The following is a 72,089-nucleotide window of genomic DNA, read 5'->3' as shown; positions in this document are numbered from 1 at the left end:
TGAAAAGGCTATGTTTCTATGTCAGTCGTTCTCCGATTTTTCAAAAATAGCAGACCTACAAGCTACGAGCTCGTAGGTCTGCTATTTTTCAATAGCTAAAGCATAACGTAATGGGGGGGGGGGGGGGGGGGGGGGGACAGGCCAACAGCATCCTGATTGCCGGAGGGCCCCTTTCTATCCTGATTGGCTGAAGGCTGGGCCACCCCAGGGGTTAACTGGGGACAGGGAGGAACTCTATATAGTAGGGAGGATTATCACAACAAAACTAAAAAAGAATTGATATTTGAATTAAGTTAAATCACTGGATATACCTTTAAAGTGTGTTAAACTCATAAACTGTGCTGTTTTTTGGACAGAGAACAACTTCCCTCCCCTGCCGCGGTTCATCCCACTGAGGCCGTGTTTCTACCAGGACTTCAACGAGATCCCAGATCAACACCGTGGTCTGTGCAAGAAGCTCTACTATCTCTGGATCTGTGAGTCTTTGTAGATCTACTATCTATTAGGTTCTATCTACAATCAGACCAACACTGTGGTCTGTGAGTATGTTGCAGTTTAGAGAACCAGGATTACTGCATGCTTTATGTGAGGGTTCCTACCCTATAGGGGACACGGGGAGGACATGTGAGGGTACCTACCCTAGGGGACACGGGGAGAACATGTGAGGGTACCTACCCTAGGGGACACGGGGAGGACATGTGAGGGTACCTACCCTATAGGGGACACGGGGAGAACATGTGAGGGTACCTACCCTAGGGGACACGGGGAGAACATGTGAGGGTACCTACCCTAGGGGACACGGGGAGAACATGTGAGGGTACCTACCCTAGGGGACACGGGGAGAACATGTGAGGGTACCTACCCTAGGGGACACGAGGAGAACATGACCCTCACATGGGTTCTATTCCCACCGGGGAATAACCCATATAGGTGGACTTGGCGAGAGGGCCTTGCAGTTGGGGCTCAGTTCGGGGCTCTCCCCAGGTTTGCAGAGGGAGAGCAACGCCCAGGATTACAGCTTATAGGCAATTGGCACCAGGTGACAACAATTGGGTTACAATATTGTGGGATAAAAAACATTTAAAAAAGATATGTGAGTATTTATATGTGTTTTGACAAACGTTCCAGGAATGTGTGATTGTGTGAAAACAGCTTTAAGCTTCGATGTTAACCCCTCCACTGCCACCTGGACATTAATATGCTGCGTCAACATCACGTTGTTTTACCCAAAATATTATTCATGTAAACAATCTGGTGTGGCAGGTTTACCTTTTTACCACTCTCACACAGAAACCCTGCTGAATCTAACAACCTAGTAATATACTGCTAACCCTGAATCTATCAACCTACTGCTAACCCTGAATCTATCAACCTACTGCTAACCCTGAATCTACCAACCTACTGCTAACCCTGAATCTATCAACCTACTGCTAACCCTGAATCTACCAACCTACTGCTAACCCTGAATCTATCAACCTACTGCTAACCCTGAATCTATCAACCTACTGCTAACCCTGAATCTACCAACCTACTGCTAACCCTGAATCTATCAACCTACTGCTAACCCTGAATCTATCAACCTACTGCTAACCCTGAATCTATCAACCTACTGCTAACCCTGAATCTATCAACCTACTGCTAACCCTGAATCTATCAACCTACTGCTAACCCTGAATCTATCAACCTACTGCTAACCCTGAATCTATCAACCTACTGCTAACGCTGAATCTATCAACCTACTGCTAAGTGCTAACCCTACTGAATCTATCAACCTACTGCTAACCCTGAATCTATCAACCTACTGCTAACGCTGAATCTATCAACCTACTGCTAACCCTGAATCTAACAACCTACTGCTAACGCTGAATCTATCAACCTACTGCTAACGCTGAATCTATCAACCTACTGCTAAGTGCTAACCCTACTGAATCTATCAACCTACTGCTAACCCTGAATCTATCAACCTACTGCTAACGCTGAATCTATCAACCTACTGCTAAGTGCTAACCCTACTGAATCTATCAACCTACTGCTAACCCTGAATCTATCAACCTACTGCTAACGCTGAATCTATCAACCTACTGCTAAGTGCTAACCCTACTGAATCTACCAACCTACTGCTAACCCTGAATCTATCAACCTACTGCTAACCCTGAATCTATCAACCTACTGCTAACCCTGAATCTATCAACCTACTGCTAACCCTACTGAATCTAACAAATATAATATAACATCATCACACAAATCATAACTACAAACTATGTGTTACATTTAGTTGAATCATAACTACATGTGTTACATTTTCACCTCTAGGTTCTACAACTTGAACTTAAATGTAAGTTCTGAAATAATACATGATTAGATCCCTAGACTCCTAGAACAGCAGTAGTAATACTTTATTAGATCCCTAGACTCCTAGAACAGCAGTAGTAATACTTTATTAGATCCATAGACTCCTAGAACAGCAGTAGTAATACTTTATTAGATCCATAGACTTTAGCAGTAGTAATACAGCGTCACACAAAAGCATCAAAAGTAGCAGATCTGCAAGCTCGAAACACAAAGCAAAGCAATGCCGTTTGAGCTTGTAGATCTGCTATTTTAGCAGTTTTTTAATTAAAATCACAGTTTTGGACCCAAAACTGTGATTTTAATAATAAAAAATAATAATATATATATATATATATATATATAGATATGTATATATATATATATATTGTATATATATATATATATATATATAGATATGTATATATGACGGAGACGATATCCATGCTGGGTTTGTCTCTGATGACGTGTTGCTGTTCAACAGTGAATAGCGCTACGTTGGCGGTGAATCTCATTGGCTGCCTGGCGTGGATGTGTGGCGGGGGCGGAGCCACCAACTTTGGCATGGCCATCCTGTGGCTGATCCTGTTTACGCCGTGTTCCTACGTGTGTTGGTTCAGACCCATCTACAAGGCCTTTAAGTAAGTCTACTATTAATATGTGTTGGTTCAGACCCATCTACAAGGCCTTTAAGTAAGTCTACTATTAATATGTGTTGGTTCAGACCCATCTACAAGGCCTTTAAGTAAGTCTACTATTAATATGTGTTGGTTCAGACCCATCTACAAGGCCTTTAAGTAAGTCTACTATTAATATGTGTTGGTTCAGACCCATCTACGTACAAGGCCTTTAAGTAAGTCTACTATTAATATGTGTTGGTTCAGACCATCTACAAGGCCTTTAAGTAAGTCTACTATTAATATGTGTTGGTTCAGACCCATCTACAAGGCCTTTAAGTAAGTCTACTATTAATATGCGTTGGTTCAGACCCATCTACAAGGCCTTTAAGTAAGTCTACTATTAATATGTGTTGGTTCAGACCATCTACAAGGCCTTTAAGTAAGTCTACTATTAATATGTGTTGGTTCAGACCCATCTACGTACAAGGCCTTTAAGTAAGTCTACTATTAATATGTGTTGGTTCAGACCATCTACAAGGCCTTTAAGTAAGTCTACTATTAATATGTGTTGGTTCAGACCCATCTACAAGGCCTTTAAGTAAGTCTACTATTAATATGCGTTGGTTCAGACCCATCTACAAGGCCTTTAAGTAAGTCTACTATTAATATGTGTTGGTTCAGACCATCTACAAGGCCTTTAAGTAAGTCTACTATTAATATGTGTTGGTTCAGACCCATCTACGTACAAGGCCTTTAAGTAAGTCTACTATTAATATGTGTTGGTTCAGACCATCTACAAGGCCTTTAAGTAAGTCTACTATTAATATGTGTTGGTTCAGACCATCTACAAGGCCTTTAAGTAAGTCTACTATTAATATATGTTGGTTCAGACCCATCTACAAGGCCTTTAAGTAAGTCTACTATTAATATGTGTTGGTTCAGACCCATCTACGTACAAGGCCTTTAAGTAAGTCTACTATTAATATGTGTTGGTTCAGACCCATCTACAAGGCCTTTAAGTAAGTCTACTATTAATATGTGTTGGTTCAGACCCATCTACAAGGCCTTTAAGTAAGTCTACTATTAATATGTGTTGGTTCAGACCCATCTACGTACAAGGCCTTTAAGTAAGTCTACTATTAATATGTGTTGGTTCAGACCATCTACAAGGCCTTTAAGTAAGTCTACTATTAATATGTGTTGGTTCAGACCATCTACAAGGCCTTTAAGTAAGTCTACTATTAATATATGTTGGTTCAGACCCATCTACAAGGCCTTTAAGTAAGTCTACTATTAATTATACTAACCAATGCCAAAACGATCAGATTTGAGAAATAAATCTCAAATCAGCTGAATCCAGTCTGAATCAGATATGTGTTCAGACTGGCAGCTGAATCAGATCTGTGTTCAGACTGGCAGCTGAATCCAGTCTGAATCAGATCTGTGCCAGATCCAGATTGGAATCTGATGTGGATTTTTGTGTCTTTCAGGACAGACCTTCAACTACATTATTATTATTATTATTATTATTATTATTATTATTATTACATATTAATTATTATTATTACATATTATTGTCTTTCAGGACAGACAGCTCCTTCAACTACATTATTATTATTATTATTATATATTAATTATTATTATTACATATTATTGTCTTTCAGGACAGACAGCTCCTTCAACTACATTATTATTATTATTATTATTATTATATATTAATTATTATTATTACATATTATTGTCTTTCAGGACAGACAGCTCCTTCAACTACATTATTATTATTATTATTATTATATATTAATTATTATTATTACATATTATTGTCTTTCAGGACAGACAGCTCCTTCAACTACATTATTATTATTATTATATATTAATTATTATTATTACATATTATTGTCTTTCAGGACAGACAGCTCCTTCAACTACATTATTATTATTATTATTATATATTAATTATTATTATTACATATTATTGTCTTTCAGGACAGACAGCTCCTTCAACTACATTATTATTATTATTATTATTATATATTAATTATTATTATTACATATTATTGTCTTTCAGGACAGACAGCTCCTTCAACTACATTATTATTATTATTATATATTAATTATTATTATTACATATTATTGTCTTTCAGGACAGACAGCTCCTTCAACTACATTATTATTATTATTATTATATATTAATTATTATTATTACATATTATTGTCTTTCAGGACAGACAGCTCCTTCAACTACATTATTATTATTATTATTATATATTAATTATTATTATTACATATTATTGTCTTTCAGGACAGACAGCTCCTTCAACTACATGGCGTTCTTCTTCGTCTTCATGGCTCAGGTTGTGATCAGTATTATCCAGTGTGTTGGAATCCCTGGCTGGGGAGTGTGGTAAGATTATTATTATTATTATTATTATTATTATTATTATTATTATTATTATACCTGGCTGGGGAGTGTGGTGAGACTATTATGATTATTATTAACTTGGAAGTTAGTAGCAAAACAAAAGCCTGCCAACCTAACTACTCTAACAATTTATATTAGTTAAAACTACAGGCAGCAAACAACCCTTAGCCTACCTAGTTATGAGGTTAGGGTTAGTATGTTATGAGGTTATGGTTAGTATGTTATGAGGTTAGGGTTAGTATGTTATGACGTTAGGGTTAGTATGTTATGAGGTTAGGGTTAGTGTGTTATGACGTTAGGGTTAGTATGTTATGAGGTTAGGTTTAGTATGTTATGAGGTTAGGGTTAGTATGTTATGAGGTTAGGGTTAGTATGTTATGAGGTTAGGGTTAGTATGTTATGAGGTTAGGGTTAGTATGTTATGAGGTTAGGGTTAGTATGTTATGAGGTTAGGGTTAGTATGTTATGAGGTTAGGGTTAGTATGTTATGAGGTTATGGTTAGTGTGTTATGAGGTTAGGGTTAGTGTGTTATGACGTTAGGGTTAGTATGTTATGAGGTTAGGGTTAGTATGTTATGAGGTTAGGGTTAGTATGTTATGAGGTTAGGGTTAGTATGTTATGAGGTTAGGGTTAGTATGTTATGAGGTTAGGGTTAGTATGTTATGAGGTTAGGGTTAGTATGTTATGAGCTACTTCCTTGCAGGTGATTTTTTTGTATTGGAGTTTGGAAGCACTCGTTATCAGTAAAGCAACGTCCTGCTGCCTCCTGCATTATGTACAAAACGGGGACGAGCACTTCCAAACTCTGTCTATCCAGGCCTTAAACGACGATAGGAGGAGGAGGTAACTTTGTCGCTGTTATGAATTTCCATTACTTCCATTGATTCATGTTCTTTTGTATGTAAGTACAAATAAAATGATTCTGATTCTGATTCTGCTACACTGAAACCTTGAACTGCCATCCTGTTTTTATTTTCTATGTGTACCATGTTCTTTTCTTTTTACTGTGTTTTACGTGAGTCATGGGTCTGCCTGTTATGCTTTGCTGTAAACCAAATCGCCCTTCGGGGACAAACAAATAAATGACCCTGAACCTGCACAGAATGTCTTGACAGGAAGTAGCTCAGAACAAGTCTTTGGTGGATTGTTATGAAACAGAAAGAGGATAATACAAGCTTTCCACACAGCTGCAATGTCAGTGAGTTTGGCTTGTTTAATACAAGTAGACAGGACTGTTCTGTGTGGATGAATGGGCTGTCTATGGGAAGTTGCACCTAGTTAGCGCCTTGCTGACAAGATGGCCGCGGTCTGAATATCGTCTGTCTCCCTGTCCCAGGCAGAGCATAATTATACAACATCATTTACATTATAAACTAAAGGATAAAGTTTGCTCTGGCAACAATAAAAAAGGGAGACAACACATGAGGCTGTAGGGACAGGACTACAAACATGGATGCTGCAGGGACAGGACTACAAACATGGATGCTTCAGGGACAGGACTACAAACATGGAGGCTTCAGGGACAGGACTACAAACTTGGAGGCTGCAGGGACAGGACTACAAACATGGAGGCTGCAGGGACAGGACTACAAACATGGCCTTTTATAGACAGCAGACTGCTTTGTATCTTCATGTCTCTGTGCTTCCATTGACAGTGAATGGCAGACTGTATATTTGCGTCTGCCCGTGTGAACGCACCATTATACCAGTCCCGTTCTTAACATAGACTAATTAACCCTGTTGTGCTCTGTCTCCCTCTAGTGGCTGGCTGGCCACCATCACCTTCTTCAGCACCAACATCGGTTCTGCTGTCGTGATGCTGATTCCTACCATCATGTTTACTGCTGTGGCGACACTGTCCTTTATCGCATTAACTAAGGTAAGATTACCTTTGACCTTCTGTTAACCAAATCGACCCCAACATACCGGTGTTCACTGTGGCCCCTTTAACTAAGGTGAGATTACCTTTGACCTTCTGTTAACCAAATCGACCCCAACATACCGGTGTTCACTGTGGCCCCTTTAACTAAGGTAAGATTACCTTTGACCTTCTGTTAACCAAATCGACCCCAACATACCGGTGTTCACTGTGGCCCCATAACTTCTACCCTGTGTTCTTCAGGTCCATAACTTCATGTGTTCTTCAGGTCCATAACTTCTACCCTGTGTTCTTCAGGTCCATAACTTCATGTGTTCTTCAGGTCCATAACTTCATGTGTCCTTCAGGTCCATAACTTCATGTGTTCTTCAGGTCCATAACTTCATGTGTTCTTCAGGTCCATAACTTCTACCCTGTGTTCTTCAGGTCCATAACTTCATGTGTTCTTCAGGTCCATAACTTCTACCCTGTGTTCTTCAGGTCCATAACTTCATGTGTTCTTCAGGTCCATAACTTCTACCCTGTGTTCTTCAGGTCCATAACTTCATGTGTTCTTCAGGTCCATAACTTCTACCCTGTGTTCTTCAGGTCCATAACTTCATGTGTTCTTCAGGTCCATAACTTCTACCCTGTGTTCTTCAGGTCCATAACTTCTACCGGGGCGGCGGGGGCAGCATGTCCAAGGCTCAGGAGGAGTGGACCACCGGAGCCTGGAAGAACCCTCACGTGCAGCAGGCAGCGCAGCAGGCCGCCATGGGAGCCGCGCAGGGCGCCATGACGCAGAACCAGAACCAGCAGAACCAGCAGAACCAGCAGCAGTACTCCGCAGCTCCCACCTACAACTACGATGAAGGCATGTGAGAGAGAGAGAGAGAGAGAGACGAACCAACAACACCATATTACACTATAAAACAGAACTCCATATTAACACCGTCATACCAATCAGTTTAAGAGGATCAAGAATTTACCAGAACTCCATCATAATGTAACCAACAGCAGTCGTTTAACAGGGACGATGCTTCGAGACCATGGACCTCACAATGCCACGCCAGACCTCCAGGTCCTTCAGTTCCTGCTCACTGATGCATGTGTTCCCTAGCGATGTGTTCCCTAGCGATGTGTCCCTAGCGATGTGTTCCCTAGCGATGTGTCCCTAGTGATGTGTCCCTAGCGATGTGTTCCCTAGCTAAGATGTGTCCCTAGCGATGTGTTCCCTAGCGATGTGTTCCCTAGCGATGTGTCCCTAGCGATGTGTTCCCTAGCGATGTGTCCCTAGCGATGTGTTCCCTAGCGATGTGTCCCTAGCGATGACGGTACTTACATTTATTCATTGTTAATAGAGTGCCGAAAGAAGTCCTGACGTCACTCGCTCTTCATCGCCTGGGTTGCAGTAGTCATATTTCTATGGAGAAGAAGAACATCTTAGGCTCATCTTAGAATCGTCTCATATAAGCATTGTGGTCCAAAGACAAACACACTGTCTCTGCGGGATATTGTCGGGGACGGGGAGGGGGAGGGGGACGGGGAGGGGGAGGGGGACGGGGAGGGGGACGGGGAGGTGTCTCTGTATCGTTCACGACAGTCACTCATATTTGGTTCGGTCCGTTTCTGGCCGAAAATGTAACTTTGCAGTAACATTAGCATGTTCTCGCCAGCGGTTTTGAGTGTTCCATATCCATATGAGTGAAACCGTCGGGACAGTGTGTTCACTTTTGGAACACGGTTATACTTATTTGACGAGATAAAAGAAAAGTCTGAATTCAGAATAGGGCGGAGAGGTACACGCAGCCCACAGGGAACCCAGAGGGGTACACCCAACCCACAGGGAACCCAGAGGGGTACACCCAACCGGGTGTACCCCTACCTGTTGGGTACACCCAACCCAGGTAGGAAGTGTAAATGACGTCAGACATCTGCACTCTACATATATAATAGTCCATGTCAGTGTACAGTACATGAAGACAGAGAGAGAGACAACTAGAATGTAGCTAAACTATCAGCTCGTCCATCTAGGATTATCCTCTATACGGACTTTAAAGACTTACTACGAAACATTCTAAATGCTGTTGAAAAGTACACAGGGTTGCTTAATTATGAACGCCGTCTTTGATTGCTACCGTTTACACGTTAAATGTTTAGTACAACCACAATAGAACGTCTAAGGGAATTAAACGTTAGCCCCTATAAGAGATGCTACCAATGAGGTCATTCTCCCCCAACACTGGTCGGCTTGAACAGAATGAGGTCATTCTCCCTCAACACTGATTGGTCAATAACTGGCCTGAACAGAACATGTGAGAAAACATTTAAATCTTTTATCTTTATCACACAGAATGAATGTTTAATAATAATAATAATATTAATGATGTCCGTTTGTCCTCAGTGAGTTTACCATTGTCCACCTGGGAGAAAGTTTAGGACCATATAAGGTATGACCAATTCTACATATAATATATACATATATGTATATGTTATGACCATATAAGTCTACATATATATAATATACATATTATGTTATGTAATACATTCATCATTGTACTGTCCTACAGAAGCAGAGTGCAGTGCAGTAACTACAAAAGACACGTTTAAAAGTGTTTTAACTGGTCAGCCAAACGAGATACTGTCAAATACGTGACATTACACTAATTCTATATCTGTTCTCCAGGTCATTGTTAATCCAAAAATCCCAAAGACTAATTTGACCTTTCGGGATCCACAAACGTAGTTACTGCACGTTTTGTAGGACAGTGTCGCTTTAGTGTCGTACCATAATGATTCATTTAGTATCGTACCGTAACGGTTGTTCTTCCCATTGACTATTTCTCCTACCATTACCATTCCTTACAAGTACAACTACAGCACATACTTGTACTGCACCAGGAGAGTACAAGTACAGCACGTACTTGTACTGCACCAGGAGAGGGAATACTTTGTGTGGCTGTCGGTGTATAATTTCATGACTAGATGTGATACATTTCTATAATGAACTGAAACCTCTGCTACAGCTGTACGCGCGACACGTGAAAGTGAAAACGTTGAATTCTAGGAGGTTCGTACAGTAAATACAGTGTTAAGATAACTATAGATATGGATTATTAATAATAATTATTGTATTGCTGTATGAACAGATCTAGGGTTCATACAGCAATACAGTGTTTTATTATAGATCTGAATGCTTGTGGTCTGTGAGTCGTCTCGTCCGATTGTGATGATGTGATATTTATTGACTTTTCAGTTGTTTTTTGTACAGATACATTTGTGTGTGTGAGAGAGAGTCTGAAGTACTAGTGGTATAATATACTACTAGTATATATAGTAGTATATTATACTAGTAGTATAGTCTATACTGTATGTGTTAGTATATACTGTATATATATACTGTATGTATGTGTGTTCCTCTGTGTCGTCCCATGGCCTTTATTGTGTATTATTTTATATTTATTATTTTATTAGTTTATAGAGCACTGTACGTGGGGGGGGGGGGGGTAGTGGGAGGAGTCAGAACTTCAGTACTCTATACCTATATTTAGTTATTGTATGGCTGTTGTTTAAGATCACGGTGAAAACCTTTATTTTGACAAACTTAACCCATGTTCACTGAAGGAACCTTAACGAGCAATAAATAACAAGAAGGATCAAAAGGGTTAATGTTGCACGAGCTGAACGTCTGGGAGCCTTTGTTCTGAAGGAACAACATATGTTTCAGAACGTCTGGGAGGCAGTGGGAGTCTTTATTCTGAAGGAACATAATAACCTAACATAATAACCCAGAACGGGAAAATACCTTTATTCTGAAAGATCAAGAACGTCTGGGAAGTTGAGCTCAGATCAATGTCTTGCTTTAGAATATCAGGGAACATACCTTTATTCTGAAGGAACATGTTGTACAGGCGTTAGAATGTTGTTCTGCTAAAGGAACAAACAAACTACAGAAAATAAAAAGCATCATTTTAGAAACTGTCCAGATGTTAGAGACCAGCCAGTGAGTTTTCTACTACATTAAACATTACTGTGTGTTGACCCAACACACAGTAATGTTTAATGTAGTAGAAAACTCACTCACTGGATCCTAAGGTGAACACAACAGAACAACACCACAACAGAACAACACAACAGAACAACACCACAACAGAACAACACAACAGAACAACACGACGCAGCGCGACACAACGCAACACGATGCGACACGACATTACACGACACGGCGACAACATCATAACTAAAGTAAGGTCGTTTTCTGTGAAGTACATTACGTGTTTTCTCTGGTGAACGTTGGATGAGTCCAAACACTTTCATATGATGTACATAATTATTGTGACTATAAACATTCTGTACATATAATAAATATGACATATTAAGATTGTGTACATATGAAACGGTATACCCGTTTGTTGCTCAGTAACGTTAGAGTTGTGTTAACTTCCTGTTTGTTGCTCAGTAACGTTAAAGTTGTATTAACTTCCTGTTAAACGTATACATTTCTCTGTATGTTGAGCCCAGCATCCCTGCTGATTCCTCTTCCTGTTCTCATATACTTCCTACTTCCTGTCTCTCCTGGTTCCTGTTCCCTTATTAGGCTACTTCCTGTATGTGGGTTCACGTTATATCATAGTGTTAAAGGTGAAGTGCATTGTTGTATTTCCATGGAGAACTCATTCAGGCCGCTGTGAGTATGATAATGTAAAAGAGGAATACATGTTTTTGTGTGTATTACGTTTTGTATGATTTGGTCCGACCCTGATATTAAAGAGTTATTGTTGCATCTGTGTTTATTTGATGAGCGTTGATTTGACTTACCCTGCAGTAAACTAGGATTCTGTGGCCGGCCCTCCCATCAGGCAGAACAGGCAGTTGTCTAGGGCATCATGAGGGGAGGGGGGGCATCCACCAAGCAAAAATAAACCCCACAGTGCTTTAGAACACAAGGGGGCCATGGTCATTTTTCAAGGGGGCATCACGAAACATCCTGCCTAGGGCACCAAATTGCTCAGGGCCGGTACTTCGCTGTGTTGGAGAAATGATTAAGAAGTATGCTGTGTGTATACTTAAGGTTTTACTTTTGTGGCTACACTTTTGTGTAGCCTAGGTTCCGTTAGCTGTTCAGAGCTACAAACAACAAAAAGCTCTTTTTGAACGAGTCTTTAACTACAAACAACAAACAGCTCTTTTTGAACAAGTCTTTAACTACAAACAACAAACAGCTCTTTTTGAACAAGTCTTTAACTACAAACAACAAAAAGCTCTTTTCGAACGAGTCTTTAATTAATGCATTTCAAGTACTCCAAAAAATTACATCTCTTTGCACAATACAATTTTTAATTTCTTTTTTTCTCCTTTTTTTCTTTAGTAAAAATGTTCAAAGTGAACAACAATGTGCGATACTGTATAGAACACAGTGGAGGGTTAGGCTTAGGCTAGCCTAAGGCTAGGCTAGCCTAAACCTAACCCTAAAGACAGGGTTAGGCTGAGCCTAGCTGGGCCTAACTGGGTTAGGCTAGGCTAAGCCTAACCAGTGAACAGTAGTTTGTGGGGCCTACCACGTCACCTAATATTTAGGGTTAGGCTGGATTAAGCTAAGCCTAACCCTGATATTTAGGGTTGGCTAGACTAACCTAACCTAACATTTAGGGTTAGGCTAGACTAACCTAACCTAACATTTAGGGTTAGGCTAGACTAACCAAACCCTAACCCAGACCACAACGTCACCCAACAACATTTTCAACTCAATTTGGACATTTCAGTTAAACACGTTTACCTAAAAACCTCCCCCCCCCACACTTTTTTTTTTACCAAGACTAGGAAATTAAAACAAAGTAAAATGTACAGGTTATTGTTCATTTCTTCTGCCAAACCAAACCATGCCACAAGATAACAAACACAGGAAATTAAAACATTACACGAACTCCACCTAATTATACTCAAGTGTTTTTTTAAACTATCGATGATGAAGATAACTCCATTTCAACGAGCAGAGAAATTAAATAACTTAAGCCTAAATACCTTCAACCATTTTCATACCATCTTCATGTAACTGGTCCTAATTAATAGCCCGACAGACTAGCCATGAAGTTAGCTCGACATTAAGGTTTAGCCATGAAGTTGGCTCGACACTCCATTAACGTTTAGCCATGAAGTTAGCTTGACACTTCAACACTACATTAAGGTTTAGCCATGAAATTAGCTCGACACTCCATTAAGGTTTAGCATGAAGTTGGCTCGACAGTTCATTAAAGTTTAGCCATGAAATTAGCTCGACATTAAGATTTAGCCATGAAGTTAGCTCGACATTAAGGTTTAGCAATGAAGTTGGCGCAACACTACAGTAAGGTTTAGCAAGAAGTTAGCGCAACACTACAGTAAGGTTTAGCAAGAAGTTAGCTCGACACTACAGTAAGGTTTAGCATGAAGTTAGCTCAACACTACATTAAGGTTTAGCATGAAGTTAGCTCGACACTACAGTAAGGTTTAGCATGAAGTTAGCTCGCCACTACAGTAAGGTTTAGCATGAAGTTAGCTCGACACTACATTAAGGTTTCACTTCATTCTTCACACTGAAAGCAGCCTAACTGGGATGGGCGTTGCCAAAGCAGCAGTCTTCGGTGATTGGTTCACACCAACCAATATAAACCAAAATAGTAGCAAATCAAGTGACGTCGTTGTCAATCATGTGGCTAACACGGTTGCTAAACGAGCATGTAAACAAACACGGTACATGTCCATGTAAACATACACGGTACAATATGTCCGATGTCTTTATCAACGGGCTAGGGTTAGGGTTAACCCTAACCCTGTCCATCATATTCCACTAATTATATGAAGATAGCTTGGAAATGGGTGAAGTGGTCCTTTAAGAGGAAAAGCAGTTATTTTTTTTTGTCACATATTATGAACATCTTTGAACAATTTACTCTGACTGAATTAGATACAAAAACATAAAACAAGACGTATCAAAAATGTAATTTCATTTTCAAATGAAATGCTAATTTCTCCAGAAAGTACTGTACAACTTTTACAACGTGGATAACCTCCGGACTAGACTCGCCTAGCCTCGAAGCCCCGCCCCCCATCTGTACACCAAATATGGAAACAATATGAAGCTCCACCCCCTTCACCAGGTAATACCATTTACCTGCACCTTCACCAGGTAAAACCATTTAGCTGTACCTTCACCAGGTAAAACCATTTAGTTGCACCTTCACCAGGTAATACCATTTACCTGCACCTTCACCAGGTAAAACCATTTAGCTGTACCTTCACCAGGTAAAACCATTTAGCTGCACCTTCACCAGGTAAAACCATTTAGTTGCACCTTCACCAGGTAAAACCATTTAGTTGCACCTTCACCAGGTAAAACCATTTAGTTGCACCTTCATCAGGTAAAACCATTTAGTTGCACCTTCACCAGGTAAAACCATTTAGCTGTACCTTCACCAGGTAAAACCATTTAGTTGCACCTTCACCAGGTGAAACCATTTAGCTGTACCTTCACCAGGTAAAACCATTTACCTGCACCTTCACCAGGTAAAACCATGGGCTTCAATTAGTGGTTATTTATTTATATTCAACAAAATAAATCTAAACGAATCAAATAAGACAATAAAGGGTCCCTTCTAGTCACAATATCTAGTATTTTAAATACTAGATACGAAACTATCTAGTATTTTAAATACTAGCTACTAAAGTATCTAGTATTCTAAATACTAGCTACTTTAGTAGCTAGTATTTTAAATAAACTAGTATTTTTACAGATTTATTTTTTAACCCAACAATAAAAAGACAACGAGTGGCAACCTGGTTCAACCAATCACATGATTCTGATTCTCAATGTAGGGTCCGGGGACCGCCTCCAAACGGACCCTTACGGGTCTGTAACTCTGAGAGTGTAACACATGGAACCAAATGGACCCTTACGGGTCTGTGACTCTGAGTGTAACACATGGAACCAAATGGACCCTTACAGGTCTGTAACTCAGAGTGTACAAAGGATACATATAGGAGTTCTGATTGGACCAAGTCGACATCAATCACAAACTGGAGACCCTTTTCCTTTTGAAGTCCTGAGAGTAAAAAAACAACTCTTCATTTTACAGTAGAAGAAAATACTGTTTTTTCTTCATTTATGATACATTTAAATCTGTACAGTCACATGACCAAGACTGTGTGTGTGTGTGTGTGCGCGCGCATGCGTGTGTTTGTGCGTGTGTTTGCGTGTGTTTGTGCGTGCGTGTGTGTGTGTGTGCGCCCTGGGCTCTTTCAAACAGTTTCACTGCCGAACACGTTAAACCGTCCTCTATAGTTTTAAATGTTTAATTTGCCGTTTTTGGAAAACTTGACTCCTTCAGAAAGGGGGAGAAAAAAGATATTAAAAAAAACATGACCGCCACCCACGTGAGCCAATCAGAGTAGAGCTGGAATATGGATGAAGATGTCCGACTTGTTGTTGGGCTTTTTGTCTTTGGATGGAGTGCGTGTGTGCGTGCGTGTGTGTGTGTGTGTTTGTGTGTGTGTTTGTGTGTGTGTGTGTTTGTGTGTGTGTGTGTGTGTGTGTGTGTGTGTGTGTGTGTGTGTGTGTGTGTGTGTGTGTTTGTGTGTGTGTGTGTGTGTGCACACGTTTGCGCGCGCACGCATTTGTGTGTATGTGTGTGTGTGTGTGTGTGAGCATGCATGTGTGTGTTCCCACTGTAGGCACAAGGAGGGGCCAAGGCATTGCGGGGGGAGTGTGCATGTGTGTGTGTGTGTGTGTGTAGGTCAAGGGTCAGCGCCTCATCTGGCCCATCTGATAGTTCTCTCGGGGGTTGGGTTGGTTCCGGTGTCTCTGAGGCTGGCTGGCTCTGGCCGCTCCGCTAGGCCTCTGGTTCTGGTTCTGTCCGCGCCCCCCCGCCCCCCCGTGGTGAGGCCCCGCCTCCCGGGCCCCTCCCCCGTGGTGGGGGGGCTGGACCGCCTGGGCGTTAGCGTTAGCGTTAGCTCGCTGCTGCTGCGCGCGTCGACGCTTCAGGGTGCCTGAGTGGAGAGAGAGGTCATTATTACACCGTTCTATTTAGGAGGGGGTAGTTTGGGGTAGTTTACTCACCTGGCAGAGGTTTAGGAGGGGGTAGTTTGGGGTAGTTTACTCACCTGGCAGAGGTTTAGGAGGGGGTAGTTTGGGGTAGTTGCCTGGCAGAGGTTTAGGAGGGGGTAGTTTGGGGTAGTTGCCTGGCAGAGGTTTAGGAGGGGGTAGTTTGGGGTGGTAACCTGGCAGAGGTTTAGGAGGGGGTAGTTTGGGGTAGTTACCTGGCAGAGGTTTAGGAGGGGGTAGTTTGGGGTAGTTACCTGGCAGAGGTTTAGGAGGGGGTAGTTTGGGGTAGTTACCTGGTAGAGGTTTAGGAGGGGGTAGTTTGGGGTAGTTACCTGGCAGAGGTTTAGGAGGGGGTAGTTTGGGGTAGTTACCTGGCAGAGGTTTAGGAGGGGGTAGTTTGGGGTAGTTACCTGGCAGAGGTTTAGGAGGGGGTAGTTTGGGGTAGTTACCTGGCAGAGGTTTAGGAGGGGGTAGTTTGGGGTAGTTACCTGGCAGAGGTTTAGGAGGGGGTAGTTTGGGGTTGCTGCTGGGCGTGTGGACGCTGCAGATCTTGATGAAACCGGCCATCAGCATGATGAGAGCGATGCCCATCAGCAGCACCGCCCACCAGTGAGCCTAGAGGGAAGAGAAACCCTGTTACTGTCCTTATAATACCAGGAGAAACCCTGTTACTGTCCTTATAATACAGGAGAAACCCCATTACTGTCCTTATAATACAGGAGAAACCCCATTACTGTCCTTATAATACAGGAGAAACCCTGTTACTGTCCTTATAATACCAGGAGAAACCCTGTTACTGTCCTTATAATACCAGGAGAAACCCTGTTACTGTCCTTATAATACCAGGAGAAACCCTATTACTGTCCTCATAATACCAGGAGAAACCCTATTACTGTCCCAATACCAGTAAGACGCCTGAGGGCGGGAAGTGTGCATGCATCCGCCTGGGTGACAGCAGACTGCTGGGAGACAGCAGACTGCTGGGCGAGCGCTGGCGCTTTGAAATGGGGGGAAAGATCTTAATTTTCAGGCCTGTTGAGAACTCTAGTTTTCGCCTGGCTGCCGGGCGCGGCTGCACTAATAACTCAACACCGCCCACCAGGAGAGACCCTGTTACTGTCCTAATATTCAACCCCAAATCTAAAGTTGTTAATGATCTTATAGTTCAAGTTGTTTTTATAACCCTATACAGCATGGCATAGTTTTATTGTCATCTTTAGAAGATGTAGTACAGTTTATTATACCGCTATACAGAACATATACATATAACATATGTGTAAGATGTCTATACATCTAAGATGTCCCCTTCATGAAATGTTTTACTTTTACTGCAAATGTCATGAAATTCATCCAAACTCGTAATTCCACAGGATTCATCTTTCTAGACTTAGACTTCTAGTTCTTGGGCCAGATTCACAACGCCGCCTATGCTCATATCGTGAGCGTACAGACCTTTACGAGCATTCCGCCGTTACGTGTGGAATTCATCATTTGAACTTTGGCAGACGGTCATAAAACCTGCTCATTTCCACGTCAGCTCGGAGGGTGGTGTACCAGTGATCAGTGATCAAGGCATGCGTATATTTATTCCGAAGGCTTTAGTCTTCAATTCTGAATCAATTATAGTCAAATAAAAAAGAATGTATAAGTGAGAGTAGCCTATACTTCATAGCGTTCAGTCAGTTGACATTGGGAGAGACTCGCCTGTTAAAACCAGCTGCATTATTATTACTACTACGTACCACGATCCACTCAGCGATGTTCTCGTAGAGTTATTATTATTATTATTACTACTACGTACCACGATCCACTCAGCGATGTTCTCGTAGAGTTATTATTATTATTATTACTACTACGTACCACGATCCACTCAGCGATGTTCTCGTAGAGTTATTATTATTATTATTACTACTACGTACCACGATCCACTCAGCAATGTTCTCGTAGAGTTATTATTATTATTATTACTACTACGTACCACCATCCACTCAGCGATGTTCTCGTAGAGTTATTATTATTATTATTATTACTACTACGTACCACGATCCACTAAGCGATGTTCTCGTAGAGTTATTATTATTACTACTACGTACCACGATCCACTCAGCAATGTTCTCGTAGAGTTATTATTATTATTATTACTACTACGTACCACGATCCACTCAGCAATGTTCTCGTAGAGTTATTATTATTATTATTACTACTACGTACCACGATCCACTCAGCAATGTTCTCGTAGAGTTATTATTATTATTATTACTACTACGTACCACGATCCACTCAGCGATGTTCTCGTAGAGTTATTATTATTATTATTACTACTACGTACCACGATCCACTCAGCGATGTTCTCGTAGAGTTATTATTATTATTATTACTACTACGTACCACGATCCACTCAGCGATGTTCTCGTAGAGTTATTATTATTATTATTACTACTACGTACCACGATCCACTCAGCGATGTTCTCGTAGAGTTATTATTATTATTATTATTACTACGTACCACGATCCACTCAGCGATGTTCTCGTAGAGTTATTATTATTACTACTACGTACCACGATCCACTCAGCGATGTTCTCGTAGAGTTCGGGGTTGAAGATCGCTTTCTTCAGCCTGGCCAGAGGTCCGTCTGCATCCACCAGACGACACTTCATGAACACATCGCAGTACCCTGGGAATTATAAATATTATTATTATTATTATTATAATACAGTACACATATAGATTCTACACTTCATGAACACATCACAGTACCCTGGGAATTATAAATATTATTATTATTATTATTATAATACAGTACACATATAGATTCTACACTTCATGAACACATCACAGTACCCTGGGAATTATAAATATTATTATTATTATTATTATTATTATTATTATTATTATTATAATACAGTACACACATAGATTCTACACTTCATGAACACATCACAGTACCCTGGGAATTATAAATATTATTATTATTATTATTATTATTATTATTATAATACAGTACACATATAGATTCTACACTTCATGAACACATCACAGTACCCTGGGAATTATAAATATTATTATTATTATTATTATTATTATTATTATAATAATACAGTACACATATAGATTCTACACTTCATGAACACATCGCAGTACCCTGGGAATTATAAATATTATTATAATTATTATTATTATAATACAGTACACATATAGATTCTACACTTCATGAACACATCGCAGTACCCTGGGAATTATAAATATTATTATTATTATTATTATAATACAGTACACATATAGATTCTACACTTCATGAACACATCACAGTACCCTGGGAATTATAAATATAATGATTATACAGTAAACATATAGATTATACCCTTGATGAACAGAAGTAGAACGGTAACATATTTATATAGAGTAACATATAGGTGTATAACTCACTGACCTTTAAAGTCGTTGCATGGCGAGCCGGCCGGCAGCGTGGTCACCTTCTTACCGAAGAACCTGACCAGCTTCTCTGAGCCCGTCGAGGAGCAGGTGTTAGGATTCACTGTAACGAGACCAAGACACTATGACTCTACTGTAAACCTACTGTACCCCTAAACATAACCCTAATGGAGCAGGTGTTAGGATTCACTGTAATAAATACACAATACATTATGATACTATGACCCCTCTACTGTACACCTGACCTACTGTACCCCACCAAGACAACACCATGACCCCTGACCTAATGTACCCCTAAACATAACCCTAATGGAGCAGGTGTTAGGATTCACTGTAATAAATACACGATACATTATGATACTATGACCCCTCTACTGTACACCTAACCTACTGTACCCCACCAAGACAATATCATGACCCCTGACCTAATGTACCCCTAAACATAACCCTAATGGAGCAGGTGTTAGGATTCACTGTAAGGAGACAATAAGATTATACCATGACCAGATGCTGAACACAACTTTTTTGGTCTAGTACTCAGAGGAGCACCTGGAGGAGTTACTTGGTCTAGTACTCAGAGGAGCACCTGGAGGAGTTACTTGGTCTAGTACTCAGAGGAGCACCTGGAGGAGTTACTTGGTCTAGTACTCAGAGGAGCACCTGGAGGCGTTACTTGGTCTAGTACTCAGAGGAGCACCTGGAGGAGTTACTTGGTCTAGTACTCAGAGGAACACCTGGAGGAGTTACTTGGTCTAGTACTCAGAGGAGCACCTGGAGGAGTTACTTGGTCTAGTACTCAGAGGAGCACCTGGAGGAGTTACTTGGTCTAGTACTCAGAGGAACACCTGGAGGCGTTACTTGGTCTAGTACTCAGAGGAGCACCTGGAGGAGTTACTTGGTCTAGTACTCAGAGGAACACCTGGAGGAGTTACTTGGTCTAGTACTCAGAGGAACACCTGGAGGAGTTACTTGGTCTAGTACTCAGAGGAGCACCTGGAGGAGTTACTTGGTCTAGTACTCAGAGGAGCACCTGGAGGAGTTACTTGGTCTAGTACTCAGAGGAGCACCTGGAGGAGTTACTTGGTCTAGTACTCAGAGGAGCACCTGGAGGAGTTACTTGGTCTAGTACTCAGAGGAGCACCTGGAGGAGTTACTTGGTCTAGTACTCAGAGGAGCACCTGGAGGAGTTACTTGGTCTAGTACTCAGAGGAGCACCTGGAGGAGTTACTTGGTCTAGTACTCAGAGGAGCACCTGGAGGAGTTACTTGGTCTAGTACTCAGAGGAGCACCTGGAGGAGTTACTTGGTCTAGTACTCAGAGGAGCACCTGGAGGCGTTACTTGGTCTAGTACTCAGAGGAGCACCTGGAGGCGTTACTTGGTCTAGTACTCAGAGGAGCACCTGGAGGAGTTACTTGGTCTAGTACTCAGAGGAACACCTGGAGGAGTTACTTGGTCTAGTACTCAGAGGAACACCTGGAGGAGTTACTTGGTCTAGTACTCAGAGGAGCACCTGGAGGAGTTACTTGGTCTAGTACTCAGAGGAGCACCTGGAGGCGTTACTTGGTCTAGTACTCAGAGGAGCACCTGGAGGAGTTACTTGGTCTAGTACTCAGAGGAGCACCTGGAGGAGTTACTTGGTCTAGTACTCAGAGGAGCACCTGGAGGAGTTACTTGGTCTAGTACATGATGCATGAATAACTTATAGCAAAAACGATATTTATTGGATAAGTGGGGACTGGGGAGTCAATGGAGAGTATTGCAACTCTAGATTCATCCCATTATAAAAAAGATCTATAGTTGCAAATTGCAGCTATAGGTCCATGTGTATTCCAGCCCTATATGCATATTCTAATACAAACTTCTTAATACTTCCTAAGGATAATATGAGCATCAAAGCCATATTTAGATACTTTATTTTATATTTTTTTATTTAAATAGCCGATCTACTAGCTCACAACGTGTTGCGGAGGCGACACGGTGTGAGCTTGCAGATCAGCTATTTGTTTAACATACGACACGTCGTACGGCGAAGCATACGTCAGGCTTCCCTCTTGTTTTTAGCCGAGGCGACGTACACAGTCAACACAGAGTCAGACAGTCAGACACACATGGCTCCTCGGTGCAAAACAAACAGTGTACACTAACCCGACTTTACGATAATAAGGGACAGTATGTCGGGACACGCTGTTGTCATGTTGATAAGCTTCATGTTGGTCCGCAATGCTTTGTACTCCTCCCACTCCACTATGTCGGAACTAAAAACCTGTACCCGTAAAAAGCTTAGAGTATGGTAAAAAGTCGGTGGCCGGTGCCTAGGCTGTGATAGCCTAGATACCCAGGCTTTCATTTCGTCTGCACGAAAAATGAAAGCCTGGATTTACGCATGGGTTCAGGTTGCACTGGTCTAAAAGTGGGAGTCAACCCTTCCGCGTAGGCGTCGCTCCAAATGACGTGACCTCAGGGCTCTGAGCGTTGTGCACCCCTCAGGGCTCTGAGCGGTGTGCACCCCTCAGGGCTCTGAGCGGTGTGCACCCCTCAGGGCTCTGAGCGGTGTGCACCCCTCAGGGCTCTGAGCGGTGTGCACCCCTCAAAATAACGCCGTGAGGAAATCATTACCAGTGGAACTTCAAACGAGGCTATGCGAGGAAAATGAGGAGAATGGCTGAAGAACCCACCACACCGTCTAAGAAAAAAACCAACGTGTGCCGACTCTGTGTAAATAACTTTGACAGTCTGTTAGAATGGTTTACTCCAGAAACCAGTGGTTTCTGCTTCTGGTCGACACAATACCAGTGCTGCACTGGGGGGGGGGGGGGGGGGGGGGACATCACACGAGCAACTTGCTCCAGCACCCGGAAAACAAACACAAGCACAGCGGCCAATGGGAAGAGAGTGCAAAGCATCCAAAACGTGCCCTTTTACAACTTTTAACTTTTTAGTTCGCTCCACATCTGAAACGAAGAAGCCGAACCATTTGTGTGAGGTTTTCTCAGTAGTAAACTCCTGTCCTCCTGTCAACCGCCCTCCTCCTCCCAGCAATGAGCAGCATGGACGCGCTGTGATTGGCCACAATGGCCAGTGCACTTGTGCAAGACGTGCTGTGATTGGCCAGTAGTAGCTACTTTGAGTGGCAGTCAGTGGGAAATGCTCTCGCCACAGAATGCACTAGTAATCTGGCCATAATAATCATTCTGTGCGGCCCCGGCTGTTAGTACGCAGAAGCGCTTCCCGGCGCTTGATTGACAGCGCAGAATTAATTTTGACGACGCATGCGCACTGGCGCACCGCTTGTGTGCAGGTCTGACCATGACCCCATGACCCATAACCTACTGTACCCCACCAAGACAACACCATGACCCATAATTTATAATTTACAATTTAGGCATTTATCAGACGCTCTTGATCCAGAGCGACTTACATTTAAGCAAAAACAAAAGCATGGCATACATCACATATATAAAAAGTAGTTATCATGAATCATGTATAAACTAAGAACGTAACAGTGGAGTATCTATGTCAACTATACATACCATACTATATTATATATTATACAATATACATGTGAACTATAAAGTGCTATGACTACATACAATGCAATTATAGTGCTGCTAAGCTACTGTAGGTATAACTTACTCTAACAGTAACCTATTTATATAGAGTAACATATAGGTGTATAACTCACTCTAACAGTAACATATTTATATAGAGTAACATATAGGTGTATAACTCACTCTTGTCCATACAACAGACGTGACAGAGTTCCGTCTCGTCTTTTCCGTCCTGGCTCTGACACGTGCACACGTCCAGACCGTACTTCTCACAGATGGAGCCCGAACAGCCCTGCAACACACACAATGATATATATTACTGTATATTACAGTTAGAGGTACACAGAAGCCTTTGACCCACTGTTTTCTGATCTTGGAGGTAAACATGGAAAGAGTCCATCAACAGGTTGAGGGCCCCACGGAGCGGGTAAATAGAGAAAATCAACAAATAGGTAAATGGGATCCACTTAAGGCAGACGAGTACATAAAACACATTCAGCTTGATTAATTGAATAAACTGTTAATTGACCAAGATAACCTATCAGTGGATGAAATAGCAAAAGAAACCTGTCATTTACTGATTAGTAGCGCAGCAGTCACATTCCCTAAAAGAATGGATAGACATAGAAATGCAAAGCAGCAAAATTAAAAAAGCAGTATGGTTTAACAAAGAGTGTTGTCAAAAAAGGAAATTATATCTTAAAGCAAAGAGAATGCACAAATTACATAAAAATGAAGTAACTACCAGAAATGTAAGGTTAAATAAATAGTAAAGAATACAAGAAAGAGCTGTTTAAAGCCCAGAAAGAATATAGAAACTCGTTTAATAAGGAGCTGCTGAGTGCAAAAACTAAAACCAAACATGGACAGACATTTAAAGAAGAGACATACTGGGGTCTCTTTTTTAAATGTCTGTCCATGTTTGGTTTTAGTTTTTAGCTTGTGTTTTTAAATAGGCTCTATGTTTTATGTTGCACTGCCAATAACTGTGGGGAAACGATATTTCATGTTCTTTTGTATGTAAGTACATAGGAAAAAGACAAATAAAATGATTCTAAAAAAATTCTAAAAAGATTCTAAGTCTAAAAATCCAAAGCTTTTCTGGAAGATGCTTAGTGGCCCCGGCAGAAATAAGGAGCAATGCCCAATCCCACCAGAAGAGCTCTATGAACACTTCAAGAGTCTTTCTGACTGGGATGTGCAAATGAACCAGATGCCAGAGGTTGATTTTGAAACACTCAACCATGACGACAGTGCCCTAAATGCTAGATTCACAGATCAGGAAATCAACGAGGTTATCTCAAAATTAAAATCGGGCAAGGCAGCAGGTATTGATCAAATCTTAAATGAGTATATCAAATGTACAGCAAGCATTTTTGTGCCACTATATACAGCCCTGTTTAACAAGATCCTTGACTCTGGTATCTTCCCTGAAGTTTGGACACTCGGCATGATCATACCAATTTTCAAGAAAGGCAATACTGCCGACTGTGATAATTATAGAGGGATCACGCTTCTGAGTTGCAAGGGTAAATTGTTCACAAACGTACTGAATACAAGGCTGCTAAACTTCTGTGAAGACAATTCTATCTTGAGGGAAACCCAGGCAGGCTTTAGAAAGAATTACTCCACCAGTGACCATATTTTCTTCCTGAAGCACATTGTTGAATTATTTTGCTTTAAAAAGAAGAGTTCAAACTAGAAAAATACCTTCTATGTGAAAACCGTAAGTATAGACAGGCTATTTGCAACCTTAGGCTAAACAACACAAGAATCCCAAAGGTCATCGGTAGATATAAAAGATTGGAAAGAAGTCAGAGGATTTGTAACCCATGTAATGAAGCCAGAATTGGAGATGAGTATCATGTTCTGTTGGAATGCAAGAATACTGGCATTATGAATTTCAGGCAAAAATACCTGCCACTTTATTTTTTTACCTACCCTTCTATGTTTAAACTAATTGCATTACTAAAATCTGAAAAACAAAAAGTAATCTATAAATTGGGTGCTTTTCTGAAAAATGTTCTTCCACTGTATACAAATAGGGAAAGCCTTCCGATATGTCCATGTATATCGTGTAATCTGTAATGTATTGTATACTTTTATGAATCTGTGCTCCAAACCATGTGATCATGGTCGTGAGTTAAATAAATGAAGATGATGATGAGAGGTTAACTCACCCCGTTGAGGCAGACTTGTGTCTCTCCGTGACAGGGTTAGGGTTTAGAGGGTTAGGGTTTAGGGTTTAGATGCTTTAGGGTTAGGGGTTAACTCACCCCGTTGAGGCAGACTTGCGTCTCTCCGTGGCAGGCGGTGAAGTTGGCCTTGGGTTCAGAGGTCGGGCACTGGGCCGTCCCAGCGTTGCACATTCCCTGGTGAGCGCATTCTGACTCCTCCCTGCACTTCTCGTTACGGCCTCTGAAGGTGCATTCTGGAGTGCAACAGGGACCCTGGCTGGGACTGAGGAGGAACACAGGGAGGATTTAAACATTCTTACCCGAGATCAGATTTTAAAAATGTCTGTTTGAAGATGTCAGTTGTTCTTTGATTTTTCAAAAATGGGTTAGATCTGCTATTTTTCAATAGCTAAAGCATAACATAATGCTAACACCAAAAGGGGTGCCCGCCCAGAATGGGTTAAACATTCTGGAGGTCAACAGGGACCCTGGCTGGGACTGAGGAGGAACACAGGAAGGATTTAAACATTCTGGAGGCCAACAGGGGACTGCTGGGACTGCATGGGGAAGAAAAACAGGAGGAATTTAAATCCCTTCAAATGTGAGTAATCTGAATGTCTGATATATTTGATATATTTAATAACGCAACCAATAAAGGCTAATATACAAATACTAAGTTTGCCTAATAAACTAAAAAGCAAGAGAAAGCAGGAGCAGTGTTTGGGAAGTGTGTTCCATGATGGCAATCCTTTTAGAACTCACTAGAAGAATCACAGAACCAGTTTGAGTCTGGTGGTCTGCAGGTGGATCACAGAACCAGTTTGAGTCTGGTGGTCTGCACGTGGATCACAGAACCAGTTTGAGTCTGGTGGTCTGCAGGTGGATCACAGAACCAGTTTGAGTCTGGTGGTCTGCACGTGGATCACAGAAACAGTTTGAGTCTGGTGGTCTGCAGGTGGATCACAGAACCAGTTTGAGTCTGGTGGTCTGCACGTGGATCACAGAACCAGTTTGAGTCTGGTGGTCTGCACGTGGATCACAGAACCAGTTTGAGTCTGGTGGTCTGCACGTGGATCACAGAACCAGTTTGAGTCTGGTGGTCTGCAGGTCATTCCAACACCAGGGACCAAAAAAAAGCAACATTTTTTTAATCTGATCAGTTTTATTTGAGTTTATTATAGTGTGTATTTAATTTAAACAAAACATTTTTTTATTTGTAACCAGTGTGTCGAGAGTATTTTATTTAAAAAAAAAAAACAGTTTCATTTCATCCAACAAAACCACAATCATTTTGGCCACTAGGTGGCAGTACAGGACCACAGGACAGAGCTGGGTCTCTGACATGAGTACACAAATTAAATGTAGAAAAATCTAATGTTTATTTTTACTCAATATTAGGGCTGGGACTCGATTAAAAAAAATATAATTAATCAGAGGCTTTGTAATTAATTAATCTCAATTAATCACATTTAATCAGTATTTTTTTAATGGATTTTGGTATACTAGTGAATCAATGAATAGTGAATACATAAGTTTAAGCAATAAAACATTGTTTTTGTAGTAATAATAGGGGTAATAATAATATCTCAAATTTCATAATTTATATAGAGCTTTTCTGAGTACACAAAAATGCTTTACAAGGGGGACATGATAAATCAAAAACAACTTTATTACGGGAAAAACACACAAAGAAATTAAATAAATTAAATAGCTGGGGAAAGCAATAGTGAAGGTTTGGATGGTGGGGGCATTTCTCTGAGAGGTTGGGGAATGCATTCCACAGGGTTGTAAATATGTGACATGACCATAAGAAAACACCTCTGTGTTTCTTCCGTGGACATACAGTAACAGCTGTATGTACAGTACAGTAACAGCCATAACAGATTTTACATTATAGTTGGCCTTAACCTTTTAGTTAGAAACCATGTCATCTGAACGGGTCCTTGAACTGCTACTGGGAGTTGGAATAACGTTAGCTCTGATCCATAGTGTCAGAAGGAGGAAAGCTCTGATCCATAGTGTTAGGAGGAAAGCTCTGATCCATAGTGTCAGAAGGAGGAAAGCTCTGATCCATAGTGTTAGAAGGAGGAAAGCTCTGATCCATAGTGTTAGAAGGAGGAAAGCTCTGATCCATAGTGTCAGAAGGAGGAAAGCTCTGATCCATAGTGTTAGGAGGAAAGCTCTGATCCATAGTGTTAGGAGGAAAGCTCTGATCCATAGTGTTAGAAGGAGGAAAGCTCTGATCCATAGTGTTAGGAGGAAAGCTCTGATCCATAGTGTTAGAAGGAGGAAAGCAGGCTTTAGCTCTGATCCATAGTGTTAGAAGGAGGAAAGCTCTGATCCATAGTGTTAGAAGGAGGAAAGCTCTGATCCATAGTGTCAGAAGGAGGAAAGCTCTGATCCATAGTGTCAGAAGGAGGAAAGCTCTGATCCATAGTGTTAGGAGGAGGAAAGCTCTGATCCATAGTGTTAGAAGGAGGAAAGCTCTGATCCATAGTGTCAGAAGGAGGAAAGCTCTGATCCATAGTGTTAGGAGGAGGAAAGCTCTGATCCATAGTGTTAGAAGGAGGAAAGCTCTGATCCATAGTGTTAGGAGGAGGAAAGCTCTGATCCATAGTGTTAGAAGGAGGAAAGCTCTGATCCATAGTGTTAGAAGGAGGAAAGCTCTGATCCATAGTGTTAGAAGGAGGAAAGCTCTGATCCATAGTGTTAGAAGGAGGAAAGCTCTGATCCATAGTGTTAGAAGGAGGAAAGCTCTGATCCATAGTGTTAGAAGGAGGAAAGCAGGCTTTAGCTCTGATCCATAGTGTTAGAAGGAGGAAAGCAGGCTTTAGCTCTGATCCATAGTGTTAGAAGGAGGAAAGCTCTGATCCATAGTGTTAGAAGGAGGAAAGCTCTGATCCATAGTGTTAGAAGGAGGAAAGCAGGCTTTAGCTCTGATCCATAGTGTTAGAAGGAGGAAAGCAGGCTTTCAACATATCTTTTGTGCTAAAAACGAGGGGCTGCACAGCCTGCACTTCCGCGGTGTGAGGGGAAAGGATCACATTAAGTACCTTTCATTTATATATTGAACATTACATTTTTACATCATTTTTTGGCTGGTAAAAAGACGATTATTTGGAGACCGAAATGGTATTTTTAGGGCTGATAATTATGCTGATTCAGATTATACTACAGATTATATTGTGCATCCCTAGAAAGAACGCACTCCAATTCTTTAACTACTACTAGGAGACAGGTGTTACTGTACAATACAGGGAGACAGGTGTAGGAGAAAGGTGTTATTGTACAGTAGAAGGAGACAGGTGTAGGAGACAGGTGTTATTGTACAGTAGAGGGAGACAGGTGTAGGAGACAGGTGTTATTGTACAGTAGAGGGAGACAGGTGTAGGAGACAGGTGTGTTTTCATACCTGCATCCTTTCCCAGGCTTCAGTTTACATTTCTTGTTGTCAAGCTGGTTAGCATCGTAGCAGCACTGGTCTCTGCACTGGTCAGAATATCCACAGTCACACTCCTCTCCTGGTTCCACTAGTCCGTTACCACAGATAGGCTGACCACTCTCTGGAAAATATAAAAAATACTGTTAACACTAGTCCGTTACCACAGACCACTCTCTGGAAAATATAGAATATACTGTTAACACTAGACTGTTACCACAGATAGGCTGACCACTCTCTGACCACTGACCACTGTGCAGATTTATTTATTTATCTATTTCCCCCAGATGGTCTAAAAATGAGTTACTTTGACCAATGTATTACCAATCTTGTACACCATTGCTCACGAAAGCAACACCCATGACCCAATTATAGCCACTGCATCTAGCTTTTAATTAAAGTTCCCCGCGCATCGTTTTGGGATATTTTGGCCGATACGGGTATTACCCGGCGGTGTTGCCTCCCCTCCCCTCCCTCCCTCCTCATGGCTCTTCACAGACGGCACAGAGACAGCAGCCTCTCCGCTGAACGTGTCAGTGTTGCTGCCAGAACCTGGCTGATGTTCCCGACGCTGGTTTAAAGGTCTAGGGGGTTTAGAGGGTCTAGGGGGGTTAAGAGTAGGTTTAGGGTTTCTCACCAACGAAGCAGTTTCCCCTCTTCTTGTCCAGAACCTGGCTGATGTTCCTGACGCTGCACAGAGAGAACTTGTTGTTGTTCAGTTTGTCTCCCGACGTTGCTCTGGCGTACATGATGTAGTTTCCTTTCTCCTTCTTGTCCTGAAGTTTAGATTCTCCTGGAGTACACTCTGAGCCCGAGTCATGCTGAGAGCGCACACACACACACACACACACACACACACACACACACACACACACACACACACACACACACACACACACACACACACACACACACACACACACACACACACACACACACACACACACACACACACACACACACACACACACACACAATGTAGTTTCCAGTTTTATTGGTCAGTTTTTACGAATTTGTCCTGTTTTTGTGTCTTTGTTTTATGTTTGTTTTTTGTCTCAAAGGTATTTTAGTTTCTGTCTGTATTGTACCGTTGCTCCCCTTCCCCTTTCTCCAAGAGGACCACAAACGGCTTTCTTGTGACTATCCTTTTGAAATGTATTTTTCAATAAAGTAATCAATCAATCAATTCCTTTCTCCATCTTGTCCTGAAACTTCAACTCTCCTGGAGTACACTCTGAGTCATGCTGAGATTGAACACGCACTCACATACGCACTCACACGCGCACGCACGCACGCACGCACCCGCGCACGCACGCACCCACTCACACGCACTGGACTCACCGGGGAACCGAAGTTGTGTCCCACTTCGTGAGCGAAGGTGATGTGAGAGACTTTGGGAGGAACGTGGGAGGCGTAGTTCTGGACCGTGATGATCCCCGTGTTCAGAGACTTCTTCTTACCGTCCGAATACAGCTTGGACTTCTCACAGATCCCCCCCGAGCTGCCTGGATGAACACACACACACACACACAATACAGTTAAACTAGTCAAAATACAGCTTCACACAGATCCCCCCCGAGCTGCCTGGATGAACACACACACACACACACACACACACACACACACAATACAGTTAAATACAGTTAAACTAGTCAAAATACAGCTTCTCACAGATCCCCCCCGAGCTGCCTGGATGAACACACACACACAATACAGTTAAATACAGTTAAACTAGTCAAAATACAGCTTCACACAGATCCCCCCCGAGCTGCCTGGATGAACACACACACACACACACACACACACACAATACAGTTAAATACAGTTAAACTAGTCAAAATACAGCTTCTCACAGATCCCCCCGAGCTGCCTGGGTGAACACACACAATACTGTCATAATACACACACAATACTGTTAAATACAGTTAAACTAGTCAAAATACAGCTTCTCACAGATCCCCCCTGAGCTGCCTGGATGAACACACACACACACAATACAGTTAAATACACACACAATACAGTTAAATACACACACTATACAGTTAAACTAGTCAAAATACAGCTTCTCACAGATCCCCCCCCGAGCTGCCTGGTAGTAGAATATGGTTATGACCCAGGCTTGGTGAGGGTTAGGGTTAGGGGTCATGTTTACGGGGTTAGGGGTCATGTCCAGGCCAGACCCAGGACTCCGTCATCAAAGTCCCGGTCAGTGAACAGACAGTAGGGGGTAGGGTTAGGGGCTACGGGGTAGGGTTTAGGGGCTAGGGTTTAGGGCTAGGGGGTAGGGTTTAGGGCTAGGGGGTAGGGTTTAGGGGCTAGGGGGTAGGGTTTAGGGGCTAGGGGGTAGGGTTTAGGGCTAGGGGGTAGGGTTTAGGGGCTAGGGGGTAGGGTTTAGGGCTAGGGGTAGGGTTTAGGGCTACGGGGTAGGGTTTAGGGCTAGGGGCTAGGGTTTAGGGGCTAGGGGGTATGGTTTAGGGGGTAGGGTTTAGGGTGTATACCTGCGGGCGCTCCCACCCAGGCCAGCCCCAGGACTCCGTCATCAAAGTCCCGGTCAGTGAACAGACAGTAGGGGGTAGGGTTTAGGGCTACGGGGTAGGGTTTAGGGGGTATGGTTTAGGGGGTAGGGTCTACCTGCGGGCGCTCCCACCCAGGCCAGCCCCAGGACTCCGTCATCAAAGTCCCGGTCAGTGAAGACGTAGGCCAGACAGTAGTCGTCGTGGTTCTGTTCAGAGTTCAGCTCCAGAAACTTCTCCACTCCGATGTTGGCGAAGCGGAACGGGTTGGACCGGTCCCGCTCATCACTGGTAGTGTTGATCTGTCACACCGCGCACGCACGCACACACACACACACACACACACACACACACACACACACACACACACACACACACACACACACACACACACACACACACACACACACACACACACACACACACACACACACACACACACACACACACACACACAAAATGAATATATGGAAGTCTGGAGGCATGGTTGAGACAATGGGAACATTTAGGCTCAGACTCACCCTGATTATTTTAGGCTCAGACTCACCCTGATTATTTTAGGTTCAGACTCACCCTGATTATTTTAGGTTCAGACTCACCCTGATTATTTTAGGCTCAGACTCACCCTGATTATTTTAGGTTCAGACTCACCCTGATTCTTGTAGGCTCAGACTCACCCTGATTCTTGTAGGCTCAGACTCACCCTGATTATTTTAGGCTCAGACTCACCCTGATTCTTTTAGGCTCAGACTCACCCTGATTCTTGTAGGCTCAGACTCACCCTGATTATTTTAGGCTCAGACTCACCCTGATTCTTTTAGGCTCAGACTCACCCTGATTATTTTAGGCTCAGACTCACCCTGATTATTTTAGGCTCAGACTCACCCTGATTATTTTAGGCTCAGACTCACCCTGATTAATTTAGGTTCAGACTCACCCTGATTATTTTAGGCTCAGACTCACCCTGATTCTTTTAGGATCGGACTCACCCTGATTATTTTAGGTTCAGACTCACCCTGATTCTTTTAGGCTCAGACTCACCCTGATTCTTTTAGGATCGGACTCACCCTGATTATTTTAGGTTCAGACTCACCCTGATTCTTGTAGGCTCTGACTCACCCTGATTCTTTTCACCATGAAGCTGATGTTTCTGATTCCCATGAAGTCGGTTCCCTGATAGATGGCATCGATGGCTTTAACATGAGAGGAGATCTGAAATAATACAATTACAATTACAATACAATACTATTACATTACAATACAATACAATACAATCAGGGCTCCATGTGAGAGTTAAATTTGAACGAGGTCGCACCGGTGCTACTTATTGCTTTCACTCCCAGCCTCAACCATGAAGCACGGGCATTAGCGCGATAATAAAATATGACTTTATTCTCGCTCATTCCGCTCCTCCTCTCTCTCTTTCTCGCTCCCTCTCTCTCTCTCTCTCTGCCTGTCTGTCTGTCTGTCTGCACCGGTCTGCACACGACACGCGTGAGTTCAACAGCGGCGGCACGCTCACTGATCAACCCCGAAAAAAAATAAACTGATTTCAGCATCGGCTGTAGGCTACATAAGTTTCCCTGGAGCGCACACTTTTTTTTAACAACTGGTATGATGATGCATGCTGTGCATTGATGTCGCTGAATCCACGGAGACAGCAGACACAACATAATATGGGGGACTGCGCCTCGTCCCCGACCCCAAACACGGTAAACTTGTTGTTGAAAAATAGCTTTCAATAGCTTGTTATTTTGCGTCAAGTAGCGCTGTGTGCAGGCCATAGAGGCTTAGACTGTATGCAGGCCAGGCTACATACATGATCGCCTCGAACAAAATACATCTCCCACGTGAAATATGGATATTGACACGTACACTGACACTGTTACATCCTATATTCACTTCTGTGAAAGTGTTTGCATTCCCACAAGGACCATTACGGTCTTTAACAACAGCAAGCCCTGGTTCAACAATGAAGTGAGATCGCTTTGTAGGGAGAAACATGCTGCTTATAAACGTGGAGATATGGGGAATTATAAGAGACTGAAATATGAATTTCAGCGTGCCGTGTCTAAGGCTAAGGCCTCCTACAAAGTGAAGATTGAAAACAAACTGCAAGCAAATGACATCAAAGGTGTATGGCAGGGTTTGCAGGACATCACTGACTATAAAACCAAGCACCATGTTCCAGACCTGGACCCCTCCCTTCCTGGGAGGCTTAATGATTTTTATTGTCGGTTCGACAGTGAAGACCATCAGTCCCCCTCTTTTCCAAGAGAGCAGGGTGACTCTCCACCCAACATACATGAACATGATGTCAGACTGTTGCTCCGTCAGCAAAACCCCAGAAAGGCGGCAGGGCCTGATGGCGTGTCGTCTGCCACACTAAAGCACTGTGCCGACCAACTTGCACCTGTCCTCACTTCCATTTTCAACTGGTCACTTGAACTCTGTACTGTGCCTGCTTTAAATCTGCGGTTATCATTCCTGTCCCAAAGAAAAATAATATCACCTGTCTTAATGACTATAGGCCTGTTGCCCTAACATCTGTCATTATGAAAGTCTTTGAGCGACTGGTCTGTAAACACCTGTCCAGCATAGCACTAGATCCCCACCAATTTGCCTACAGAGCAAATAGGAGTGTAGATGATGCAGTGTCCCTCTGTCTGCACACTATTACCCAACATCTAGAATCCAGATCCACCTATGCTCGTGTACTTTTTGTTGACTTCAGCTCTGCATTTAATACAATAGTGCCGGGGAAGCTGATCTCAACCCTACAGGAGCTAGGCGTCAGTACACCTCTATGTAAATGGACCTTTAATTTTCTATGTGACAGGAAACAGGTGGTCAAAATAGGTGATCTCGTCTCGCTGTCGAGGCTCCTAAACACTGGGGCCCCCCAGGGGTGCGTCCTTTCTCGACTTCTGTACTCATTATACACTAATTTCTGTCAATCTCACTTTAGTACAGTTATGATGTATAAGTTTGCTGATGACACATCTTTAGTAGGTCTTATTACCAACGAGGTTGAAACCGACTACCGCAGAGCAGTAGGGGAGCTGGTGAGATGGTGTGAGAGTTACAACTTCATTCTAAACATCTCTAAAACCAAAGAGATGGGCCACTATTGAAAGTGTTCTCACCTTCTCCATGCTTGTCTGGTTTGGTCACACAACCTCTCAAGACAAATCAAAGCTGGAAAGAGTAGTACGTCGCGCATCAAAAAACATAGGATGCAGCCTCCGTACACTTTCCTCACTCTATTCCACCAGAATAATTAGGAAGGCAAATAAACTCCCATCCTGCACATCACCTCTTCAATCTCCTCCCATCAGGCAGGAGATATAGAAGTATCCAGAGCTCAACATGTCGCTTCAGGGATAGCACTTACCCCGTAGCCATTAGACATCTGAACTCATAGTATATGCATATAGCACTTTAAAAAAACTGAATGTAATTTCATATGCTGCTGGTTTTTGTTTTTGTATTGTACTGTCCTTCTTGTTTGTGTATCTATGGTTGACAAATTCCTATCAACTTGTTGACATGGCAAATAAATTATTGAATCTTGAATTGAATCTTGAAACCTGGTATATTCTTTGTCGTACGACGTGGTGTTGCATGCTGAAAATAGCAGATTTACAAGCTCACAACACGTCGCGTCCACCACACGTTGTGAGCTTGTAGATCAGCACATGGAAATATGCAGGCTGAGACGTTTAGAAACTTTCCCCTTCAGAATAAAAGCAGCTTTCACATGTTCATTCCATATAAAGAAAAGACAGGAAGAAAGTGGGCAAAGATGATGAATTCGGTGGCATTTCACATTGCAAAAGGGTTGTTACAAAGTCCAAGAGGCACGCTCCCGAAGCGCGTGCATGAGCGCATCCCGCAGGCATGTAGCGGGAGTGCGCCCACCTTTTCATTTATTTGATCAAACAACGTGAAGACAACAGACGGCGTTTTCTCCCGTCGGAGTTTATACAATACGAACTCACCACGGACATTCCCGTTCCTGTTCTTTACTTTCCTTTTACCTGTGTGCGTCATTGAACAGTGGTGAGTTGTGTTACATGTTGCTGTGATTTATTCCCGAGTGTAACTTTCTTTCTGTCACTTATATATGACCCGGTCAGTGCATACATGCGCTGATCTGCAACACGGACATGACGCTGTTTAGGCTGTCGTCGTTTATTTCCTGATATTGCAGCCTAGTTTTACCTGTCTGGATTATTCCATAGCATTTACCTGAGCTGTGTATTGTTTACAGTTTGTTTGGAATGTATGTTTACCGTCTAGATATTATTCCCCTCTTTACATGAGCGAGTGCTCTGCATCCGCGATGCAATCATTGCCAATAATTGCCAGCTGCTACAGAGGCCGCCTCGCGGGCGCTCTAGTTTAGTAACTTAAATGTAACTATGGTTTATGTAGTGATGGCTTGGAATGAAACTCCTGTGTTTTGAACATTATTAATAACTGCTGTATGTTTAGTAATGACTGCTATATGTGTAGTAAGTTATGAAGGTAACCACGGTGCTGAATGTGTATATTTTTGGTTAATTGTGTTTTATCTGATGTTCACCTGTTTATTCCTGTGTTAACTCTTTAGTACAGTATACAGAGCTGATTTATACCTTTCTGGGTTTATCCTGCAGAAACCACACACACACGCATAGAAACTACCTGTGCATTCTGTATGCTGTCCGCTACCACCTTAACTCCCATTAAACCGTTGGACTCTGTATCTTGCCTCATCGTCCAGTGTTCTGACCGACACTCCAGAGCGAGTACAAACTGTTTCCCCAGCACCTATCCTTTCCCCTATACCTTTATTTCATTGTGGTCCTTCGAGCCGGATAGCTGTGCTTACCCTGGGTTATAATGGAGTCTACCGGTCCTGAGACTGACGTCCCCGAACGGTCTGTTCGACCTAAACGTCTGACTCAACCCCCAAGCCACCTCACAGACTACGTTCTGGGACGCCTCAGACGTAAATCTGCACCCGATTTACATCATGTAGCACAGCATACAGATACGCCAGGAGAAGAAGGAGTAGAAGAGGAGTCCTCACTGAGGACGAACAATCTACTGAACTTATTCAACATGGCAGCATTAGTTGCATCGAGCGGTCATGATGACTACCTTGACGACCTTGAAGAGGCCCAACTCAGCTCCAGGTCGACCAGGCAGTCTGATAACCGGCCACCAAGAACGGTGGAAGAACGGGCCAGTTTGCCGCCAAACCAGCAAGCAGCCTCTAACGAGAGGTATGCTCTATCGGCCCAAGCAATGGCCTATGCACCTGTGATCAATCAACCCCATATGTCGACCCATCAGGAGTCCAGCGCTGTACGTGCAAGACATGTGCCTGCCGACAGAGGCTACGATCCTGCCCCCTACGTGGGAGGATACCATGAGTCCAGCGCTGACCATCCAAGGCATGCACCTGACAATAGAGGCTACGATCCTGCCTCCTACGGGAGAGCACATCGGGAACCAGAGGGACCTGCAGATGCCATGATGAAACAAATGGAGAGGATGATGCGTGAGCTGCAGACAATGAAGAGCCTCATGACATCCCCCTCTACACATTCCCCATACCATGATCAGCAACAGCCACCTCAGGGCTATCCGGTTCAGGCTAACCTTGCTGCCGCGGGAACCTATCAGTACGGTTCTTATCCTGCACCGCAGCTGCCTGACCACCAAGGCTGGTCTGCCTATCCGTCGCCACCTAGAGCGACGGCCTCATATCCCTGGTCTACTTCACGTCCTCAGCCTCCTATGTATCCTCAGGCAACGCATGCTCAATCAAGGCCTCCCACTCAGGCTTCTGCCTCCATGCGTACCCCTGCTCAAGCCCATACACCTCGAAGCAATCCCCAGCTATTGCCATCATCGGGTCATGAGAGGAGCTACCGTGGACCAAAGCCGAGCATACCGTGTTTCGTCCATCGGGACCCTGGAGAATTCGCCCGACTCAAGATCGCCTTGGAGAATCTCTTGCCACCCGACGGTACCGAGCTCTTCAAGTATCAAATCCTTGTGGACCACCTGAAGCTGGAGGACGCATGCCTTATTGCCGACTCTTACCTGAATTCAGCGACTCCATACACTGATACTATGTGGGCGTTAACTGAGAAATACGGGCAACCTCACATGCTGGCCTTGAAGAAGATAACCCAAGTGATGGATTCCCCTGACATAAGGCGGGGAGACACCGCAGCTTTTGAGAAGTTCGCTCTGCAGATCCGTGCCCTGGTGGGCATACTACAGACCCTCGGCCCCGAGGGGGATATCGAACTAAGCTGCGGGTCACATGTGGCAAGGCTCCTGGGGAAACTACCTACTGAGCTGCGTGCAGCCTTCCGCAGACAGATGTTTCACAAACCCGGGAACATCTACACCCTCCTTGAGTTCTCCCAGTGGCTCCAGTATGAAGCCTGGTGCCAGGGCAATGAGGAGCAGCCTAATGACAAGAAGGAGAAGCCTGTCTCCCACAAGCAGGCACAACGGAAGGAGCCTTTTGCCCATCCTAGGACAGCGACCATCCTCCACGGCGCTGAAAACCCCTCGCAAGCCAATCCTGCTCCATCCGTCAAATCCTCTACTGGGGAGAAAGGCAAGAAGAACAAGCCTAAACCGTTCTGCCCCTACTGCGACGGTACAGAGCACTTCCTCAGTCAGTGCGATACCTTCAAGTCCTTCACAATGGAGCAGATCGCCAAATGGCTAAAGGATAACAAGCGATGCCATAGATGTGGTCGAGCACACTCTCCTGAGCAGTGCAACCTGAAGAAGCCGTGTAACATCTGTCAGGAGAAGCACCTTCAGATTCTGCACAACGTGAATGCGAAGGATAACCCGGTCATAGCCGCCCAGACGTCCTTGTATCTGGGCCGGCCAGCCGACTGCAGCCGTGTCTTCCTGAAGGTCATCAGAGTCCAGCTACATTCTGAGAACCGCACCTTAGACACGTATGCAGTCCTTGACGACGGCTCCGAACGCACTGTGCTTCTATCTACTGCCGCTGCCGAACTGGGTCTGCGGGGCACCCCTGAAGATTTGCCTTTGAGAACGGTCAGGCAGGACATCGAGGTTATCCATGGAGCCAACGTCTCCTTCAAGATCTCTCCAGTTTCTCACCCTCAACAGCTATACCACATTGAGGGTGCCTTTACCTCCGAGAACCTGAGCCTTGCGGACCATTCCTATCCCGTGTCTGCCCTACAAAGGAAGTACAAGCACCTGAGGGGTTTGCCCCTGGAGTCCTTTGACGGAGTCAGCCCTCTACTGCTCATTGGCAGCGATCAGACCCACCTAATCACACCAATTGAGCCAGTGCGCTGCGGACCACCAGGGGGACCTGCAGCCATCAAGACTAACCTCGGATGGACCCTGCAGGGCCCAGCCAGGGAACTGCCACAGTACTGCCAGTCACAGAACTGCCTCTTTACTTCCACCAACCCTGCTACAACAGAACTTCTCCGTAATGTTGAGCGACTCTGGCAGGTTGATACGCTACCTTTTCGTAGTGAGAAGTTGGTGACACGGTCAAAGGAAGATCACGAGGCCATCGCTCTCCTGGAGAACAAAACGGTACGTGTCAACGTTGATGGTATCTACCGCTACGCCACGCCCATGCTCAGGAGGAAGACTGCACCCCACTTCCAAGCCTCTCCAGAAGCCGTAATGCCGAGTCTTAGGAGCACCGAGCGGCGGCTCATGAAGGACCCGGACAAGGCCACAGCTTACGAAGCTGAGATCAGCAAGCTTGAAGTCGCAGGCTCAGTCACCAAGCCGACCACTCCGGAGAGGGCGGACCAGGGGGAATCGTGGTTCATACCCCACCACATGGTGTCGCATAACCGGAAGAACCGCATCGTCTTCAATTGCTCTTATGTGTACAAAGGTCTGAACCTCAACGACGCTCTCCTCCCTGGACCTACCCTCGGTCCTTCTCTCCTGGGGGTGTTGCTACGCTTTCGTCAACACAGCGTAGCCATTAGCGGTGATATTAAGGGCATGTTTCATCAGGTCCGGCTCCTGCCCGAAGACAGGCCACTCCTAAGGTTTGTGTGGCGCGACCTCAAGAGAGACATGCCTCCTGACATCTACGAGTGGCAAGTGCTACCCTTCGGCACAACCTGCTCACCCTGCTGTGCCACCTTTGCCCTCCAGCGGCATGTTACTGACAACAGCAGCCCAGGTGAAGACGTCAGATTCTCCGTGGAAAGATGCTTCTACGTCGACAACTGCCTGCAGAGCCTACCCTCAGCAGAGGACGCCAGACAGTTGGTGGATAAGCTACGAGCTCTCCTCTCCTCTGGAGGGTTTGAGCTCAGACAGTGGACCAGCAACGTTCCCTCCGTGGTCAGTCACCTGCCCCAGGCAGCGCTCTCTAGCAATACAGAACTCTGGCTCTCCCAAGACCGTGTGGACATACAAGAGAGCACCCTTGGTCTGCAATGGCATTGCACTTCTGATGCCCTCGGCTACAAGCAGCGGACGGTGGACCACGGTCCACCTACCATGCGTAACGTATACCGCGTGCTGGCCAGCCAGTATGTCCCTTTGGGTCTCCTCCTTCCCTTCACCACGAGGGCCAAGGTCCTTGTTCAGCGCCTTTGGGACAAGCCGAGAGGATGGGACGACCCGCTGCTTCCTGAGGAGCTCTTGGCAGCATGGAACACCTGGGTAACCGAACTCTCTTCCCTGCCCAAGATAAGCCTGCCTCGCTGCTATGTTCCTGCCCGGATGGATCATCCAGATGCAACCCATGATGTCCACATCTTTTGTGACGCCTCTGAGCAGGCCTATGGCTCGGTGGCTTACCTACGCACTGAAGACCGTGAAGGCAACATCAACTTGGCATTCCTGATGGCCAGGTCAAGGGTCGCACCACGGAAGCAACATTCCATTCCTAGGCTGGAACTCTGTGCCGCTCTCACTGGGGCCCAGCTAGCCAAGTTGCTGAAGATTGAGCTCACTCTGCCTATCCGAGAGACCATACTCTGGACTGACTCGACAACAGTGCTCACCTGGCTGCAGTCCGACTCCTGTCGGTTTAAGGTCTTTGTGGGGACCAGGATAGCTGAGATGCAGGAACTCACAGGCTCTGAACCCTGGAGATACGTCAACTCAGCTGCCAACCCTGCTGACGATCTAACCAGAGGAAAACCCTTGGTGGACCTGGCTGGACTCAATCGATGGAGTGATGGACCTCCCTTCCTGTTGCAGCCACCAGCCGAGTGGCCCAAGTCTCCGGTGAGTGAGTCAGTCAAGGATACCTCAGAGCTTCGCCGATCCCTGTTCTGTGGGTTGACCGCTATTCGTCCAGACCCAGCTGTGCCGGATCCAGAAAAGTACGGCACATGGAAAGATTTGGTCAACGCCACGGCGGAGCAGCTCCACGGGGCGGCTGGCCAAGGGGCATCACCTTCCGCAGCCATGTACCAGCAGGCCGAAAGTCTCATCCTACAACGAGCTCAGATCGACTGCTTCCCTGATGACTACGCTCTACTGCGGGCAGGCAAGTCTGTGCCTACCACCAGTCGTCTTATCACCTTGTCCCCGGAGTTCGACACTGCCACTGGACTTATCAAAGTCGGAGGCAGGCTGCGCCGTGCAGAAGAGCTCGATCCTTCAGCAGCACATCCTGTCGTCCTGGATCCGCACCACCGTGTGGCTATGCTGCTGATCAGAGACTTTGACTGCCGACTACGTCATCCTGGGCCTGAGCGAGTCTTCGCTGAACTCAGGCGCTCCTTTTGGATTCTACGCGGACGCGAAGCCATCAGGAAACAACAACACTCCTGCCCAGAGTGCCAAAGATGGAGAGCTAAGCCTTCAGCTCCTTTCATGGCTGACTTGCCACCTGCCCGACTCCGCCTGTTCAAGCCGCCTTTCCATTCCACCGGCATGGACTGCTTCGGGCCCTTCCAGGTTAAGATAGGACGTCGGACAGAGAAGAGGTGGGGTCTCATTTTCAAATGTCTCACAACACGAGCCGTGCATCTGGAGCTCCTGACCTCCATCGACTCCGATGCCTTCCTCATGGCTCTCCGAAGGTTTACTGCTCGCCGTGGAACCCCGGCTGAGCTTTTTTCAGACCAGGGCACGAACTTCCGAGGGGCCGATAAGGAGTTGGCTACGGCCTTTGCGGATATGCACCCTGATTTGAAGGAGATCCTTGCCAAGAACCGGATTGAGTTCCATTTCAATCCACCAGCTTCCCCACACTTTGGAGGAGTGTGGGAACGTGAGATCCGCTCCGTTAAGTCTACACTCAGAGCCACGATCGGAGCGCAGACTGTCACAGAGGAGGTCCTCCGGACCGTCTTGATAGAGGTGGAAGGGATCCTGAATTCGAAGCCTTTAGGTTACGTCTCATCGGACATCTCTGACCTTGACCCTATCACCCCAAATCACCTTCTCATGGGGCGGCCTAGCAGTTCCCTACCTCCAGTGGTCTACCCGCAATCGGAGCTCCTGAGCCGTAAGCGCTGGAGGCAGAGCCAAGTCCTAACGGATCACTTCTGGTCTAGGTTTGTCAGGTACTACCTGCCAAGCCTGCAACCACGGCAGAAGTGGCAGAAGTCAACGGATAACCTCGCAGTGGACACCGTCGTTATGATGGCAGACCCTCAACTGCCTCGTGCACTTTGGTCCATCGGCCGTGTCACCAAAGTGAACCCTGGCGCAGATGGAAGAGTCAGATCAGCGGAAGTGAAGATCGGAGATCGTGTCTACACTCGCCCTGTCGTCCGGCTCATCGTTCTCCCTGAACTTCCTGACGACAGCCCCTCGCCTGGCGATTCATCCCTGCCTGCTCCTTAGGGAGCACAATTGCTACTCAATTGTGGGGGCGGCTGTTACAAAGTCCAAGAGGCACGCTCCCGAAGCGCGTGCATGAGCGCATCCCGCAGGCATGTAGCGGGAGTGCGCCCACCTTTTCATTTATTTGATCAAACAACGTGAAGACAACAGACGGCGTTTTCTCCCGTCGGAGTTTATACAATACGAACTCACCACGGACATTCCCGTTCCTGTTCTTTACTTTCCTTTTACCTGTGTGCGTCATTGAACAGTGGTGAGTTGTGTTACATGTTGCTGTGATTTATTCCCGAGTGTAACTTTCTTTCTGTCACTTATATATGACCCGGTCAGTGCATACATGCGCTGATCTGCAACACGGACATGACGCTGTTTAGGCTGTCGTCGTTTATTTCCTGATATTGCAGCCTAGTTTTACCTGTCTGGATTATTCCATAGCATTTACCTGAGCTGTGTATTGTTTACAGTTTGTTTGGAATGTATGTTTACCGTCTAGATATTATTCCCCTCTTTACATGAGCGAGTGCTCTGCATCCGCGATGCAATCATTGCCAATAATTGCCAGCTGCTACAGAGGCCGCCTCGCGGGCGCTCTAGTTTAGTAACTTAAATGTAACTATGGTTTATGTAGTGATGGCTTGGAATGAAACTCCTGTGTTTTGAACATTATTAATAACTGCTGTATGTTTAGTAATGACTGCTATATGTGTAGTAAGTTATGAAGGTAACCACGGTGCTGAATGTGTATATTTTTGGTTAATTGTGTTTTATCTGATGTTCACCTGTTTATTCCTGTGTTAACTCTTTAGTACAGTATACAGAGCTGATTTATACCTTTCTGGGTTTATCCTGCAGAAACCACACACACACGCATAGAAACTACCTGTGCATTCTGTATGCTGTCCGCTACCACCTTAACTCCCATTAAACCGTTGGACTCTGTATCTTGCCTCATCGTCCAGTGTTCTGACCGACACTCCAGAGCGAGTACAAACTGTTTCCCCAGCACCTATCCTTTCCCCTATACCTTTATTTCAAGGGTGCAGGAATTAGTGGGCACCTCAGTGTTAAATATCCTTATTGGCCATTAGGTTGAACATGCCCATGCAGAAGGTAAGGGGTGTGTCTCATTTCTGTTTCATATACAGTAGCCAAATGATAATAACGATATGGAAAAATGCACTATAGGTTAATTCATTATAATAATTTCCTATAGAATGTGTGAGTGAGAAATATAACATGTTATGTGCTTAATTTAAGGCATTTATGCTTCAGCCAAGAAAACCTTTGCTAGCCTTGGTGATAAGGTATTAATACAGCGCTGCGGCGCTATACAAAAATAAGTTGGTGCTACCTAATTTGTGGTGGCGCTACCAACTGAAAAGGTAGGTGGCACCAGTGCTACCTGTGAAAAAGTTAGTCTGGAGTAGAGTTCTCAAACTCTGCCCGAGCCCGACCCGACATTTTAGGGCCAGGCCGGGCCTAAAATGTATGCCAATCAGTAGGGCCGGGCCGGGCCTGGGGCTCCATGAAAAGAATATATATATTTAATTTGTTTAGAATAATAAAAATAATAGTTCTGTTCTGTCTGTTTGTGTATTTATCTATTATGAAGATGGTGCTGACGGGCGTTTCACTTTTACTCTGTGTAGAGTTCTCAAATTCTGCACAAACCCGACCAGGCCTGGGCCTAGGGCCTGATCAGTTAGGGCCCAGTCAGGGCCGGGCCTTAATTTTCGGGCCCGATGAGAACTCTAGTCTGGAGCCCTGAATACAATACAATACAATAACCAGGACGACGCCCTGAGGGCGAGGTCGCGTGCACGTATCCTCCGGGGTGACGGCAGACTGCTGGGCGAGCGCTGGCGCTTTGGAATGGGGGGGATCAGACCAACATGGAATGAATCCTACACTGGCCATATATGGAGCGTGTCTTGAGTGTACATCAGGGTTTGATGAGGTCAGATCAACATATGGAATGTGCGGCTGCACTAATAACTTTGGAGCAGCGGTCGCAACAATTCAATAACATACAATATACATTATGTGGAAGAGGGGTGTGTGTAGTGTGTGTGTGTGTAGTGTGTATGTGGAAGAGGGGTGTGTGTAGTGTGTGTGTGTGTAGTGTGTATGTGGAAGAGGGGTGTGTGTAGTGCGTGCGTACCTGGGCGATCACAGCCTCCCTGGTGTGATAGTATTTGTAGAACAGATGGTCGGTCTGGATGAAGAGCTGACAGGTGTTCTTCTCCACCTGAACCATCCTCCTCTTCCTCATTAGGACAGAGTCTGTCTGCTAAAAATATAATATACATTATCTATCTAATAACACTATCATTATAATGAACCATCTTCCTCTTCCTCATTAGGACAGAGTCTGTCTGCAAAAACACATTAAATATAATATACATTATCTAATTAATAACACTATCATTATCATGGACCATCCTCTTCTTCCTCATTAGGACAGAGTCTGTCTCTGAATGCTGATAGAATACATAACATATCATGCATTATCTAACATGTTATATTATTATATAGAATATAATTTTATAACATATCAATACATTATCCATCTAATAAAGTGATATATTCATCATCATATATTTTCGACCGCGGTCGAGATCATGGATTCCACAATGCCACGCCAGACTTCCCGGTCCTTCATTGCCACTCCCACTTCCTGCCTACTGAAGCACCGGTCCTTCATTGCCATTCCCACTTCCTGCCTACTGAAGCCACTGTGTCCCTAGCGATGACATCATGTGTCCCTATAGCGATGACATCATGTGTCCCTAGCGATGACATCAGGGAACGACATTTTTCTACCCCTGGTCCCCCCTCAGGCAGGACTCCAGAGAAGAAGGGAAGATATAACCTCATTGTTCTTCTGGATCGGACCAGTGAAGAAACACGGGGAAGGTTTCCGTATATTTGATTAGTCGATTATTAGATTAGCTCTTCCGAGACAGATTTTGCGCTGATATATTATTAGAGTGTCTCAGAATTCTAAACACATTAAATTAAGCAACATTACACTAGAAGTGTGATATTTATTTATCATAATGTATGCACGTTGCCTGCGTTGCCGTGCTCTGCTCGCCTCGCAGATATTTACTCAACAAGTGTAATAATTAGTGATCTGACCGATAATCCATATCGGTCAGATCCATATCGGTCAGATCCATATCGGTCGATCACTAGTAATAATAAGCATCAGATCCTTAAAGGTATATTCAGTGAGGGTTAGGGTCACTTAACCCTCTTATTGCCCTCAACGCTATTGACGTAATAATCGGGGGCTTAATGTAGCACAATGTAGCAACTTTTGGCTAGTTTGGCTAACGGCCGATGTAGCCAAATTCGTAGCGCGCCACTCGGTCTGCTATTTTTGAGAAATCTGAAACATAGCTTTTTCAGAAAACTGTCAGGATGTAGAAGACATTTGTAGAATCTGATCTCAGGTCAAAATGGGTTAAACAGACCTGAGGTTCTATATGTTGTTCAGGTCCAACAGGTGGCTCTACAGCCGGTTCTGGAGGTTTTTCAGGTCCAACTGGTTTCTCTACAGCAGGTTCTACAGCCTCTTCAGGTCCAACAGGTTTCTCTGCAGCAGGTTCTAGAGGCTCTTCAGGTCCAACAGGTTTCTCTACAGCAGGTTCTAGAGGCTCTTCTACTCCAGAATTCTGGAATTTCCTCATCCTCTCGAACACTGAACTGTCAGCACAGCCTCCCTCGGGTCCGTACTTATGTGGATAATCTGATGAGGAGCACATTAAGAATAAAGAAAAGAAAAACTATTGAATTCCCAAGGGGCATCCATTACTTAGTAGGCAATTAGACGTCTTGACGTTTTTGGCTACTAAACAGTTTTAACATGGTATTTAACATGGTATTTAACATGGTATTGGACCGTAGACTGTAAAAAATATGGACAAAGCGTTCCGCGGGTCTAACATGAACGTAAAATGAAGCCTGTCTCTATGTGTCAGTCCTTGCCATGGAGGCAGCCATCTTTCTAGATCCGGGCCCAGGCCCAGCTGGCCCATTGGCTGGCCCAGACAACGAGGCAGGACTTCCCCCCTTCTTCTTCGTTGGTTTTTATTTTGACTCGAGTGGGTGGGGGATCCCGTTCATAGACTGTAACGGTAGCCACGCCCCTCAGAACATGCGCGACTTTATGGTCATTTTTTTTATACATGGGACCATAATTTTCCAAAAAGAATATTATGACATTAGAAATGAGACTTTAAACTAGTGACTGGAAGCAGAAAGTATTCATGACCATGTTTATTAAGGTAATACAGTCTAGGTGAAGTTGGGCCCAAATACATGGACTTCTATGGGGCTATGGGTTTTTCTGGGTCCAGTGATGGCGCCACAACAGGCCATTATATGAACTTTCATTTCCTTAGTGGCTTCACAAAATATCTGTCTGACTGCCCCCCTGTATTGGACTCACTGATGTCGTCTTCGTGGTAGATCACAGAGTGAAACGGGACATCCTTGTCCTTCAGGTGTCTTTCTGCCGGCTCAACGTAGAACGTTCCCTGGAACGTCTGGATGAATCCCTCGAACCTCCCGTCCACCACAGAGCCGTGGCTCAGGGTGCCTTTTTCCCCTGAAATGACAATGTAGACATTTAGTCTATAGGGTGCCTTTTCCCCCTGAAATGGCAATGTAGACATTTAGTCTATAGGGTGCCTTTTCCCCCTGAAATGACAATGTAGACATTTAGTCTATAGGGTGCCTTTTTCCCCTGAAATGACAATGTAGACATTTAGTCTATAGGGTGCCTTTTCCCCCTGAAATGACAATGTAGACATTTAGTCTACCCTGAAATGACACTATAGATATTTAGTCTATAGGGTGCCTTTCTCCCCTGAAATGACACTATAGATCTATCCAGTGTAGATGTGCGATGTATCGTATGGAAGCTCTTCTTCAGTATAGATATATAGTATAGAGAACCCACCATAGATCTGTCCAGTGTAGATATAGATAGTATAGACCGATTCCGTAGCGGGTCTCATGGTCGCAGCCTACGTATTTCCTGTAGGCGGACTCGACGTAGCTGCGGGTTTAAACCCTCACCAGGCGCACCTCTTCCACTACAGTGAACGGCAGAGTGACTGGTGTTAGTTTGCCTCAAACTTTACTCTTTTACCTGCTTTTTTACTAACACTAACATTACAAAGATGTCCAGAACATCGAGATGAACCTGTGTAGTTTATGGCTGCTCCAACAGTAGTGGCAACATAAAAAATAAATAAATACGGAATGTCAAAATATCCACCGCGGTGGCTGAGACCAGAGCCATTGAGTAATGGTTGAGACAAAGCAGTGAAAGGTCCTGAAAGATACATAATTTCAGTCTTACCCAATACCCAATCTTTCTGTTTTATGAACACAAGGCTGCTGTATTTTATACCTCATACTAAGCATTTAAAGTATGAGGTATAAAGTACAGCAGCCTTGTGTTAATAAAACAGAAAGATTTGGTATTGGGTAAGACTGGCGTTATGTATCTTTCACTGCTTCGTCTCAACCATTACTCAATGGCTCTGGTCTCAGCCACCGCGGTGGATATTAGACATTCCGTTTTTTGTTTTTTTTATGTTGCCACTACTGTTGGAGCAGCCATAAACTATACACAGGTTCATATCGATGTTCTGGGCATCTTTGTAATGTTAGTGTTAGTAAAAAAGCAGGTAAAGGAGTAAAGTTTGAGGCAAACTAACATCAGTCACTCTGCCGTTCACTGTAGTGGAAGAGGTGCGCCTGGTGAGGGTTTAAACCCCGCAGCTACGTCGAGTCCGCCTACAGGAAATACGTAGGCTGCGACCATGAGACCCGCTACGGAATCGGTCTATAGAGAACCCACCATAGATCTGTCCAGTATAGATATAGATAGCATAGAGAACCCACCATAGATCTGTCCAGTATAGATGTGAGAGGTATCGTAAGGAAGCTCTTCTCCAGACATCTCCACCTTCAGGTCAGGATGGAATAACGACGTGTCTCTCTTCATCCTCAGGTTGAAATGTCTGGAAGATCACAATAATAATGAATAATGCATAAGGCGGTGTCTCTCCAATCATAATAATAATTAATTATTCTCTCTCCAATGTCGGCTCCATTCACTGTCATGTAATTAATGAACTGGTCCAGACAATCTGCATGTAGTATGAATGAATAAATAAATAAATAAACCAACAGATAAACAGTACCAACCTGCCGTGGGCGTGGAAGTCTAGATGCAGGAACTGCTCGTGGTGCGACAGCGCCCTCCTGGCTCTCTGGTGGTTACTGTGTACTTCGTCCGTGTCGTACGACAGACCCTCGTAGTGACGGACATACTTGTTGAGAGGATTCCCATAGTAGCCTGGTTACCATGGAAACAACAAACACAGTAGCCTGGTTACCATGGAAACAACAAACACAGTAGCCTGGTTACCATGGAAACAACAAACACAGTAGCCTGGTTACCATGGAAACAACAAACACAGTAGCCTGGTTACCATGGAAACAACACACACAGTAGCCTGGTTACCATGGAAACATGGTAAAAGTGCTAAATGAGTGACTTTGAGAGCTGTTCCCCCGTTACAATGGAAGTCAATGAGCGACTATTTTTATTTCTTAAATTGCTAATAAACAACACAACGGAGCGAAATAACTCATGGAATGGACCAGTTTGCCCATAATAAGGTAAGAAAACAACCCAAACCTCTAAAAAAGTGGTCTTACCCTTTAATGGTAAATGGTGCATGTATATAGCGCCTTTATCCAAATCTATTTGCGTAGATTGTGCATTACATTCACCCATTCACACACACAGTCTATCCCTGTATGGAATGTGATATAATATAATACTATTTATTTATAATGTCTATCCTTGTATGCCGAATACAAATATGTATTTGGCTCACAATCCCATTTCATTTCCTACATTAAACAGTAGTGCGTGTGTGTGTGTGTGTGTGTGTGTGTGTGTGTGTGTGTGCGTTCGCTCGTGTGTGACAGAAAGAGAGCCATTGTAAACATGAAGCTGAACATCACATCAATCAGCCTTTGTTCTGTTCACACTTCAGAGGAAGATTATAATTTTTATCCCACGATTTTGCAACCCATTTTTTTTCACCCAGTGTCAATTATCTAATGCAATCCTGGGCGCTACACTTCCTCTGCCAACCTGGGGGGCAGCAGACTGACCTCATGCTTCCTTCTATACATGAGGAGTCCAAGCTGCTTCTTTTCACCTGACAGGGGGGAGTTTCCCCGGCCGGACGTAGCGCATGGAAGGAACACGTTATTCCAACCAGTTCCTTTCCCCTCCATCAGGCTGGCCAGGGGGAGGCAGTTTAGAGACCAGGATTACTGCATGTTTTTGTGAGGGTACCTACCCTAGGGCGCCCTTAGCGCCCACAGCGGGAATCGAACCTTCTAGCTGTGAGGCCACAGCACACCGACTGTGCCACCGTGCCCCCTGTATGTTGTATGATTAACAAGCCACTTATATCCAACTGTAATGTTTATACATGTTTAACAAGCCACTCATATGTAAAGATTAAAGCACTGATTCAGAATGCTAGACTCACACGAGCATAGGGGTGTCAGCTTATGCTGTCTAAAACATGTAAACAATGTAACTAGTGGTATAGTTGACATCAGAGACACATATTTCCCACAGATTACTCACACCCAAACTGAGTTATTTCCCACAGATGAGTGAGATGACAGTATAAGGGCCGATTCATACTCCTATTTTAGAGCCGAATAAAAGTCGTTTCGGCGCTGTAGAGCCTACAATTTGACGTCATTTGAGGTTCGGGGGGGCGGGTACCGTCGTAAAGTCGGCTCTTCGGTGCTACTGAAAATTTCTGACGAGCCGAAATCATTTCGGCACTACAGCGCCGAAATGGGAGTATGTATCGGCCCTGACACACACCCAAACCCTAACACTAACTAACTACTAACTACTAAACTTAAATAACACACATCCACAGTGAGTTTGAAACTATGACAAAAAACACTCCTGTACCTATTGTGAGAAATACAACAATGTACAAACACAGCAGCAAGGTGTATGAACTGTGACAAAATAAGCCAAGGGAATACAACCACCCTAAGAACTACCATCTGTACCCAGTAACCTACTGCACATGTAAACAATGGAATACAACCACCATAAGAACTACTATCTGTACCACTACCCAGTAGACCTACTGCACATGTAAACAGAGCTGCTACTTTTAAACACATCTTAAATCTGAGTGGTTTTTTTCTCCGTATATTACTCCCAAAGTGACGAAATGTGTTTCAAAATATCTTTATACCCTGTTATAAACTTAACAGTAATAACATATAACGATGCAATAGCTCTGTTTACACAATGCTGTACCTCCAACTGTATATACTTTATGTTTACACAATGCTGTACCTCCAACTGTATATACTTTATGTTTACACAATGCTGTACCTCCAACTGTATATACCTTGTTTACACAATGCTGTACCTCCAACTGTATATACTTTATGTTTACACAATGCTGTACCTCCAACTGTATATACTTTATGTTTACACAATGCTGTACCTCCAACTGTATATACTTTGTTTACACAATGCTGTACCTCCAACTGTATATACTTTATGTTTACACAATGCTGTACCTCCAACTGTATATACTTTATGTTTACACAATGCTGTACCTCCAACTGTATATACTTTGTTTACACAATGCTGTACCTACAACTGTAGCCTATATACTTTGTTTACACAATGCTGTACCTCCAACTGTATATACTTTATGTTTACACAATGCTGTACCTCCTCCAACTGTATATACTTTATGTTTACACAATACTGTACCTCCAACTGTATATACTTTATGTTTACACAATGCTGTACCTCCTCCAACTGTATATACTTTGTTTACACAATGCTGTACCTCAAACTGTTTAATTCCCCATTTTCAACAGTTTGTATTGTATTTTGACACTTGCTTTAATGTAAACGCATGTTTTCTCATATCAATAAAGCTCCTTTGAACTGAGTTGAGTTGTAAGACACGGTCAACGGTAATAAAGAAGACATGTTAACAGATGATAATGTTCATCATTGAGTTGTTATGAAGCAGTTACACCAAACTGTGTGACCCATCGAATTCCGTGACTCCAGGGGGTCGCTCAGCTGTTGTCGGACTGTTGTTTTATTTGATGCAATCCCCCACCACCACCTCTAGTATATCATAATGGTATTTAAAATAGGCCTACTGGTTTTAATATAATATGATCAATGCGAAAAGCAGCCTCTCGGGTCACACATTTCGACATGTCACTAATATCTGCATAACACCGTGGAGGCGTCATCTCCTCACAGCAATGAGCTGTTTTTAGATTTAACACAAACAACAAGACTAACGTCCATCCTCTCCTCCTGGTCCATTCCACCAATAACTAGATTAATTACATTCAATTCAATTCAATTCAAAGGAGCTTCATTGCCGAGAGATGACATACATAATACATATACGCCTGCATCCATTACTGCCAAAGCAGAAAAGTGGAACAATACAATCCAAACTAAATGTATGAAAGCTACAGCTGGAAGTCCAGAATCTCCAAGTAAATCAGTGTCTGTGTCAGGAGATCACCGGATGCAGAGAGTGGAGGAAAACACACAAGAATCACCCTTCACAACAAGCTGGGCCGTTACCATGTAGCATAGCATCCTATAGTCTGCTGCTGCTATCCCGTTAGCATGTAGCATCCTGCTGTGTTTCTACACAGTGAACTATCTGCTGCTATCCCGTTAGCATGTAGCATCCTGCTGTGTTTCTACACAGTGAACTATCTGCTGTTAGCCCGTTAGCATGTAGCATCCTGCTGTGTTTCTACACAGTGAACTATCTGCTGTTAGCCCGTTAGCATGTAGCATCCTGCTGTGTTTCTACACAGTGAACTATCTGCTGTTAGCCCGTTAGCATGTAGCATCGTCTTGTTGTTTGGACTCACCTTGTGTGAGATGAACGACAGACAGCAGTAAAGATGCTTTGATGAGAGCATGAGGTGATAAATCCATCTTTACAGCATTCATGAATATTCATGTGTGTTTATTGTTGTGTTAAAACAAAGAAAGAATCCCTGATCCTCCATCAACAGCCAGCCTCCCTGTCCCCTCTCCACCCTGCCTGGGGTAATTATTTTACCCTGAAACCCTCCCTGTCCCCTCTCCAGTCTCCACCCTGCCTGGGGTAATTATTTTACCCTGAACACCCTCCCTGTCCCCTCTCCACCCTGCCTGGGGTAATTATTTTACCCTGAACACCCTCCCTGTCACCTCTCCACCCTGCCTGGGGTAATTATTTTACCCTGAAACCATAAAGCCTTCCTCCATCAACAACCAGCCTCTCATCCATCTTATTCACACTGTCTAAAACGTGTTATATCTACTTCAAATCTAGTCACTGTTTCTGATAAAACAGCTATATTTTAAAGATGGCATTAATTCATGCTAGGTCTGTGTCCAATAAGACATTTATATTACGGGATTCTTTCTCATCTCATAAATTAGACTTCCTTTTTCTCACCGAGACGTGGTTATTAAAATAGGGTGCATTTTGCATCCCAAAACACATTTATAGTTAAGGGACGCAATAAAACAACGACCTCTGCATCCACGGGATGCACTACTGTACTGTTTTTTATTCTAGTTTTTATTTTGCTAGCTTTAGTTATAATAATTTCTTCTTGTTTTCCACATAAATATAACCAGATTATAACCATATAAAATCAAATGGGAGTTGAATGCTGCAATTTGTAAAAATTGCAAAATATGACTCCTAACGTGTACTGTACATATAGATATGTAGGCATATCCTGACATTTTCAACGACCTAGTGAATTCTCCAGATGAGTATTAATGCGTCTCGCAAGATGCTGTTTGAATCATTTCCCACAAATACATAGCCTATAAAATGAAACACAACAAATATATCTGGGTATTGAAAACCTCAAGGGATGCAACCGTGACGTATATATACAGTGCGACCACTTTGACTGATTTACAATGCTAGCACTTTTCACAAACTGATGGAGTATATTATAGTACATTGTGGGTACATTAATGGCAGGTATGTGACATTGCCTGAAGGTCAGTAGACCCAAAGCTTGCTAAATAAATACATTGATTGTGCGCAGATCTGAGTGTGTGAATATATTTTTTTATCCCGCGATTTTGTAACCCATTTTTCACCCCTGTGTCAATCATCTAATGTGATCCTGGGCTCTACACACACTCCACCAACCTAGTCCCCATATATGGGGGACAAGGGGAGAGCAACGGACTTGAACTCATGCTTCCTTCATGCCTGAGTGTCCAAGTTGCTCCTTTACACCTGACAGGGGGGAGTTACCCTGGTTGGACGTAGCGCGTGGAAGGAACACGTTATTCCAACCAGTTCCTTTCCCCTCCATCAGGCGCCCCGGCTGGCCAGGAGGAGGCAGTTTCTTTATTTTTTTCTTTAGGTATGTGACATTGAAAAGGACAAATCAAACATATGGGACACTTTATTAGAAGACAAGAAAAATCGCTACAGCCTCAGTAATGGAAGTGAAATTCTCAGGGATTGCATTGACAGCTGCAGTTACAGCGTTCTAACGGACATGAACTGGGACCGGCGTCTCATTTGGGGGCGTGACATTTGTAGTTCTAACGGACATGAACTGGGACCGGCGTCTCATTTGGGGGCGTGACATTTGTAGTTCTAACGGACATGAACTGGGACCGGCGTCTCATTTGGGGGCGTGACATTTGTAGTTCTAACGGACATGAACTGGGACCGGCGTGACATTTGTAGTTCTAACGGACATGAACTGGGACCGGCGTCTCATTTGGGGGCGTGACATTTGTAGTTCTAACGGACATGAAGTGGGGCCGCCGTCTCCTTTGGGGGTGTGACATTTGTAGTTCTAACGGACATGAACTGGGACCGGCGTCTCATTTGGGGGCGTGACATTTGTAGTTCTAATGGACATGAAGTGGGGCCGCCATCTCCTTTGGGGGCGTGACATTTGTAGTCCTAACGGACATGAAGTGGGCCCGCCGTCTCTTTTGGGGGCGTGACATTTGTAGTCCCCGCACATGACGTCACTGAACGTCCGTCCACCTCCAGGAACGTGCTGCAGTTCCACTTTTGGCCAGTAGGGAGCAGCAGTGGCCGCTTCCGACGTTTGGACAGTCGCTCTGAGGGGCGTGGTCTCGGGGTCATCACTCCACACAGGCTCCTCCCCCTCTGGCGCCCTGAGAGGTCACATGGCAAACCTCCACCTGAGCTCCGAGCGCCGTCAGCTCGTCCAACCAGATCTGCTGCTTCTGAGACAGGCGGTCGGTGGGTCCCTTCACCTCCACCAGCTGTCAATCAATCAATCAAACATTAACCAATCAGCACAGTCGCTGGGTCCCTTCACCTCCACCAGCTTATAGAGCGTCGCAGTCCCGCCCGCTCAAGAGACCCGGAAAAGAAATCCCCGTTTCTCATAGTCTTTTCAGAAAGTATTTATTTATAAGACGTTTATACGCCGCTGGACAAAGACAACTCTTGTCGTGACAACAAACAAAAAATTTCGGGCTGAACAAATAATTAGTGATAATTAGTTTCATGATTTGTCACGACAAGAGTTGGCTTCGTACGACGCTTAAAAGGTCTTTAAATAAATACGTTTTGAAATGCCTATGAGGGAAAAATGCATTGGGATTCATTTCCTGGGCCTGGCGTCGTCATGAAAGGGGGCGGGACTGCGACGCTCTATAGTCGGAGGTTCTAGAGTTAATAATACTAATAATAATAATAATAATAATAATAATAACCTTATAGTCGGAGGTTCTAGAGTTAATAATACTAATAATAATAATAACCTTATAGTCGGAGGTTCTAGAGTTAATAATACTAATAATACTAATAATAATAATATTAACCTTATAGTCGGAGGTTCTAGAGTTAAAAATACTAATAATACTACTAATAATAATAACCTTATAGTCGGAGGTTCTAGAGTTCCAAACGATCAGATCGGGTAAACCTCCTCGACGGTGTCTGTAGTCCTTCATCATCCTCTTCATCATCCCTGCTAAGAACACGCCTCCCAGACAGCACACCACACCCTGTGCACACGAACACACGCTAAGAACACGCCTCCCAGACAGCACACCACACCCTGTGCACACGAACACACGCTAAGAACACGCCTCCCAGACAGCACACCACACCCTGTGCACACGAACACACGCAAAGAACACGCCTCCTAGACAGCACACCACACCCTGTGCACACGAACACACGCTAAGAACACGCCTCCTAGACAGCACACCACACCCTGTGCACACGAACACACGCACGCACACATTTAAAATCTTTATTTGCATTCACATTTAACCTTGGCCTCTTGCACGGAGGAGAACCGTACCTTAGCCTGCTGCACAGAGGAGAACCGTACCTTAGCCTGCTCCACAAAGGAGAACCGTACCTTAGCCTGCTGCACAGAGGAGAACCATACCTTAGCCTGCTCCACAGAGGAGAACCGTACCTTAGCCTGCTGCACAGAGGAGAACCGTACCTTAGCCTGCTGCACAGAGGAGAACCGTACCTTAGCCTGCTGCACAGAGGAGAACCGTACCTTAGCCTGCTGCACAGAGGAGAACCGTACCTTAGCCTGCTGCTCAGAGGAGAACCGTACCTTAGCCTGCTGCACAGAGAACCGTACCATAGCCTGCTGCACAGAGGAGAACCGTACCTTAGCCTGCTGCACAGAGGAGAACCGTACCTTAGCCTGCTGCTCAGAGGAGAACCGTACCTTAGCCTGCTGCACAGAGAACCGTACCATAGCCTGCTGCACAGAGGAGAACCGTACCTTAGCCTGCTGCACAGAGGAGAACCGTACCTTAGAGAGGAGAACCGTACCTTAGCCTGCTGCACAGAGGAGAACCGTACCTTAGCCTGCTGCACAGAGGAGAACCATACCTTAGCCTGCTGCTCAGAGGAGAACCATACCTTAGAGAGAAGAACCGTACCTTGGCCTGCTGCTCAGAGGAGAACATCTAGAGAGGAGAACCGTACCTTGGCCTGCTGCACGGAGGAGAACAGCTCCCAGGTCACCAGGGAACACATGGTTCCTTGGTGTGTTCTCCACACCTCCTCCAACATGTCACACAACGTCTCCACACACGCCTCCTCCAGCTGCTGCACACGCGAGTCAAACGCCTCCTTTCTGCTGGCGTAGAAACCGTCGGTGAGCAGGTCCAGAGGACACGTCTGTTGGGGAACAATAGAAACAATAGAAACCGTCGGTGAGCAGGTCCAATTCACACGTCTGTTGGGGAACAATAGAAACAATAGAAACCGTCGGTGAGCAGGTCCAGAGGACACGTCTGTTGGAGAACAATAGAAACAATAGAAACCGTCGGTGAGCAGGTCCAGAGGACACGTCTGTTGGGGAACAATAGAAACAATAGAAACCGTCGGTGAGCAGGTCCAGAGGACATGTCGGGGAACAATACAATTTACAATGTAGGCATTTAGCAGACGCTCTTGATCCAGAGCGACTTACATTTAAGCAAAAACAAAAGCATGTCATACATCACATATATAAAAAGTAGTTATCATGAATCGTGTATAAGCTAAGAACGTAACAGTGGAGTATCTACCTGGAAGGGGTTTGGTAGGTAGGGGGCTTGGTAGGGTTTACCTGGAAGGGGTTTCGGAACACATCGGGGACTCCCTCCATGAAGAGAACGTCCCAGAGCAGAAGAGCCAGCAAGGTAGAGAAGGTCCCTCCCTCTCCATGGATCCCTGTTGTCACATGACACGATTCACCAGGATTAGAGCTCTGCTTCTCTAAGTGGGTGACGTGACACCCTTCCTGATTGGTCCTGCCAGTAGCATAATGCTAACAGGAAGCCTTCCTGATTGGTCCTGCCAGTAGCATAATGCTAAAAGGAAGCCTTCCTGATTGGTCCTGCCAGTAGAATTATGCTAACAAGGAAGCCTTCCTGATTGGTCCTGCCAGTAGCATTATGCTAACAGTAAGCCTACCTGATTGGTCCTGCTAGTAGCATAATGCTAACAGGAAGCCTACCTGATTGGTCCTGCCAGTAGCATAATGCTTGTCTCAAAGATTAAGCCATGCATGTCTAAGTACAGTACAGTACAGTACAGTACAGTACAGTACAGTACAGTACAGTACAGTACAGTACAGTACAGTACAGTACAGTAATAGTAATAGTACCTTGGTCAAAGCCCATTCTGCGGTAGTGTGCCAGTGTCAGTTGTTCCACGGTGCACATGACTGTGGCCTCGTCAGCGCCTCCCTGTGGCTGCATGAGGAACACATTCTTCCCCGTCCCGCCTTCATGTGGAAACAGCTGTCCACAGATTGTCACCTAAAGGGTTAACAAGTTAAAGGACCACTTCACCACTTTTCAACCTGTCCTCACTAATGTTCATGATAAAATAGCACCATTTATTTCTACTCTGTGTCTCATAGGAGGGCTGTGGGCGGTTCAGAAACCAGTCTGTGTCTCATAGGAGGGCTGTGGGCAGTTCAGAAACCAGTCTGTGTCTCATAGGAGGGCTGTGGGCAGTTCAGAAACCAGTCTGTGTCTCATAGGAGGGCTGTGGGCGGTTCAGAAACCAGTCTGTGTCTCATAGGAGGGCTGTGGGCGGTTCAGAAACCAGTCTGTGTCTCATAGGAGGGCTGTGGTCAGTTCAGAAACCAGTCTTTCTCTCATAGGAGGGCTGTGGTCAGTTCAGAAACCAGTCTGTGTCTCATAGGAGGGCTGTGGGCGGTTCAGAAACCAGTCTGTGTCTCATAGGAGGGCTGTGGGCGGTTCAGAAACCAGTCTGTGTCTCATAGGAGGGCTGTGGTCAGTTCAGAAACCAGTCTGTGTCTCATAGGAGGGCTGTGGGCGGTTCAGAAACCAGTCTGTGTCTCATAGGAGGGCTGTGGTCAGTTCAGAAACCAGTCTGTGTCTCATAGGAGGGCTGTGGGCGGTTCAGAAACCAGTCTGTGTCTCATAGGAGGGCTGTGGGCGGTTCAGAAACCAGTCTGTGTCTCATAGGAGGGCTGTGGTCAGTTCAGAAACCAGTCTGTGTCTCATAGGAGGGCTGTGGGCGGTTCAGAAACCAGTCTGTGTCTCATAGGAGGGCTGTGGTCAGTTCAGAAACCAGTCTGTGTCTCATAGGAGGGCTGTGGATGGTTCAGAAACCAGTCTGTGTCTCATAGGAGGGCTGTGGGCAGTTCAGAAACCAGTCTGTCTCATAGGAGGGCTGTGGGCAGTTCAGAAAACAGTCTGTGTCTCATAGGAGGGCTGTGGTCAGTTCAGAAACCAGTCTGTGTCTCATAGGAGGGCTGTGGGCGGTTCAGAAACCAGTCTGTGTCTCATAGGAGGGCTGTGGGCGGTTCAGAAACCAGTCTGTGTCTCATAGGAGGGCTGTGGTCAGTTCAGAAACCAGTCTTTCTCTCATAGGAGGGCTGTGGTCAGTTCAGAAACCAGTCTGTGTCTCATAGGAGGGCTGTGGGCGGTTCAGAAACCAGTCTGTGTCTCATAGGAGGGCTGTGGATGGTTCAGAAACCAGTCTGTGTCTCATAGGAGGGCTGTGGGCAGTTCAGAAACCAGTCTGTGTCTCATAGGAGGGCTGTGGTCAGTTCAGAAACCAGTCTTTCTCTCATAGGAGGGCTGTGGTCAGTTCAGAAACCAGTCTGTGTCTCATAGGAGGGCTGTGGGCGGTTCAGAAACCAGTCTGTGTCTCATAGGAGGGCTGTGGGCGGTTCAGAAACCAGTCTGTGTCTCATAGGAGGGCTGTGGGCAGTTCAGAAACCAGTCTGTGTCTCATAGGATGGCCGTGGGCAGTTCAGAAACCAGTCTGTGTCTCATAGGAGGGCTGTGGGCAGTTCAGAAACCAGTATTTGTCTCATAGGAGGGCTGTGGTCAGTTCAGAAACCAGTCTTTGTCTCAAAGGAGGGCTGTGGGCAGTTCAGAAACCAGTCTGTGTCTCATAGGAGGGCTGTGGGCAGTTCAGAAACCCGTCTGTCTCAAAGGAGGGCTGTGGGCAGTTCAGAAACCAGTCTTTGTCTCATAGGAGGGCTGTGGGAAGTTCAGAAACCCGTCTACCAGTGAATTGATGGGTCATGTGATGTGACTCACATGTGGGCGGAGCTTAAACAGTCACGTGACTCACGTGTGGGACGTCCTGTACGCTGACAGTGGGCAGGGCTCTGAGCTGTGGGCGAAGCTTCTTAAAGGAAGGAGACTCCATCATCCGGACGGCCCTCTGGTGGAGAGAGAGACGATGAGCGGCCCTCACCAGGGGGTCCCCGAGACCCTGACCGATGGCTTCGATGGCCTGAGGACAACCAGAGACCCTGTTTACTGACCCTGTTTACTAACCCTGAGACCCTGTTTACTAACCCTGAGACCCTGTTTACTAACCCTGAGACCCTGTTTACTAACCCTGACTCTGAGACCCTGTTTACTAACCCTGACTCTCTGAGACGCTGTTCACTAAACCTGAGACCCTGTTTACTAACCCTGACTCTGAGACCCTGTTTACTAACCCTGACTCTCTGAGACGCTGTTCACTAAACCTGAGACCCTGTTTACTAACCCTGAGACCCTGTTTACTAACCCTGAGACCCTGTTTACTAACCCTGACTCTGAGACCCTGTTTACTAACCCTGACTCTCTGAGACGCTGTTCACTAAACCTGAGACCCTGACTGATGGCCACTAGTACAGCCTGAGGACGAGAGTTTACTAAACCTAAACCGTAGTTTGAAATGAAACAGTGTTCAGGCTAAACTACGTGTTCAGTGTTCAGGTAGTTTGAGATGAAACAGTGTTCAGGCTAAACTACGTGTTCAGTGTTCAGGTAGTTTGAGATGAAACAGTGTTCAGGCTAAACTACGTGTTCAGTGTTCAGGTAGTTTGAGATTAAACAGTGTTCAGGCTAAACTACCTGTTCAGTGTTCAGGTAGTTTGAGATGCTGCTGCAGGTTAACAACACTTTTTTCACCGGGGAATTTTTCAGAATAAAGGCGTCAAGTGTATTTACATGTTCATGTAGTTGAGGTTAATTAACACACCAGTTCAGGTAGTTTGAGGTTAATTACCACACCTGTTCAGGTAGTTTGAGGTTAATTAACACACCTGTTCAGGTAGTTTGAGGTTAATTACCACACCAGTTCAGGTAGTTTGAGGTTAATTAACACACCAGTTCAGGTAGTTTGAGATGCTGCTGCAGGTTCAATGCCAGCCTGTCCCACCAGCGCCCTCTGCTGTCCAGACAGTAAACACTCTGAGCCAGTAGAGCCCTCAGCTCACTGACGGCTTCCTGTTGAACATCATTTAATCATTAATTAATCACATAATGAACCATTTAATCATTATCAATAAATAGCATGCGTGCTGTGTGTGTGTGTGTGTGTGTTGCGTCTTGTATTGTGTGTTGCGTGTTGTGTAGCGTATCCATGTTGCGTGTGCATGTTGTGTGTGTGTAGCGTGTTGTGTAGCGTGTACGTGCTACGTGTTGTGTTGCTTGTGCGTGTTGTGTAGCGTGTGCGTGTTGTGTAGCGTGTTGTGTAGCGTGTACGTGCTACGTGTTGTGTTGCTTGTGCGTGTTGTGTAGTGTGTGCGTGTTGTGTAGCGTGTTGTGTAGCGTGTTGTGTAGCGTGTAGGACTACGTGTTGTGTTGCGTGTGGGTGTTGTGTAGCGTGTACATGCTACGTGTTGTGTAGCGTGTTGTGTAGCGTGTACATGCTACGTGTTGTGTAGCGTGTTGTGTAGCGTGTACATGCTACGTGTTGTGTTGCGTGTTGTGTTGTGTAGCGTGTTGCGTGTTGTGTGTAAACTCTGACCTGGTATCGCCGCAGCCGTTGCAGGACGTCGACTCCTCTGGAGATAATACGAGTGTAAACACTTCCTGTGGTGAAACAGCGTAGAAACACAGGGAACGCCTCCTGGTGGCTGAATGGAGACACTACAGTTACAACACAGATAGAGCCTCCTGGTGGCTGAATGGAGACACTACAGTTACACGAGTAAGACGCGCAAACGCGGGAAGCGAACGCAGATCGTAAATTGCAATAACAATTCACCATGACTCAGCCATAACCATATAAGGAGTCCCCAAAGCAGCTATACGTCCAAATATGGAGTGTATTGCATCATGGGCACAAAGCAGCTCCATATATGGGCACAAAGGGGGGACACACACACAGACACACACACACACAGACACACAGACATGATCTGCTAGGTCTCATAGTAAGTGCTCATTGCGTTCGCAAACACAGATAGAGCCTCCTGGTGGCTGAATGGAGACACTACAGTTACAACACAGATAGAGCCCCCTGTCACCTGAGTCACCTGAGGTCCTGGGTGTCTCTGATTCGCTGCCAGCTTCTTTTAGCAGCACAGTAGAGCTCCAGAGACTCCTCCCACTGCCCCGCCTGCATTGATGACCTCACTTCCTGCTGGGCGTGGACTGCTGCCTCATACCTGTTAATAAATATAGATATAAATAGTGATTTTTGGCTGAACGTGGTTTCGTCAGTAAACGTTTTTTCTCAACTGATTATTAGTAGCCTGGACTCACCTCTTAGACTGGACTCACCTCTTAGACTGGACTCACCTCTTAGACTGGACTCACCTCTTAGACTGGACTCACCTCTTGGACTGGACTCACCTCTTAGACTGGACTCACCTCTTAAGAATTCAAGAGGATGCCCAGTAATATCTCCTGGGCATGTTTTGGTATTAACCCCTTAATGCTGGTTATCTCAGGAGGTCTTCTCTGTCCAGGAACAGTCTGGTACATCTCTGGACTTACCTCAGGAGCTCCTGTCTGTCCAGGAACAGTCTGGTACATCTCTGGACTTACCTCAGGAGCTCCTCTCTGTCCAGGAACAGTCTGGTACATCTCTGGACTGACCTCAGAAGGTCTTCTCTGTCCAGGAACAGTCTGGTACATCTCTGGACTTACCTCAGGAGCTCCTCTCTGTCCAGGAACAGTCTGGTACATCTCTGGACTTACCACAGGAGCTCCTCTCTGTCCAGGAACAGTCTGGTACATCTCTGGACTTACCTCAGGAGCTCCTGTCTGTCCAGGAACAGTCTGGTACATCTCTGGACTTACCACAGGAGCTCCTCTCTGTCCAGGAACAGTCTGGTACATCTCTGGACTTACCACAGGAGCTCCTCTCTGTCCAGGAACAGTCTGGTACATCTCTGGACTTACCTCAGAAGGTCTTCTCTGTCCAGGAACAGTCTGGTACATCTCTGGACTTACCTCAGAAGCTCCTCTCTGTCCAGGAACAGTCTGGTACATCTCTGGACTTACCTCAGAAGCTCCTCTCTGTCCAGGAACAGTCTGGTACATCTCTTACCTCAGGAAGTCCTCTATGTCCAGGAACAGTCTGGTACATCTCTGGACTTACCACAGGAGCTCCTCTCTGTCCAGGAACAGTCTGGTACATCTCTTACCTCATGAGGTCCTGTCTGTCCAGGAACAGTCTGGTACATCTCTGGACTTACCTCAGGAGCTCCTGTCTGTCCAGGAACAGTCTGGTACATCTCTGGACTTACCACAGGAGCTCCTCTCTGTCCAGGAACAGTCTGGTACATCTCTTACCTCAGGAGGTCCTGTCTGTCCAGGAACAGTCTGGTACATCTCTGGACTTACCTCAGAAGGTCTTCTCTGTCCAGGAACAGTCTGGTACATCTCTGGACTTACCTCAGGAGCTCCTCTCTGTCCAGGAACAGTCTGGTACATCTCTGGACTGACCTCAGGAGCTCCTCTCTGTCCAGGAACAGTCTGGTACATCTCTGGACTTACCTCAGGAGCTCCTCTCTGTCCAGGAACAGTCTGGTACATCTCCGGACTTACCTCAGAAGCTCCTCTCTGTCCAGGAACAGTCTGGTAGATCTCTTACCTCAGGAGCTCCTCTCTGTCCAGGAACAGTCTGGTACATCTCCGGACGCTGTAGTGAGGGAAGGCCAGACGTCCAGAGCTGACCATCAGCATGGTGGTCCACAGCGGGGGTCCCTGACGCCCCTCCTCCTCCTCCTCGCCGTCCGTCAGAGAGAAGAGGAGGAGCAGGCGACGGAACACCAGCCGGGGGTCGTCATGGAGACGGACGGAGGGGCCCGCCAGCTGATTGGCCCTTCAGGACACAGGAGGATTGATTGACTGGTTGATTGATTGATTGATTGATTGGTTGGTTGGTTGAAACAATGACCACTTATACTGACTTATAGAAAATTAATAAAATGTGCACTCTCAGTCGAGTAAGAGTCTTTGTTTAATGATAGTGTTTGAGCAGCAGCTCAAAATAGGCCAATTCTGACACTGACGAAGGGCCTGCGCGCCGAAACGCGTTTGTCTGTCTGGTACGACTGCTGCTGCGGAGCACTGTCATTATTAAACAAAGATTCTTACTCGATTGAGAGTGCGGATTGTATTCATTTTCTACATGTTCTCTTTGAATCTGCATTAAGCACACGCCTGAACCTTTATGAGACTGTCTGAGTTGAGCGGGCCTTTTCCCTTGAAGTGAACACTTATACTGACTTCTAATGAATTGTAACAGTAATACATTAACCCCTTTTTCTTTGAATATATTTTTTCAGAGCAAACACTTTTAACTCAAATCTCTACCTTCTGAGGAGGACAGTCTTATTTCAGTCCCTTCTGAGGAGGAAAGTCTTATTTCAGTACCTTCTGAGGAGGACAGTCTAATCTCTACCTTCTGAGGAGGACAGTCTTATTTCAGTCCCTTCTGAGGAGGACAGTCTAATCTCTACCTTCTGAGGAGGACAGTCTAATCTCTACCTTCTGAGGAGGACAGTCTAATCTCTACCTTCTGAGGAGGACAGTCTAATCTCTACCTTCTGAGGAGGACAGTCTAATCTCTACCTTCTGAGGAGGACAGTCTAATCTCTACCTTCTGAGGAGGACAGTCTAATCTCTACCTTCTGAGGAGGACATCTCGGACGCTGTCGTTCCCTGCAGCAGCGCTGCGAGAGAACAGCGACTTCTGGGCGCTCAGACGGAGCAGCGCGTCCGTCAGCAGACGTCTGTTGGTGCTCCCCGTCGCCCCCAGGTGGAAGGTCTTAGCCAGGGCTTTGAGCTGCGGCGCCGACAGAAGGTCCAGAACGTCCCTGACCTCATGGAGGTCCAGCTCTGTGTGACATCATTATGACATCATTATAAACAATGACCTCATGGAGGTCCAGCTCTGTGTGACATCATTATGACATCATTATAAACAATGACCTCATGGAGGTCCAGCTCTGTGTGACATCATTATGACATCATTATGATCAATGACCTCATGGAGGTCCAGCTCTGTGTGACATCATTATGAACAATGACCTCATGGAGGTCCAGCTCTGTGTGACATCATTATAAACAATGACCTCATGGAGGTCCAGCTCTGTGTGACATCATTATGACATCATTATAAACAATGACCTCATGGAGGTCCAGCTCTGTGTGACATCATTATGAACAATGACCTCATGCAGGTCCAGCTCTGTGTGACATCATTATAAACAATGACCTCATGCAGGTCCAGCTCTGTGTGACATCATTATGAACAATGACCTCATGCAGGTCCAACACAAAAACAAATAATATGAACGAACAATGAAACAATTTAACCCTGCTTGAGTTTCTTTGGTCCAGCTCCACAACAACTGACCCCAGGTCAGAGACAGTAGTTACCCGTCTGTAGGAAGGCAGCCTCCACCAGCTCCACAACAACTGACCCCAGGTCAGAGACCGTAGTTACCTGTCTGTAGGAAGGCAGCCTCCACCAGCTCCACAACAACTGACCCCAGGTCAGAGCTTATCTCCTCGTACTCCAGCTTGGTGACCGGCAGCCACTTGACTTTCCTCTGGAACAGCCTGACGTACAGCTTCTGGGCGGTCGCTATGGCAACAAGGATACAACAAGGATACAACAAGGATAGCCTGATAACTCCATGTTTACTAACCTGATAACTATGTTTACTAACCTGATAGCATCTTAAAGGTATTTATCACTTCCAGGTCTTCGTGGTTGAACAGACGTCTGTCGTCCTCGTTGTCCAGGACACTGTCCACGACCGCCTGGAAGTTGCGCAGGTAGTAGGGTGTCCTGTAGGGGTCAGCAGTGAGCTTACCGTCCGTCGCTGGCATGCTGCTTTCATCTGGATTTGAGCTGTGATCTGCACAGCTCTCTGGAGGGAGGACTAGGTCGGATCTGTGATCTGGAGTAAGGACTGGTTCTGAGCTGCTATCTGCACAGCTCTCTGGAGGGAGGACTGGGACAAGGATGGAGACGGAGGAGGAAGCATTGGAGCTCTCATGAGGATTACCTGACGAGTTCATCTGGTCGTCACACTGGTCCCTTTTGAGTGACTCTCTCTCACCATGTCTTTTGAGTGACTCTCTCTCATCCTCTCTTGCTCTCTTGCTGAAGGCAGCAGTCCTGCTCCTAGATCCCTCTGTCTTCTTTCTCTTTGTTAGTTTGGAGGAAGTAGACATAGGGTTTGGAGAAGAGACTGGGGGTTGGATGACGATGGTCTCTTCATGAAGATCTTCTGGTTTCTTGTGGAGATGATCTGCTGGGTTCACCAGCTGGTTGTGTTCTTCATGGTGTAAGCTCTGGACCAGCTGGTTGTGTTCTTCATGGTGTAAGCTCTGGACCAGTTGGTTGTGTTCTTCATGGTGTAAGCTCTGGACCAGCTGGTTTTCCTTCTGGGAGTGACTCAGAGCCTCAGAGCCTTTGCCTGTCACACCAACCAGAACTACATCATCATCATCATCATCATCATGTTTCTGTGTGCTTTCAGGAGGACTTCTCCTCTTCTTCCTCCTACTAATAGATCTGGAAAGCTTGGAGGAGAGGCTCCTCCCCTGGCTCCTCCCCTTGGAGGAGATGCTCCTCCCCTGCACATCTAAGGTCCTGACCACAGTTCTGCTGACCTCCCGGCACAGTGCTTGCTGAGAGTTCCGTTGTTTGAAATAAGGACTGGTTGTGGTGGTGGAGGGTTCCATGTCTTTGCTTCTGTCGCTTGGAGGCGACACCGCTTCTAGAGTTCTGGTGGAGGTAGGGTGAGGTTCTAGAGTTCTGGTGGAGGTAGGGTGAGGTTCTGGAGTTCTGGTGGGGGTAGGGTGAGGTTCTGGAGTTCTGGTGGGGGTAGGGTGAGGTTCTAGAGTTCTTGTGGGGGTAGGGTGAGGTTCTAGAGTTCTGGTGGGGGTAGGGTGAGGTTCTGTGGTGTTGCTAAGGGTAGGGTGAGGTTCTGTGGTGTTGCTAAGGGTAGGGTGAGGTTTTGGGGTGTTGGTGATGGGGTTTATCTTGGGTGACACCTTTAGGTTTGGTGGCTCCACGACGAAGCTTCTACTGGACGAGGCCACATGTGCAGCAGGTCCAGAAGGACCAGCGGGTCCAGAAGGACCAGCGGGTCCAGAACCGTCCCGTTCAAACTGTGGGCAGCGCAGGTCGAGGTGTTCGTTGACGCTGTACCTCGGAACCAGCTCGCCGCACAGTGGGCAGGCCAGCCGGGGGGGCGGAGCAGCGTGGGTGAAGAAGGAGGTGATTGGAGGAGTGCTGGTCGATGTGGGCGGAGCCCCAGCTAAAGAACCTTTAGAGCGCTTAGCGGTTCCTTTCCTCTTATTGGACAAAGATAAACATCTTCTGGGTTTATCAGCCATCCTATAGCTGGAATAGACGGTACTATAGCTGGAATAGATGATCCTATAGCTGGAAGGAACGGCTGGATATGCTCCTACAGCTGGAAGGAACGGATAGAAGAGAAATAGAGGTTACATTTCGAGGACCTCCAGTCCCTCCTTGTGTTCCACCGGCCTACTTGGGAACGATGCAAGTTGGGGAACCTAGTATGCAGTACCCGTTGTCATAACACCCGTTTTAACCATCTGTCTGTGTCGTGAGGGACTTGACCACTAGTGGCCAGAGCCTTCTGTGGCAGTTCTGGAGAACCGTGTATCTGACCGCCTGTGTGTGGAACCAAATGGACACACATGGAACCAAATGGACCCTTACGGGTCTGTAACTCTGAGAGTGTAACACATGGAACCAAATGGACCCTTACGGGTCTGCAACTCTGAGAGTGTAACACATGGAACCAAATGGACCCTTACGGGTCTGTAACTCTGAGAGTGTAACACATGGAACCAAATGGACCCTTACAGGTCTGTAACTCTCTTTTGGGGGGCTGTCCGGGCAGTCCGGGGGGGGTTTATAAATTCCTTCAAATGTCCGGGGTTTTACACGTATCACCTGTATATGTATCGCTACGCTCACAGACCATTCAGACCAATGTGTATTACAATGCACGTTCAATGGTTCGTAGTGGAAAAACACTGTGAGAGGTGGACTTTCAGCCCGAACCCCGGAATGTGTATTATTCATAACTCTGAATGCGCTGCGCGCTGAGGCTGACAGCACTGGTCCCGACCGCAGAGCAGAGTTGAGAAAGTCCAGAAAAAGTAGGCTACTGTTTTCTTAGCTTTGTGACTGACCAATGAGAAGCAGATTGTATTGTCTGCAAAGGAACTATGTGTCTGTCACAAATAAAAGTTCTGTCCTGCAAGCCCATGTCATGTCAACAACACAGACAAGGCAGCTGTGCGCGAGGTGAGTCCTGCAAATTAAATTATATTTTGTACAACCTAGCAAAGAATAAGATAATGGTTTGGAGAATAGGCTGGTCTCTCTTTTTACAAGAGATACGCCATTGCATACAGGTTCTTAAACTTTTTAATTTCAAGGACCCCCATAACTCTGAGAGTAAAACCAGATGGACCCATAAGAGTCCCATTTGATTCCATTTGTACAGTATCAGAGTTAAAAGTTATAAAAGGGTCCATTTGGTTCCATTTGTACTAGTACACTCTCAGAGTTACAGACCTGTAAGGGTCCATGATTTGGTTCCATTTGTACACTCTCAGAGTTACAGACCTGTAAGGGTCCATTTGGGTCCATGTGTTACACTCCATGTCCATGTTTTCCTCCTTGAACGTTGGTGGTAATAACGCGTCCAGGACATGCCTCAGACTTCTCCTCAGGAGACTTAGGTCAGAACTGAAGACATTTTATTTGGCGTTAGGAACCCGTTGTGACAGCATGCCCTTGCTGACGTCCACGATACCCCATCTGAAGATATTTAAGGCCCTATTTTGAAACAAAAACATTTTTGAATAGTTCAATATAGCCGATTTACAAGCTCACGTGTGGATGTAGATCAGCCCCCTCAAGGAACCATGAGGGTCCCTGGATCACACCTTTGAGAGCCACTGCTTTAAATAAATACATAACTAATATAGAGCATATTTGATCAAATTTAGGAGCCAAACCTTTTTGACAAATGAATGTAATTCAAACAGAACCGCACACGCACGACACATGCACATCCACGACATGCATGCGCACGTGCACGCGCACATTCAGAATATGGTATGCCTACCAAATGGATCCTTACGGGTCTGTAACTCTCAGAGTGTAACACATGGAACCAAATGGACCCTTACGGGTCTGTAACTATCAGAGTGTAACACATGGAACCAAATGGACCCTTACGGGTCTGTAACTCTCAGAGTGTAACACATGGAACCAAATGGACCCTTACGGGTCTGTAACTATGAGAGTGCGCAGATGGAACAAAATGGACCCTTACGGGTCTGTAACTATGAGAGTGCACAGATGGAACCAAATTAACCCCACATGTTCAAATTTGTTACACTCAAGTTACAGACCTGTGGGTCCATTTGGTCACTATACCTACACACATGTAGTGACAGGCAGTTGGTTTAGCTCAGTAAAGTTAGCTTGCATGCTTAATTACAGGGCAAAAAAGAATAAGATATAAACACAAACGTAGCATAAAAACACAGTAGCATTAAGACGATAAAAACTAACAGCAGAGAGAGCACACACGCACGCACACACACACACACACACACACACACGCACACACACGCACACACAGCGTAGTGAGAACATGACAGGTTTAAAAAGCAACAGTAAAGAGAGCTTATTAATCTGTGCTCATGATGATAAAGAACTGACCTGTTGGAGACGTTCCGCCTGTTTACAGATCTGCGATTTAATTCATATTAAAGTTATAAACATCATCAGGATGTTTGTAAACAGACTTCAACTGCTTCAACTGCAGCCATGGTTTCTACACACAGACCACATAGCAGATCACCGAACAGCCAGGAGTAATGGATCTCCGGGGCGGCGGTGGCTCAGGGGTAGAGTGCCTGGATGGGCAACCGCAAGGTTGCCAGTTCGAACCCGGGCTCCCCCAGAGTTACTGTCGAAGTGTCCTTGAGCAAGACACTGAACCCCTAATTGCTCCCCATGTGCTAGTTGGTGCCTTGCATGGTTTCCGCTGCCATCGGTGTATGAATGGGTGAATGTAATGCACAATCTATGTAAACGCCTTGGATAAAGGCGCTATATAAATGCACCATTTAACCATCTCTCTCACACACGCACACGCACACGCACACGCAAACGCACGCAAGAAATACTTAACCTAAAAAAAAATACTTTGTTGTTGTTGTTTTTAATATTTAGGGCAAGTAGGTATAATTGTGTAAATTGTGCACAAAGACTCAAGAGAAACCTGAAAAAAATGAATTAATAATGAAAGGATTATTCTCTTAAATATTTACCACATATCAGAATAGTGTTTTATATATTAATATGTAATATCTCATTAGTTATATATTTATATGGTTCTATACGTTGTTTCAGCTCTGTTCTGTGAACACGAATTATACTTCCTGTTCATGAGCGAGCAGAAAGAAGGTTTCCGGTTGCCTTCAGAATAAGATTGTATTTTTTTTCTTCTTTTTGTCTAAAATAGGCTTAGGTTTTAGGGTTACACTCCAGTTTTGAGTTTTTTTTGTGGCTATATTTGAATTTAAATCCTGATTTATTTTGCTTGCTATTTTTTAATTGAATCCTGCAAAGTAACATTTGTTCATATGTTAACTTTATGAACTTAAATGCAAATACATTGGACATAAAAAAAACACAATAAAACACAGACAAAATACTTGTCATTCAGCTACATACATAGACTGAATTAATTAAAGCGAGTCATGTTTGGAATTAACAGCTGAAATCAATATCCGATATTAACCTGTCGTCGCATTAGAGTGATGGTGGGGGCCGCATGTGGCCCCCGGGCCGCCAGTTGCCCGTGTATCTGTTATAGAGCATCGTTCAAATACTTAATTTATCATTTTATTGTGCAAACGAATCGTTTTTCCAATGGATTCCGTTTTCTCTAGAGAGTGTACTCTTATTTTGAAGACATCGTCCAACGTAAATCTTATTTTTTCAGCTTATATCTGCTGGAGGAACACTGCTCGATATTGTGGGCTGTATTGCCTCTACACATGTTCCAGGGTGGATAATGTGATCTGTATTGCCTATACACATGTTCCAGGGTGGATAATGCGATCCGTATTGCCTCTACACATGTTCCAGGGTGGATATTGTGATCCGTATTGCCCCTACACATGTTCCAGGGTGGATATTGTGATCCGTATTGCCTCTACACATGTTCCAGGGTGGATATTGTGATCCGTATTGCCTCTACACATGTTCCGGGGTGGATAATGTGGTCCACGCAGCCGTTCTGGAGGCTGTGACTGAGGATGTGATCACTAGAACTGCGTCCATCCTCTGGTACAGTAGTGGTCTGGTACAGTGGTACAGTGGACCAGCGGTACAGTGGTACAGAGGTTCCGTCATGGTACCTCCATCCCCGCTGCAGGTACAGTGATCTGTTTAATGACCTCATTATGTCATCATCATCATCATCATCATCATCATCATCTGATGTTTGTTTTTAAAACAATAGTCAGCTGCAGCCTAATGGAAACAACATGCACCATCTAGGGTTTAATTAATATGCACCATCTACAGGGTTTAATATGCACCACCATAGCAGCGTAGCCTAATGAAGATCCGATCAGCACCATCTGGACCTGCTGCAGCAGATCTGATATGCACCGGCAGGGTGTAATATGCACCATCTGTAATATGTACCATCTGAATGCTATGGCAGGGTGTAGTATCATCTGAATGCTATGGGGTTAATATGCACCATCTGAATGCTATGGCAGGGTGTAATTTGTACCATCTGAATGCTATAGTCTATAGTCTACGGTTTGGCCACAAACAGTAAATTAATTCGGTTGATCCCGGATTGCAACACTAGACTGATATTAATGTTAGTGTGATGCTTATTTCACTCCTTAATTATTATTATTATTATTATTATTATTAGTAGTATTATTATTATTCAGTCTGATGATAAATGCTTTATGTTTGGATCATCATCGTTGCTGTGGATGTTGTGGAACAACAGCGCCCCCTGCCGCCCAGTTTATATCTGCTGCAGCTCAGCTGCTGCGGCAAAGTTTGTCGTAACGATCTGTCATGTTTTGGTTCACAAGAAACGACGCCGTTAGAAAGCAGTCTCTCTCTCTCTCTCTCTCTCTCTCTCTCTCTCTCTCTCTCTCTCTCTCTCTCTCTCTCTCTCCCCCTCTATGTCTCTGTATGTCTCTCTGTCTCTAGAACAACACAGTGGTGCTGCGTGTGCGTGCCTGTGTTAGTATAGTCTCTACATCTGTTGTTAGAAGGATCTTTTTTCACAACAAACAACATGCATCTGCAGTCAGTCTCCTAATACACCTAGGTGTGTGTGTGTGTGTGTGTGTGTGTGTGTGTGTGTGTGTGTGTGTGTGT

The 72,089-nt window shown here is 44.9% G+C and overlaps 3 protein-coding genes across 5 annotated transcripts in view; 1 reads left to right on the top strand and 2 right to left on the bottom strand.

The window, feature by feature from the left end:
- The window catches only part of scamp5a (secretory carrier membrane protein 5a), a gene marked incomplete at its 3' end in the record, with an annotated part of 9,528 nt that extends 1,417 nt beyond the window's left edge, over positions 1–8,111 (top strand). Inside the window, exons 3-7 of the mRNA XM_080761278.1 lie at positions 357–476; positions 2,813–2,969; positions 5,251–5,352; positions 7,133–7,250; positions 7,893–8,111. Coding sequence (XP_080617404.1) covers positions 357–476; positions 2,813–2,969; positions 5,251–5,352; positions 7,133–7,250; positions 7,893–8,111 — 716 coding nt within the window. The remainder of the gene's footprint in view (positions 1–356; positions 477–2,812; positions 2,970–5,250; positions 5,353–7,132; positions 7,251–7,892) is intronic.
- A 6,002-nt stretch (positions 8,112–14,113) lies between these two features.
- LOC308313772 (disintegrin and metalloproteinase domain-containing protein 10-like) lies at positions 14,114–52,442 on the bottom strand. 2 transcript variants are annotated; one of them, XM_080761075.1, is made up of 17 exons: positions 52,273–52,442; positions 48,490–48,640; positions 48,184–48,302; positions 46,718–46,876; positions 45,741–46,015; positions 44,423–44,551; positions 32,536–32,628; positions 31,535–31,718; positions 30,245–30,408; positions 29,541–29,724; positions 28,877–29,027; positions 25,564–25,747; positions 23,471–23,579; positions 19,737–19,841; positions 18,865–18,980; positions 16,794–16,920; positions 14,114–16,250 (listed from the first exon to the last, which is right to left on the bottom strand). In XM_080761075.1, the coding sequence occupies exons 1-17, from the start codon at positions 52,352–52,354 to the stop codon at positions 16,006–16,008; spliced, it is 2,577 nt and encodes an 858-aa protein (XP_080617201.1). In that variant the 5' UTR covers positions 52,355–52,442; the 3' UTR covers positions 14,114–16,005. The 2 variants fall into 2 exon arrangements, with proteins under 2 accessions (XP_080617201.1, XP_080617202.1); XM_080761076.1 differs by having other exon boundaries at positions 44,423–44,548.
- A 1,626-nt stretch (positions 52,443–54,068) lies between these two features.
- On the bottom strand, positions 54,069–69,494 carry fan1 (FANCD2 and FANCI associated nuclease 1). 2 transcript variants are annotated; one of them, XM_080761073.1, is made up of 14 exons: positions 69,387–69,494; positions 65,329–67,089; positions 65,103–65,243; positions 64,282–64,492; positions 63,243–63,473; positions 61,678–61,809; positions 61,167–61,275; positions 60,524–60,643; positions 59,493–59,657; positions 57,541–57,694; positions 57,001–57,104; positions 56,373–56,567; positions 55,292–55,420; positions 54,069–54,670 (listed from the first exon to the last, which is right to left on the bottom strand). In XM_080761073.1, exons 2-14 carry the CDS (start codon positions 67,007–67,009, stop codon positions 54,527–54,529), a joined length of 3,516 nt encoding a protein of 1,171 aa, XP_080617199.1. In that variant the 5' UTR covers positions 67,010–67,089; positions 69,387–69,494; the 3' UTR covers positions 54,069–54,526. The 2 variants fall into 2 exon arrangements, with proteins under 2 accessions (XP_080617199.1, XP_080617200.1); XM_080761074.1 differs by lacking the exon at positions 54,069–54,670 and having other exon boundaries at positions 55,321–55,526.
- Positions 69,495–72,089: the final 2,595 nt, after the last annotated feature.

Source organism: Protomyctophum bolini, assembly GCF_963924005.1.
Source record: "Protomyctophum bolini genome assembly, chromosome: 4".
Lineage (NCBI taxonomy): Eukaryota > Metazoa > Chordata > Actinopteri > Myctophiformes > Myctophidae > Protomyctophum > Protomyctophum bolini.
The sequence above is the reverse complement of the archived record's forward strand: the minus strand, read 5'-3'. Positions and strand labels throughout refer to the sequence as shown.

Bases quoted from the DNA above. Each gene is read 5' to 3' on its own strand.
- LOC308313772 (XM_080761075.1), bottom strand. From the start codon at position 52,354: ATGAATGCTGTAAAGATGGATTTATCACCTCATGCTCTCATCAAAGCA. The intron at 48,303-48,489 runs GTTGGTACTGTT...GTGATCTTCCAG, and splicing joins GACTTCCACGCCCACGGCAG to ACATTTCAACCTGAGGATGA. The intron at 23,580-25,563 runs GTGAGTTAACCC...TGTGTGTTGCAG, and splicing joins CGCAAGTCTGCCTCAACGGG to GGCTGTTCGGGCTCCATCTG.
- fan1 (XM_080761073.1), bottom strand. From the start codon at position 67,009: ATGGCTGATAAACCCAGAAGATGTTTATCTTTGTCCAATAAGAGGAAA. The intron at 64,493-65,102 runs GTAACTACGGTC...GATGTCACACAG, and splicing joins GGCTGCCTTCCTACAGACAG to AGCTGGACCTCCATGAGGTC. The intron at 61,810-63,242 runs GTAAGAGATCTA...ATTTATTAACAG, and splicing joins GACAGAGAGGAGCTCCTGAG to GTATGAGGCAGCAGTCCACG.